Source organism: Lontra canadensis, unplaced genomic scaffold (genome assembly GCF_010015895.1).
Source record: "Lontra canadensis isolate GAN:19392208 unplaced genomic scaffold, GSC_riverotter_1.0 scaffold110, whole genome shotgun sequence".
In the NCBI taxonomy this organism is placed as follows: Eukaryota; Metazoa; Chordata; class Mammalia; order Carnivora; family Mustelidae; genus Lontra; species Lontra canadensis.
In genome coordinates this window covers 1,814,855-1,886,486 of record NW_022631104.1, presented here as the reverse complement: position 1 = coordinate 1,886,486, position 71,632 = coordinate 1,814,855, and the positions used below count along the sequence as shown (strand labels likewise).

Genomic DNA, 71,632 nt, shown 5'->3' with positions numbered 1-71,632 from the left:
ACGTCAGAGTCATTATTGCCTGTGTTCTCTTCCAGGATTTCTATGGTTTCAGGTCTCACATGTAGGTCTTCAATCCATTTGAATTTATGTTTGTGTATGGTGTACGAAAGTGGTCTAGTTTCGTTCTTTTGCATGGAGCTACCCAGTTTTCCCAACACCATTTGTTGAAGACACTGTCTTTTTCCCACTAGATAGTCTTTCCTACTTTGTTGAAGATTAATTGACCATGTAAGTGTGGGTTTATTTGGGGGCTTTCTATTCTGTTCCATTGATCTAGTGTCTGTTTTTGTGCCAGTACCATACTCTTTTGATTACAGTAGCTTTATAGTATATCTTGATATCTGGGATTGTGATACCTCCATTTTTTTTCTTCTCTTTCAAGATTGCCATGGCTATTTGAGGTCTTTTGTGGTTCCACACAAATTTTAGGACTGTTCTAGTTCTGTGAAAAATGTTGTTGGTATTTTGATGGGGATTGCATTAAATCTGTAGATTGCTTTGGCTAGTATGGATATTTCAACAATATTTGTTTTTCCAATCCATGAATATGGAATGTCTTTTCATTTGTTTGTGTCTTTTACCTCCTTGGTTAAATTTATTTCCAGGTATTTTATTCTTTTTGGTGAAATTGTAAATGGGATTGCTTTCTTAATTTCAGTTTCACCTACTTCATTATTAGTGTGTAGAAATGCAGTGGGATTTCTGTATATTGATTTTATATCCTGTAACCTTACTGTATTCATTTAACAGTTGTAGTAGCTTTTGGGGAGAGTCTTTAGGGTTTTCTATATCATATGTCATCTGCAAATAGTGAAAGTTTTACTTTTTCCTTACCAACTTGGATGCCTTTTATTTCTTTTTCTTGTCAGATTGCTGTAGCTAGGACCTCCAGTACTATGTTGAATGAGAGTGGCGAGAGTGTACATCCTTATTTTGTTCCTGACCTTAGGGGAAAAGCTCTCAGTTTTTCACCCTTGAGTATGATGTTAGCTGCAAGTTTTTTGTATAAGGCCTTTATTATGTTGAGGTATGTTCCCTCTAAAACTACTTTATTGAGGGTTTTTATCATGAATGGATGTGGTACTTTGTTAAATGCACTTATTGAAGTGATCATACGGTTTTAACCTTTCTCTTGTTAATGTGATGCATCCCAGTGATTGATTTGTGAATATTGAACCACCTTGCATTGTGGTGAATGACTTTTTAAGGTATTGTTAGATTGGGTTTGCTAATATTTTGTTGAGGATTTTTGCGTCTGTGTTCATCAGGGATACTGGTTTTGGTATCAGGGTAATGCTGACTTCATAGAATAAATTTGGAAGCTTTCCTTCTTTTTCTATTTTTTTGGGGAGGACTTTGAGAACAGGTATTAACTCTTCTTTAAATGTTTGGCAGAATTCACCTGTGAAACTATCTGGTCCTGTACTTTTGTTTGGTGGGAGTTTTTTTGATTACTGGTTCAATTTCATTGCTGGTAATCAGTCTGCTCAAATTTTCTATTTCTTCCTGATTCAATCTTGGGAGGTTACATGTTTTTAGAAATTTACCCATTTCTTCTAGGTTGTCCAATTTGTCGGCATATAATCTTTCAAAATGTTCTTTTATAAACCTTTGTATTTCTGTGGTGCTGGTTGTTATTTCTCCTCTTCCATTTCTGATTTTTTTTGAGTCCTCTCCCCCTACCTCACCACCTCCTGTTTTTTTTTTTTTATGAGTCTGGCTAAAAGTTTATCAATTTTGTTGATCTCTTCAAAGAACCAGCTCCTGGTTTCTTTGTTCTGTTCTTTTGGGTTTTTAGTTTCTATTTCTTTATTTCTGCCCTCATCTTTATCATTTCCTTCCTTCTACTATTTTGGGGTTTTGTTTATTCTTCTTTTCTAGCTCTTATAGGTGTAAGATTAGGTTGTTTATTTAAAATTTTTCTTGCTTTGGGACACCTGGCTGGTTCAGTTGGTTAAGCTCTCTTCCATGGAGATGTTGGGATCCTGCTCCTATCAGGCCATTGCGTTGAACAGCCTGAGAACAGGAGTGCTGCTGACGTCTCAGCTGCTTCCACAGTCACCTCTTGGGATTTAACAGTACATTTTTCTAAGAATAACTCCATAGTGGTTGATTTCCGATTTCATGGCATTGTGATCAGAAGAGATGAATGGTGACGTCAGTCTTTTTGAATTTGTTGAGACTTGTTTTGTGGCGTAATATGTGATTTATTCTGGAGAATGTTCCATGTGCACTTGAAAATAATGTGTTCTGCTGTTTCCAGATGGAATGTTCTAAATGTTCTGACTATATCTGTTAGATCCATCTGGTCTAATGAGTCATTCAAAGCCACTGTTTCCATGTCGATTTTCTGTTCGGACGATCTGTCCAGACCTCGACAGTTTTGAGACGTGCTGGTCAGGTATTTTGTAGAATATCCCTATATTGAGATTTGTCTGGCATTTTTTTCTCATGATTAGATCGAGGTTATGAGTTTGGAGGAGGAAGCCCACAGGCATAAAATGCCATTCCTATCATATCAAGGGTACGCGTGATCCATATGACTTAGCACTATTGATCAGGGTTGTTTTTTTTTTTGTCAGGCTTCTCCCCTGTAAAGTTACTCTTTTCCCCCCTTCCCATATTGTACTCTTTGGAAGGAAGTTATGATGAGTTGTCCACACTTAAAGGATGGGGAGTTATGCTCTCTCTTCTTCACAGCAGAGTATTTACATAAATTATATGGAATTTTTCTGTATGGAAGATTTGTATTTTCTTATTTATTTATTTATTTATTTATTTGATCATTTATTTGTATCATGACTATGCACTCATAGATATTTATTTTATAATTTGAGTTATAACCTAATACTGCTTTATTCATTTTGTTGCTCAAATTGTTTCAGCTTTGGCCATTAGAAATGTTTTCAGTATGTTCCTATGTTCCCTAAAGTATACCCATCATTTTGTGCGTGTGTGTGTGGGTGTGTGTGAGCATTTCCGTACTTTCTCCCATGACAAAATACTCTAAGCTAGTCTTGTATAGTTTCTGCTCTGGTCCTAGAATCGGCCACCTCCCTAAGTAGCCGTAATTCTTTTTATTGGAGCATGGCATTTAAATCCAAGTTCTGAGCATGTTGCTTTTGGAGTGTCATTGCTTCTAGACCCTCTCAGCTGATTGCACAATGGTATATATATACCATATATATGTATATATAGTTATATATATATGTAAAATAGAATTTCCACATTATAAAACAAAGTATTTATATTCTATTATGTGACCTTTATTCCCACCATTGTTTTCATCTTAGTTCTACAGTACTTACCACCAGTCATTATAGACATACAATAATATAACATATTATAATATACATTATATATAATATTGATTGTATATTGATATTATTGATATTGATTATACCAATAATATCAATTATATATAATATGTATTATATGTTATAATATATGTATTTATCTAATATACAGTAATGTGTAAACAAATGCATAAATATGTAATAAATATGTATAATTTATCTATAACTACTTCTATAGAAGTATCTATATTAAGCCAAACATGAGGGACCCCGCCTATGCCTTTCATAAAGTAGGGAAATTTTGAAATAAGCCAAGTAACTAAATGTGAAAAAACAATAACAAACAAATAATCCACACCCCCACCCCTGTAAGTGGTAATAGAAAGTGTGGGTGAATTCTTGCAGAATTTGGCAGTGGGAAAACTTCTGTAACCATGACCAAAATTCCAGCAGCCATAAAACAAGAAGATGAACTTGACTATGTAATTACAAAACAAATAAACAAATCTGCACAGCAAAACCCTACAAATGAAGTAAAAAGACAGGTGGTAAGCTAGGAAATAACTTGCAACTTGTACCACAAAAGACTATTATCTTTACTATATACTGAACTTATAAAATTTAAGAAGAAAAAGACCAGGAACCCTATAGGGAAAAATGAGTGAAATATAGATATAGTTTACAGAAAAAGAAATTTAAATGGCCCTTAGGCAGAAGAAAAGATTTTCCATCTTGCTCATAATAGGGGAAATGCAAAGTAGAATCATACCAAAGTGTCATTTCTCTCCTGTTAGATTTGCGAAGATCCAAAAGTTTGTCAATCCTCTGTTGGCAAGACTTTAGGGAAACAGACAGTCATGCATGTTGGTGTGAATGCAAAATGGGAGTTTGGCGATCTGTGGTTAAATCATACATGAATTTGCCTTTTAAGATAGAAATCCCACTTGTAGGAATCTATCCCCAAAGTATGTGGACAGAAAGAAGAAATGATGTACGTGTAAAACTCCTCATGGTAGCATTCCTCGTAACAGCAGAGAACTCACAGGAGACCCACGTCCCCTCCAAAAGGGGGCTGGCTTTATGGATACAGAAATGCCAGAAGTAAAAAGAGAAAAATACAATATTGGACATTAACAGCAAAGAGGCTGATCTAGTCTGAAGACCCACTAGGAAGATAACATAATTCTAAATTTGCTTTGTACCTAATAACATCGTCTGAGAATAGAGAAAGTGAAAACTGGCATAACCATAATGAAAAATATACACATCCTCAGTTTTAGAAAGGAATGATGTCACACCTATCTCAGTAGCCGATGCAACGAGTAAAGAGAAAATCAGTGAGGTCATAAAAATCATAATTAACGAATTTGACCTAAAACATGTGATATATATCCAAGTACACGTGCAGCATTTCCCATAATTGAAGAAACAGGGGCATAAAGTAAACCACAATAAATTTCAAAGGATTTTGTCATGCAGAGTAACTCTTTTGACCACAATTGTATTATTTAGAATCAAATGATATAAAGATCATTAGAAAACCTCAAATACAGGGAAATGAAGCAGGATGCTCAAAAAAAAAAAAAGAACCATCATAAAACCTGGGTCTATTAAAAAAAATACTGCAAATTAAAAAGTATTTTAACTAAATATAAATGCAAATATATGTCAAAACATGCAGCTAGAACCATGTTTAAAGGAAGATTTATAACCCTCAATGAAAACAGAAAAAAGTCCAGGCTCGGTAGCAACCATTTGAGTATCATCGCATGACGTCAGAAAAATAACACCAAATGAACTCAAAGAAAGTAGAAAAGAGCAAATAGTAATGAGCAGAAATTAATAAAACAGAAACAAAGTCATAACCGGGAATATTTTAAAAACAAGAGTTTGTGATTTTAAAAGACCGGTAACATTTGTAACAGCCAGGCAAACCTTACGTAGCAATGAAAGCAAACAAATTCTTGGGGCGCCTGAGGGGGCTCAGTGAGTGAAGCCTCTGCCTTCGGCTCAGGTCATGATCTCAGGGTCCTGGGATTGAGCCCCACATCGGGCTCTCTGCTCATCAGGGAGCCTGCTTCTCCCTCTCTCTCTCTGCCTGCCTCTCTTCCTACTTGTGATCTCTGTCAAATAAATAAATAAAATCTTAAAAAAAAAAGTAAACAAATTCTTGCTAAATGCAACAGAGATGAACCTCAGAAACAAATATTGAGCAAAAAGGAAAAGCCAGACCAAAAGACGACCTACTGTGCGGTTCCATTAATACCAGACTATCTATGGTGCTAAAACTGAAACTGACAGTTGGCTTTGAGGAGGTAGGAAAGAGACGCGATTGGAGAAGATACCAGGAGAGGACTTTTGGGATGCTGGACCTTTCTATTTCTTGAATGAATATTAGTTCCGTGCGGGTGCTCCCCCCGGGGACAAGTCACTGACCTGTGCACTTGCGAGCTATGTGCTTTTCAGCAGTGAGATTTTCCCTAGAAGAGACAGGAGTCGTCAGAGCTTGACAAAGTCAGTGTCTCCCCCCGCCCCCAAAAAAGAAATAAGAACAAAGAACAGACGTCTCTCTCCTTGACTCTCTCTGGCTGCCTGGAGACTCAGAAGCCATTTGTGACACGAAGATGAAAGCCACAAAGGCCAGCAGCTGTGGACAGCCTACTACCCACACCTTCTATAAGAAAAACAAGCCCCCGGCCTCCTGGGTCCCACATACCTGAAGCTGACGGCCGCCGCAGTGAATGGGTTAAGGATTCAGTTCTGTAAACGTAGAAAGAGAAGTACAGTTTCAACAGTACAGAGAGCAGGAGGAGGCAGACACCAGCAATTAATCATATAGGAAATGGAGAGACAAGAATATGTAGAAAACATTTAAAATAAAACCAATAAAACAAGCAAATCTCAAGCTTTACTTTTGCACAATGTGAGAGAGCAAAATTAAACTGCATTAAAAAGGATACAGTAGGGGCACCTGCGGGGCTCAGTGGGTTAAGCCTCTGCCTTTGGCTCAGGTCATGATCTCAGGGTCCTGGGATCGAGCCCCTCATCGGGCTCTCTGCTCAGCAGGGAGCCTGCTTCCTCCTCTCTCTGCCTGCCTCTCCGCCTACTTGTGATCTCTCTCTGTCAAATAAATAAATAAAATCTTTTTTTAAAAAGGATGCAGTAAACAGTACTTATATAGCATAGGCTGGTTTGGTTTTTTTTTAAACATGGCAAGAACACCACAGCAGGAATAGAAAAGGGGGAGCACCCTTGGAATCCCTGATTTGCCGAACCAGCAGGGCAATCTTCCTCATTACCCGGCACGTTTGGGCTCGTGCTGTCACAGTGTACCCTTTCCCCTAAAAGCGCCAGCTGCCTTCTGTTTGAGGAACCCGTGTTATTGCTTTGATTCCAGCCAGTCCACAAAGTGGGAAAGGGCACCCACCTGGCCAGCAGGTGAGGCCGGGGACCACACATTTTAATTCCCAAATTTGTCACCCGCGGTTGAAACAGAGAGCCCCCTGGGGGCCAGCGACGGAACAACAGGACCTGCGGTGGCTGCTGTCGTGGGGAGATGGGGAGGCCGCCTGGTGGGCTCCAGCCTAGAGCTAAATTAGCCGAAAGAGAAGGCCTGGCCTGGGAACCCTCAGTCCTCTCTCTTCCCATTCCGGGGCCACCGTGTCGCCCAGCTGCAGTGGACAGGGCTCCCGGCGAATGTGGCATAAGTGCCCCCACCCCCGGACTTGTGCGGGGCACCGAAGGAGAAAGAGTGAAGCTCTAAGTCAGCTGGAGGAAATGCCACCAGGGTTTCTGCCCAGCTTTGAGCTTGCTGCCAAGGGGGGAGCGAGATGCTGGATGGGAAGCTGGGGCGGTGTGGTCGGCGTGCGGTCCCCGCCAACAGGCATGCAGACAACAGCCAGCCCTGCAAGCACATCCCTCAGTAGGGAAGATGGTTGTGGCAGACTCTCCCCCATGGATTAGGGTGGAATGTTCCAGGAGCTGGACCGAGTGACCTCAAAATGTGCCGTGGGGGAGGTTAGGGTGCCTGCCGAGAAGCCTCGGGAAAGACAAGATCGGGGATTAGAGGGAGAGAGAGAATGTTGAAGAGGCGAGGAACCGGGAGAGCCTCCGTGTCCCTTGTCTCACGAGCCGATCCCCTCCTTCCCAAGCCCCACTCCTCACTCTCTCCTCCCTCAATGAAGGTGGGCCCTGAGAGCGCTGGGCCCCCCCACACTCAGCCCCCTATTTGCACCCCAGTAGCCTCCTTTCCAATAGTCTCCTTACTTTCTTCCCGGACGTGTCGCATCATACTCCAAGTTCAACAGTGTCCCTCTGTCACGCACACACCCACCACCTCGGACCACCCGTTTAACCTCCCTCGTTCCCTCTTCCTCTCCGGAAACTTGGTCCGTCTCCCAGGTTTCCCAGTCTCTGCCTCACAAAGTCTCTCCAGAAGAACTTCTAAGTGACCAGTGCAGACCTTCGCAGAGGCCGTCTTATTACCCATCTGAGAGGGCAAGGTCTGAGCTCGAACTCCACCTCCTGCTTGGTGACGCAGTGACTGGGGGGTTAAGAGGTTGGTGGCATGGGTATTGGATTTTGATGGATCACACATACCTGTGTCTAGCTTACAAACTGTATCACGTCAGCCTTATTTCAACTGCCTCAGATATTTGTGGCACAGATAAGCCAAATATTTAAGATGCTTTAAGGATCCGGACTTTACCTCTCCTGGCCTTTGCCATCCCACAGCCCTTAACCCAGGCCAGACTTTCATTTCCTTATGTTGAGATGACAGCTGTGATTTCTAGATTGGTCCTTCGATCTCAACGTCTTCAGATCCATCTTTTCTATACAACTGTTTTGCTCGTGTCCTTATTTAAGCTTTCATCTGTCCTCCCAATTGGTCCTTGAGCTGTTGTATTTGGTTGTATGTCGTGCGTTTCTTAAGCTTTTAAACCACATGGGCCTGGTGGAGACAAGGGCAAAGTCTACACTATCCCCTTTTTCTGTCCTCTGACTGGAGATGGGTTCATGGTGCAAGGTTTTCAGGAGTGCTGATCCAGCTCCAGTAGGAGAACCGCTCAGGCATCTGAGCTACTGACCATGCATTCTGTCTTCCTTCCACACCCATGACGCATTTCCTGGCCCGGGTTGGCAGAAGCCCACTCACCAGCATGTCTGAAGACGCTCCTGGTAGCAAAATGGCAGAACTGGGGCACTCTAAGGGACAGGGACACTCGGTAAAATTAGAAGTTTGAGGCTGAGAGACCAGAGCCCAGACAGCAAGGGACGGTCAGGCCAGAAACATGGATATACAGAGAAGGAAGGAACTATGGTCCATGCCAGGAACAGAGCATGATTCAGTACCAAGAAGACATGAGCTGTCAGGCCATGAAAAAACACATGGGAACCTTAAATGCATCTCCCTAAGTAAAATAAGCCAATCTGGAAGGCTAGATCCTGAATTATTTCAACTGTATAATTATCATGGACTGAAAGTTTGTGTCCTCACACAGTTCCCATGCTGAAATCCTACCCCTCAACAGGATGGTATTAGGGGGTGGGGTATTTGAGAAGTAATTAGATCATGAAGGTAGAGCCCTCTCGAAGGGGATTAGTGCCCTGATGAAAGAGACCCCAGAGCTCTAGCAGTCTTGGCAGTATGAGGACACCAGGAGAAGACAGCCAGCTCTGAAGCAGGGTCTCACCAAACAGAGAATCAGCCATGCCTGGATCTCAGACTTGCCGCCTCCAGAACTGTGAGGGATAGGTGGTTGTTTAAGCCACCTAGATGGTGGTCTTTTTGTTACAGCAGCCCCAACTGACTGAGACGTAATGTTCTGAAAAAGCCAAAATTATGGGCACAGTAAGAAGATCAGTTAGGGCGCGACTGGTGGCACAGTCGGTTCAGTGTCTGACTCTTGATTTCGGCTCAGGTCATGATCTCAGGGTGGTGAGATTGAGCCCTGAGTCCAGCTCTATGCCGAGAGTGGAGCCTGCTTGAGATTGTCTCTCTCCCTCTCCCCACCCCTGCTCACTCTCTCTCTCTAAAAAAATAAATAAAATAAAGTCTATTAAAATATATACATGAAGATTTAATATCCCAGTTATTTTAGGGGTGCAGTTGAGTGGTATTAGGAAGACATGACAGTGTGTAATCATCACCACTACTTTCAGAACTTTTTTGTCATCCAAACGCTTTATACCCATTAAGCAGTAACTCCCCACTTTCCCTTCTCCTAGCCCCTGGGAACCTCTGTTGACTTTATGAATTTGCTTATTCGAGGGACAACATAGAAGTAAATCATACAATATTTGTCCTTTTTCATCTAGCCTATTTCACTTAGCATAATGTTTTCTGGGTTCATTCATGTAGTGGCATGTATGGGAACTTCCTTTTTATGGCTGCATACTATTCCATTGAGTATCTGTACCACATTTTTCAAAATCCATTAATCTGTGCATGGACAATTGGGTCTTTTCCACCTTTGGGCCGCCATGAACAATTCTGTCATGAACATTGGTGTACAGTGTCTGTTTGAACCCGTGATTTTGATTCTTTTGAGTACGTACCTAGGAGTGGGATTGCTGGATCATATGGTAATTCTGTGTACAACTTCTTGAGGAATTGCCAGACTGTTTTCCACAGCAGCCGTGATGCTTTACAGTCCCCCCAGAAGGTACAAGCTTTCAATTTCTCCACATTCTCAACACTTACCATTTTCTGTTGTTTTAAATTGTGACCATCCTAGTGGGTGTTAAAAAGTGGTAATCTTACCGTGGTTTTTCTTTTGTTCCCTGCACATTTAATATAATATTTAAAAAACCATTTCCAGATCTAAGCTCATGAAGATTTTCCCTTAGGTTTTCTTCTAAGAATTTTATAGATTTAGATATAAAATTTAGGCCCCCGATCCATTTAGAGTTAATTTTTCTATATGTGTAATGTAAGGTTCCAACTTTATTCTTTTGTATGTAGACATCCAGTTTTCCTAGACAGCGCCTTTTGTTGAAAAGACTTTCATGACCTCCCTCCCGCTCCAGCCACCCTCCAGTGAATGGTCTTGGCACCCTTGCTGAAAATCAGTTGACTCTATGAGGAGATTTATTTCTGTGCTCTCTCTTGTATTCCATTTCTATGTCTATCTTCATACCAGTAATACACTGTTTTGATTACTGTAGGTTTATAATAAGTTTTTACATAGGGAAGTGTTCAGATTTGTTGTATTTCAAGACTTTTCTTATTCAGGATCCCTTGAAATTCCAAATGAATTTTAGAATGGATTTTTCCATTTCTGCAAAAAAAATGTTATTGGGATTTTGATAGGGATTACATTGAACCTGCAGACTGGTTTAGGTAGTATTGTCATCTTTACAATTTTAAGCCTTCCTATATAGAGTATCATGTCATCTGCAAATAGCGGAAGTTTTCCTTCTTCCTTGCAGATTTGGCTGGCTTTTATTTCTTTCTCTTGTCTGATTGCTGTGGCTAGCTCTTCTAGTGTGATGTTAAATAACAGTGGTGACCGTGGACATCCTTATCTTGGTCCTGATCTTAAGGGGAAAGCTTTCAGTTTTTCCCCATTGGGGATGATATTAGTTGTGGGTCTTTTGTATATGGCCTTTACGATGTTGAGGTATGTTCCATCTACCCCTACTTTTTTGAGGGTTTTTATCATGAATGGATGTTATACTTTCAAATGCTCTTTCTGCATCTATTGAAATGATAATATTGTTCTTATCCTTTCTTTTATTAACGTGGTATATCACACTGATTGATTTGTGAATATTGAACCATCCAGGAAACCTGAGAATAAATCCCACTTGATCATGAGGAATGATTTTTAAAGATATATTTTTGGATTATGTTTGCTAGTATTTTATGGAGAATTTTTGCACCCATTTTCATCAGGGATATTGGCCTGTACTTCTCTTTTTCAGTGGAATCTTTATCTGGTTTTGGTATTAGAGTAATGCTGGCCACGTAGAGTTTGGAAGCTTTCCTTCTTTTTCTATTTTTTGGAATAGTTTGAGAAGAATAGGTATCAACTCTTTAAATGTTTGGTAGAATTCGCCTGTGAAACTAACTGGCTCTGGACTTTTTTGTTTGTTGGGAGTTTGTTTTTGTTCTTGTTGTTTTTTTTTAAGATGTTATTTATTCATTTCAGAGAGACAGAGCAAGACCGCACAAAGCATGAGTGGGGGTGGGGGGCAGAGGGAGAAGCAGACTCCCTGATGAGCAGGGAGCCTGATGTGGGGCTCAATCCCAGGACCCTGGGATCATGACCTGAGCTGAAGACAGATGCTTCACTGACTGAGCCACACTGGCGCCCCTGTTTGTTGGGAGTTTTTTGATTACTGATTCAATTTCTTTCCTGGTTATTGATCTGTTTGAGTTTTCTATTTTTTCCTGTTTCAGTTTTGGTAGGTTATATGTTTCTAGGAATTTATCCATTTCTTCCAGTTTGTCCAGTTTGTGAACATATAGTTTTTCATAATATTCTCATATAATAGTTTATATTTCTGTGGTGTTGGTTGTTACTTCTCCTCTCTCATTTGTGATTTTATTTATTTGAGTCTTTACTTTTTGATAAGTCTGGCTAGAGGTTTATCAATTTTATTAATTTTTTAAAAAGAACCTGCCCCTGGTTTCATTGATCTGTTCTATTGTGGGGGTTTTTTTTTTCAGACTGTTTTTTAAATTTATTTTTTATTCCTTTAAAAATTGTTTTATTTAAATTCAACTTAATGTATAGTGTATTATTAGTTTCAGGGGTAGAATTTAGTGATTCCCCAGTTCCATATAGCACTCAATGCTCATTATATCAAGTGCCCACCTTAATGACCATCACCCAATTATCCCATCCCCGCCTCCCCTTCAGCAGCCCTCAGTTTGTTTCCTGTAGTTAAGAGTCTCTTATGGTCTCTTATAGTCCCTCTGCTTTTCTTTTATTTTGTCTTTCCTTCCCTTCCCCTATGTTCATCTGTTTTGTTTCTTAAATTCCACATATGAGTGAAACCGTCTGGTATTTGTCTTTCTCTGACTTATTTTGCTTAGCATTATACCCTCTAGTTCCATCCATGTCATTGCAAATAGCAAGATTTCATTCTTTTTGATGGCTGCATAGTATTCCATTGTGTATATATACACCACACCTTCTTTACCCATTCATCTGTCAATGGACATCTGGGCTCTTTCCATATTTTGGCTATTGTGGACATAGCTGCTGTAAACATTGGGGTGCACGTGCCCCTTCAAATCACTACTTTTGTATCCTTTGGATAAATACCTTGAAGTGCAATGGCTGTGTCATAAGGTAGTTCTATTTTTAACTTTTTTTCACTAAGTTTTGAAAAATTTTTATTTCTTTACTTGAGAGAGAGCACGAGTATGGGGAAGAGCAGAGCAAGGACAAGCAGAATTTATGCTAAGCACAGAGCTTGACACAGGGCTCCATCCCACAACCCTGAGATCATGACCTGAGCCAAAACCAAGAGTTAGACACCTTAACTGACTGTGCCACCCAGGTGCCCCTATTTTTAACTTTTTGAGGAACCTCCATGCTGATTTCCAGAGTGGTTGCGCCAGTTTGCATTCCCACCAACAATGCAAGATGGTTCCCCTTTTTTTGCATCTTTGCAAACATCTGTCATTTCCTGACTTGTTAATTTTAGCCACTCTGACTGGTATAAGGTGGTATCTCATTTTTTTAAAGATTTTATTTATTTATTTGACAAATAGAGATCACAAGTAGACAGAGAGGCAGGCAGAGAGAGAGGAGGAAGAAGGCTCCCTGCTGAGCAGAGAGCCCAATGTGGGGCTCAATCCCAGGACCCTGGGATCATGACCTGAGCCAAAGGCAGAGGCTTTAACCCACTGAGGCACCCAGGCGCCCCTCATTGTGGTTTTGATTTGTATTTCCCTGATGTTAAGTGGTGTTGAACATTTTTTCATGTGTCTGTTGTCCATTTAGTTGTCTTCTTTGGAGAAACGTCTGTTCATGCCTTCTGTCCATCTCTTAATTGGATTATTTGTTTTTTGGGTGTTGAGTCTGGATACTTTATAGATTTTGGATACTAGCCCTTTATCTAATGTCATTTGCAAATATCTTCTCCTATTCTGTTGGTTGTCTTTTGGTTTTGTCGACTGTTTCTTTTGCTGTGCAAAAGCTTTTTATCTTGATGAAGTCCCAGTAGTTCATTTTTGCCTTTGTTTCCCTTGCCTTTGAAGATGTGCCTAGCAAGAAGTTGCTGTAGCCAAAGTCAAAGAGGTTGCTTCTCGTGTTCTCCTCTAGGATTTTGATGGATTCCTGTCTCCCATTGAGGTCTTTCATCCATTTTGAGTCTGTTTTTGTGTATGGTGTAAGAAAATGGTCCAGTTTCATTCTTCTGGATATGGCTCTCCAATTTTCCCTACACCATCTGTTGAAGAGACTCTTTTTTACATTGGACATTCTTTCCTGCTTTGTTGAAGATTAGTTGACCATAGAGTTGAGGGTCAATTTCTGGGCTCTTTATTCTGTCCCATTGATCTATGTGTCTGTTTTTTTGCCAGTACCATACTGTCTTGATGATCACAGTTTTGTAATAGAACTTGAAATCTGGAATTGTGATGCCACCAATTTTAATTTTCTTTTTCAACATTCCTTTGGCTATTTGGGGTCTTCTCTGGTTCCATACAAATTTTAGGATTACTTGTTCCAGCTCTGGGGGAAAAAATGATGATATTTTGATTAAAGATTGCATTGAATGTATAGATTGCTCTGAGTTGAACAATATTTGTTCATCCAATCCATGAACATGGAACATTTTTCCATTTCTTTGTGTCTTCCTCAATTTCTTTCATGAGTACTTTATAGTTTTCTGAGTACAGATCCTTTGCCTCTTTGGTTCAGTTTATTTCTAGGTATTTTATGGCTTTGGGTACAATTATAAATGGAATCGACTCCTTAATTTCTCTTTCTTCTGTCTCATTGTTGGTGTGTAGAAATGCAACTGATTTCTGTGCATTGATTTTATATCCTGACACTTTGCTGAATTCCTTTGAGTTCTGGCAATTTTGGGGTGGAGTCTTTTGGGGTTTCCACATAGAGGATCATGTCATCTGCAAAGAATGAAAGTTTGACTTCTTCCTTGCCAGTTCAGATGACTTTTACTTCTTTTTATTGTCTGATTGCTAAGGCTAGGACTTCTAGTACTATGTTGAACAGCAGTGGTGATAGTGGACATCCCTGCCATGTTCCTGACATTACAGGAAAAGCTCTCAGTTTTTCCCCATTGAGAATGATAATCACTTGGGGTTTTCATAGATGGCTTTTATGATATTGAGGTATGTACCCTCTGTCCCTACACTGTGAAGAGTTTTAATCAAGAAAGTATGCTGTACTTTGCCAAATGCTTCTGCATCTATTGAGAGGATCTATAGTTCTTATCCTTTCTTTTATATGTAGTATATCACATTGATATATGTAGTATATCACATTGACTGATTTGTGGACGTTGAACCACCCTTGCAGCCCAGAAATAAATCCCACTTGGTTGTGGTGAATCATCCTTTTAATGTACTCCTGGATCCTATTGGCTAGTATTTTGGTGAGAATTTTTGCATCCATGTTATTTAGGGATATTGGTCTGTAATTATTTTTTTTTGGTGGGGTCTTTGTCTGGTTTTGGGGACAGGTAATGCTGGCCTCATAGAAAGAGTTTGGAAGTTTTCCTTCCATTTTGATTTTTTAAAATGGCTTCAGAAGAATAGGTAGTAATTCTTCTTTAAATGTTTGGTAGAATTACCCTGGGAAGCCATCTGGCCATGGTCTTTTGTTTGTTGGGAGATTTTTAATGACTGCTTCAATCTCCTTACTGGTTATAGGTCTGTTCAAGTTTTCTGTTTCTTCCTTGTTCAGTTTTGGTATTTTATCTGTCTCTAGGAATGCATCCATTTCTTCCGATTGCCTGATTTGTTGGTGTATAGTTGCTCATAATATGTTCTTATAATTGTTTGTATTTCTTCAGTGTTAGTTGTGATCTCTCCTCTTTCATTCATGATTTTATTTATTTGGGGCCTTTCTCTTTTCTTTTTGATAAATCTGGCCAGGGGTTTATCAATCTTATTCTTTCCAAGAACAAGCTCCTAGTTTTGCCAATCTGTTCTGTTGTTCTTTTGGTTTCCGTTTTGTTGATTTCTGCTCTAATCTTTATTATTTATCTTCTCCTGCTGGGTTTAGGCTTTATTTGCTGTTCTTTCTCCAGGTCCTTTAGGTGTAGGGTTAGGTTGTGTATTTGAGACCTTTCTTGTTTCTTGAGAAATCTTGCAGTCCTCCATACTTCCCTTTCAGAACTGCCTTTGCTGCACCCAAAGATTTTGAACAGTTGTTTTCATTTTCATTAGTTTATATGAATTTTTAAGTAAAAAATAAATTAGTAAACATAAACCTCATTCACAATTCCTAAATCTAAGTGTTTTCTGTAGAGAAGTAAGTATGACAGTGCTCTGTTGTAATTACACCAAATCATGCTTCATAAAATTTTATTTCTGAATTATTATGGGTATACTGTCTGTTTCCCTTTTCCACTGTTTTTTTTTTCCCTCCACTTCGTCATTTTAATGTGTTGTATTCTTGTGAGTGCCCAATTTATTATTTTTTAAGTTTTGTTTCAGATAGTAATGGATGTTTTATTTTTTCTAATTGTGGTAAAATATACATAACATAAAATCTATCTTGTTAACCATTTTTAGTGTACAGTTCAGTGGTATTAAGTGTATTCAAGTTGTTGTGCCCACTCATCTCCAGAACTACTTTCATCTTTTAAAACTGAAACTCTGTACCCATTAAACAAAATATCTCCATTTCCCCCCATCCCAAACCCTGGCAACCACTACTCTACTTTCTACCTCCATGAATTTGACCACTTTTGTACCTCATATAGATGGAAACATAAAGTATTTTCTCTTTTCTGATGGGCTCATTTAATATACCTTGTCTTTAAGGTTCATTCACATTGTACCATTTGTCAGAATTTACTTCCCTTTTAAGGCTGAGTGATATTCTCTTATTTGTGTAGAACACAATTTGCTTATCTTTTCATCTCCCAATGGACACTTGGATAGCTTTCATCTTTAGCTATTGCAAATAATGCTGCTATGAATATGGGTGTACAAATAACTGTTTGAGTCTCTGCTTTCAAGTCTGTGAGGTATATACCCAGAAGAAGGATCACTGGATCAAATGGTAAATCTGTTTTTAATTTTTGGGGGAACCACCATATTGTTTTCTAGAGTGGCTACACTGTAAAATTTTACATTTCCACAAGCAATGCACAAGGATCTTGGTTTCTCCACGTCCTTACCAACACTTTTTATTTTCTCTTCTTATTGATAGTTATGTATAAAAAGGGGAGTATGAGGCTGGCGGGATCCTGTCATAATGGAATAGAATGGAGATATCAGTGTAAACTCAGGTAGATCATAACCCACTCTGACATCCTTCCAAAGAGTACAGTTTGGAAAGGGTAAAGAACAGTAACCTTATATTATAGAAACCTGGCAAACTGCACCTCAGCCAGTTGGTCAAGGTTAACATCATGATGAGGTCATCCATATAGGATATATCCTTGATACCCTCTGATGACAGTGGCACTTACCTCTGAGGTCTTCTCAAGGATCCATAACACCAGTCTAAGCATAACAAAAATATTTGACCAATCCCAATGGAAGAACATTCTACAAAATATTTGACCACTACTCCCTCAAAACTGTCAAGGCCATCAAAAACCAGGAAAGTCTCAGAAATCGTCACAGCCATAGGACTCAAAGTAACATAGATGAACTCTCAGAAAAGTATGAGATTAAAAAATAAGGAAGTCTGAATAAGGTGCGGACCTTACTTAATAATAATATACCAACGTGGGTTCAAGAATTATAACAAATGTACCAAACTAATATAAGATGCTAAAGGTAGGGGAAGTTGGGTGTGGGGTATATAGGAAGTATTTGTACTATATTTGCAGCTATTCTATAAATCTAACTATTCTAAAATAGTTTTTAAATTCCTCCTTTATATTTTATATACGATGCAGCTATTTGGGGTGTAAAAGTCTAGTTCTCATTCCTTTGTAGCTGACCAGCTCTTACTCTGGAAGCATTTTATAATGTTCTCTGTGTGTTTCCCATTCTTAAATTCATAGAGCGTAAATATAGGTGTGTTTCCATGTCTTTTCTCTCTGTCTGAGAGCCCTTTAAATATGAGGCCTTTATCCTCTCCTACTGCCTTCTGCGGGAGTTCCTCATGGATGTGTTCTTCTGTTGCATCCCTCCTACTATTTATTGCGTGTATTGTGTGCATTTGTTGACTAATGTTTTTTGTGCAGTATTGTAGTTAGTCTTTTTATGATTTCTTGTTTTTTTTATGTACTAACATCTTCCCTTATCATCTTAAATGTATTTATTATGCTCATTTAAAATTTTCAGTCCAGGGGCACCTGGGTGGCTCATTTGGTTAAGCATCTGCCTTTAGCTAAGGTCATGATCTCAGAGTGCTGAGATCGAGCCCCACGTTGGGCTTGCTGCTCAGTGGGGAGCCTGCTTATCCCTCCTCTGTGCCCCCTGCTTCTACTCTCTTTCTCTCAAATAAATGAATGAATCTTAAAAAAATAAAATCAAAATTTCAGTCCATCTGTTCTAATCATCCTACTTCAGATGGAATGTGTTGTTCACCTTGTTGTCTTTCTTTTACAGTAGTTGTAATTCCCAACATATTTCATTATTTTGGCTTTTGAGTTCATGATACTGTGTGTATATCAGCTACTCTGTCTGGAAATACATATTAAAGAAAGTGCTGTGGAGACAATTCTGTTTTAGTTCCCATACATGTAAGGAATAAAGAAGAGATAAACCCCAAGGGAGGAAGTCTCAGGTACCAGTATAGCTGACACAGCACAGTGTAGAATCATCCATCATTAAACAGAGAAGCAACATTGGAAGGATGCCACATCACTGATACTTCTTCAAAGCCTGGGTATCTTAAGGATTTGGGAAGGATAAAGGAATATTTTTACAAAGCAGGTCAGTCTGTACCTGTCATTATCAATTCATCTACCATGAAAGGCTTGGGTAGCACTAATATAATTCTGTAAACACTGCAACAGTGATCTGAACTTTTGCTACAGATTTCTGGGTAATGAGGATTGTGCATGGGGCATGGGCACCCAGAAAATGCAGTCCCCTAATCTTCCCTTTATATGCCTCCTTGTCCAGGCCTTTCCCACAGGGATCCAGTTGTCCATACCTGGTTGATGGCTGCATGTTGAGTAGCACATGTGAAGATACTCATGGTAAGGAAATGACAGAGCTAGCTGATCCTGAGACTGGAAGGAGACAGGGAAACCTAAGAGAAGAAAAAACAAAATTTAGAAACTGAAACCCTGAAGGAGATAAGAAAATAAGAGCTGATGTTTTGTGTTAGAATTAGTGAGCACTCATTCATTCATTCATTCATTCAAAATATCTGCTGCATCAAAAAGAATAAAATAACTAGGCATAAATTTAACCAAGGAAGTGAAAGACCTGTACACTGAAAACCATAAGCCACTGATGAAAGAAATCGATGAAGACACAAATAAATGGAAAGGTATTCCATGTTCATGGATTGGCATAATTAGTACTATTAAAATGTCCATGCTACCCAAAGCAATCTACAGGTTCAACACAATCCCCATCAAAATCCAAATGATGTTTTTCATGGAAATAGAAAAATTCATCTTAAAAATTCATGTAGACTCTAAAGGGACACAGAATAGCTAAAACAATCCTGAAAAAAGAATAAACCTGGAAGACTCACACTGTCTGATTTCAAAACTTACTAGAAAGCTACAGAAATCAAAGCAATGCAGTGGGCATTGCTTTGTGGGCATGAAGACAGTCATATAGACTAACAAAGTAGAACAGAGATCCTAGAAGTAAACCCTCACATTTATGGTGAAATGATTTTTGAGAAGGGTGCCAAGACCATTCAATGGGGAAAGTACAATCTTTTTAACAAATTTGTCTGGAAAAACAAGATATCTATACACAAAAGAATGAAGTTGGACACTTACCTAACACTGTATGCAACAATTTCTCAAAATAGACCAAAAATCTAAATGTAAGACCTAAAACAGTAAAACTCTTAGAAGAAAACATAGGGCAAAAGTGTTGTGACCACTTGGATTGGGCAGTCATTTCGTGGATATGACGCCAAAGACACAGGTAACAAAAGAAAAAAACAGACAAATCAGACTTCACAAAAATTTTAAAATTTTGTACATCAAAAAGACACAATCTACAGAATAAAAAGGGAACTGAATGGGGAAAAGTATATGTAAACCACATACCTGGTAAGTGGTTAATATCCACAATATAGAGACAACTCCTAAAACTCAAAAATAGCAAAAAGCAAACAAGCCAATTCAAAAATGGACAAAGGACTTGAATAGACACTTCTCCAAAGTATAAGATATAAGAGTGCCCATCAGGCACACGAAAAGGTGCTCAGTATCACTCATCGTTAGGGAGATGCAACTCAAAACTACAATGAGATACCACCTCACTCCCACTGAGATGGTTACTACCAAAAGAACAGAAAGTAAGTGTTGGTGAGGATGTGGGGAAACCAGAACCCTGCACTTTAGTGGGAATGTAAAATGGTACAGCCACTGTGGGAAACTGTGGAGTTTCTACAAAAAAAATTAAAGTAGAATTACCATCACTCAGCCGTAAAAAGAAGTATAGGCTTGCCATGCACCGCTTGATGGACCTATAGGGTGTGATGCTAAGTGAATTAAGTCAGGCAGAGAAAGACAAATATACCATAAGATTTCATGCATACATGGAATCTAAAAAATAAAACAAAAGGAACAAACAAAAAACAGAAACAGACTCACAGATGATGGTTGCCAGAGAGAAGAGGAGTGGGGGGATGACAAGATAGGGAAAGGGGATTAGGAAGTACAGACTTCTGGATATAAAATAATTGAGGCACAGGGATGTGGTGCACAGCATAGTGAAACTAGATGGTAATTTTTTTTAAAGATTTTATTTATTTATTTGACAGACAGAGATCACAAGTAGGCAGAGAGGCAGGCAGAGAGGAGGAAGCAGTCTCCCTGCTGAGCAGAGAGCCCAATGTGGGGCTCGATCCCAGGACCCTGGGATCATGACCTGAGCTGAAGGCAGAGGATTTAACCCACTGAGCCACCCAGGTGCCCCTATAGATGGTAATATTAAAACAACTCTGTTTTGTGACAGACGGTACCTAGACTTATTGTGGTGACCATTTTGTAATGTATATAAATATTGAATCACCATGTTGTACACCCAAAATAAATATAATATTATATGTCAATTATTCCTCAGTTTAAAAAAATTCAGTACCAAAAAAGGGAAGAAATAAATACACTTCTATCTATTAAAAAATAAAAACAGAATTAGCATATGACCCCCAGCGATCCCACTTCTGGGTGTGTACCTAGAAGAGTTGAAAGCAGAGTCTCAAAGAGATATTTGTACACCACTGTTCACAGCATTTTGCACAATGGCTAAAATATGGACGCAACACAGGTGTCCACTGACCAATGAATGGATAAGCCAAGTGTGGCATATCTGTACAATAGGACATTATTCAGCCTCAAAAAGGAAGGGAATTCTGACAGGTGCTACAACATGGGTGAACCTTGAGGACGAGTGAAATATGCCGAGTGAAATAAGCCAGTCCACACAAAGATACATACATACGTATACTCCACGTCTATGAGATAACAGAGTAGCCTCCATCGTAGACACAGGAAGTGGGGTGGTGGGCACCAGGTGCTGGAGTGGAGAGAAAGTAGTTAGTGTTTAATGGGGACAGAGGTTCAGTTTTACAAGGTGAAGAGTTCTGGGGATGGACAGTGGTGACAGCTATATGACAACATGGACATACTTAATACCACTGACCTGTGCACTTAAAATGGTTAAGATGGTGAATTTGACACTATGTGAAGTTGAACACAATTTTTTAAAGAAAGCAAAACCAAAAAGGAACTGTTATTTTTTTTAAATTTTTATTCATGGACCGACCAAGAAAAAAAATCGTCTGCTTACTTTCTCCTTGAATATTTTGATGGGACAGACCCACTACTGTCTGGCACTGGTTGTTGCCATGGAGACGTCTGAGTCCAGACTCATTTTTCTCTCGTAAGTGACTTGATCTTTTTGTCCCTCAGCCCTGAGGGTTATTTATTCATCTTTAAAATCCAGTACCTTTGGGGGCGCACCGAGACCTGCGCCTGCCTCCAGGTTGCTCAGATGTGTTAGAGCGACACAGACATAATCAGCAAATACAATCCCTTCCATCCACTTACGGACATTTGGGACCCCCTGTAGAGTATCCGTAAGTCTTCTCTTCTTTTCGATGGGGTGGCCTGCTTTGTCTTGTGGATTGTAGAAATGCCTCGTCTATTCTAGCCCGCAGGTACTCTTACCTCTTGGAAGGATGCCTTTGCCTTCAGGCACCCAGTGTTTCGTTAGAACTGTTTCATTTGAAAAATCACTATCCGAGTCTTCCCTTTTGAAGTTAACGTTTTTTTTTTTTTCCTTCCCTCTGACTACTTTTAAGGTTTCTCTCCCATCTTTGGTTTCCAGCATTTTTACATTTCTCTCAGGTTTTTTTTTTCCCATTTCTTTTTTTTTTTTTTTTTTTTTTTTTGACAGACAGATCACAAGTAGGCAGAGAGGCAGGAGGAGGAGGCAGGTTCCCTGCTGAGCAGAGAGCCCGATGCGGGACTCGATCCCAGGACCCTGAGATCATGACCTGAGCCGAAGGCAGAGGCTTTAACCACTGAGCCACCCAGGCGCCCTTTTTCCCATTTCTTTAGAAGACGTGTGGTTTGGTTTGGTTTGGTTTGGTTTTTCTTCACCTAGTTTGGGACTTGCGATGGTATTTTAATCTGTGGCTGTGGATGTGTTTGAGTAATTGTCCTCTCCGTTGCTTGTGATGGACTCACTCTCTCTCACTTGGCACTGACCGGAGAGATTACACCTGAGGAGTGAGGGGGAGCTGGAAATTCTGGCCTCATAGGGACTGAAGCCCACTATCCAATGGGGGCGCCTGGGAGGCTCAGTTGGTTGAGCGTCTCCCTTTGGCTCAGGTGATGATCTAGGGTCCTGGGATCGAGCCCCACCTCAGGCTCCCTGCTCAGTGGGACACCTGCTTCTCCCTCTCCCCCTGCTCATGCTCTCTCTTGCTATGTCTCTCTCTCTCTCTCAAATAACTAAAATCTTAAAAAGAAAGACAGCTACACTAACAGACTTAACCCAGATATAATAGAAGGAGTTGGTCCAAAATATTTAGCCCAGCCTGGCTGAATGCTGTGGTCCTTTATCCTTTCAGTTCTAACCATAACTGCTTGCTTTCGAAATAAGAGGAGATTGGTTTTGTTATGTTGCTTTTGGGTTGTACCAAACAAGAAGAAAGAAACAAAAACAAAAACGCAAATGCTCCAAAAAAGGAAACACACTAAGGCCACTTGGGGGCCTGGCAGAAGACTGGAGACAGTTCTTTGACTGTATATATATATATAATTTATATATAAATTAATTTTTGGACAATCCTGTGATTTTGAATCGAAATCCTTCTATGCGCCAGAAACAACTACAGAGGACCTGCTGTTGGAATAAAATAAGAAGGAGATGGAGAGATGAACTTGCACGGGGTGCCCAGCCTAACAGAACAGGTGCGGCTCCAGAACTCAGGGTGCTCTCGCACATTTTTACCTGTGGCTTCTTGGAGCAAACTGCAGGGAACGCCATTCATATAAAATAGCACACAGACAGCGCCGGACTGCAGGTCCAGCCAGGGCCAGTGCTTTTCCCGAGCTAGGGAGAGCCACCGCTGTAAGAATCACCACAGAGAAAGATCCAGAGGCAGCGTGAGCCTGCTGTATGCAGAAGTGCCTGGGCCAAAAAAGAAAGTCAAACTGAGATACATCAAGATCGTGCATTTGAAACCCCAGAGTGCCTGTTCTGCTGGTCCCTTACTTGTGAGATGGTGCAGATGGTTGGCAGGTGGGTGTGGGTTGACACGGGCCGGTGGGGAGGGGTCTGAGCTTACCCCCAGTCCTGGGCGCCCTGCAGCCCAGTCTCGGTGACCTCTCTGCACCAAGCCTGTAGCTCGGGGTCATCCATCACGGCCGCATCACTCCTGTAGAAAAGACCGACCATCCCCTCCACATACCTGCTCCCCAGGCAAGAAAGCCCCAGTCTCAGGTGGCCGACGCAGGACCAGCTGGACCAGTAGCCCCCCTCATTCTCTCCACCAAGCCCACTGGGTCCCCCGCTCCGTGTCCTCCTCACCGGCTGATGACCCCTCACAGTCTGAGGGCGTCTTGGCCGTAGAGAGAAGCCTTCACATCCAAGAGCCTGCGGTCAGCTAGATCGTCAGGGGAGCAGAGGGAACGGTAGGTCAGGCAAGCCGTAGCTCTCTGGAGAATGTCCACATGCCTCCACTGCCCATGCGCACCACCTGAGGGCAACCCCGCAGCACGTACGCCAGGGTCAGCCATGTCCGCTGGGAGGGCGTTCAGGGTCAGACTCCAGGTCCATGGTCCTGCTCAGGCCAAACAACCCTGAGGAAACTTCCACTGTCGAACCCTCTGCCCTCTTCACCTATCCCTTTCCATACCAGATCAAAAATTCCCCATTTGGAGACAAGGTTACTCCAGGCCAGGACGTTGATCTCCATGGTGTAGCGGAAGTGGGGGACCAGGAGCTGATTTGAGAGAGAGAAACGGGACCATGAGAGGGGATCCCAGGATCCGTGAGCGGAATGGAAATTAAAGGACCAGGGATAGAGATGAAGGAGGGAGGGATGGGTCTCCGTGAAAATGAGCGACCTCCCTTTGCATTGGATTGGGTCAGGTTAAGATTTGGAAAACAGAGATGGAGTGACGTCTTCCCAAGTCCTTCCAAGGTCAAGGGTTTTACAGGTTCACTTATTTGCACAGTCTCGCGGTGTCCGTAAGAATGCCAGGGATCTCCTGTCTCACACCATACTGGCTGCCACACTGACCTCCAGACCCGGCTTCCCTGGGACGTCGTTGGCTTCTCAGCAGCCGCTGACACAGATAATCGCGGCCCCTCTTTAACACTCTCTCCTCTCGGCCGCCTTGACATCATGCGTCTTGTTTTCCTGCCCCCTCAGTGGATGCCCCTTCTCTTGGTCCCCATCCTCCTCCACTCCTCCCTCCCAGTGCGTGAAGGCCGGGCGCCCGACACTTCTGTCCTGGCCCAAATTCTCTGCTCTGGCTACAAGCCCCGGACAACTCCATCTAGTACAATGGCTTTCGGTAGCCCTGTGTTCTCACAACCCTAAGATCTGTGTCTCCAACCCTCCCCCGGTCCAGGCACCCCAGGCTCCTGTATCTGACCCGCCTCCGACATCTTCGGGTGTGGCTGTCTACAAGGGCTGGAACCCGCATGTGCCCCAAAACAACTCTCGATTCTGGTCCCCACCGAGCACCACGGCTTTCTCTCATCCCTTCTCCCACCCAGGCCTTCAGTCCGTCACACTCTCCTCCTCAGTCACCCTCCAGAGCCCTCTCCGGACCTCTCCGACGGGAACGTCCCCATCCCTCACCACCCACCTGGCAACCTCCGGAGACCACATTTCAACAGCGCCCTTGTGAGACACACGCTCGCTCCTTCCCCAGGCCTGGGAGCGTGTCCGCATGTGCGCACACGGGCGTGAGTGTGCCTGTCCACGAAGACGGCCACGAACCTCGCACACCACCAGGTTAGACTCCGCGCAGTGCTTCCCCGGGCTCTGAAGGGCAGCCAGATACAGAAGAGACACGGACACGCACCTTGTAGATGGGATGCAGGCTGGGCAGGGTCCGCATGGTGGCCACAGAAATAACCTCCGCCATCAGGTGTCCCCGCAGGAGGTGGGACTGGAGCTGGTGCAGCTGGAAGTCAGAGCTCTGGACCCAGGTCTTGGCCAGCAGCCAGACCATAAGGGGGTCGGAGGGCAGGAACAGCATGGGTGGGGGGCATCCGGGATAAGGGGCTGCAGCTAGAGCAGGGGACAGAGCGGGGGGCTCAGGACCTGTGCGCCGGGGTCTCTTGAGGGGACCCATGTGTGTGACACGCACCTGGAGGCTCTCACCTGGATGACCATGGGTAGGAGTCGCCAGTCAGGCTGGAGTCTCAGCATGACCAGAGGGGCCATCACGTATTGTTGTTTTAAGATGATAACATTAGGCTTGACCCCCTCCAGCAGGGAGAAATCGGCTTCGAACAGAGACCCAGCCTGGAAGGGGGGGAGCAGGGATCGATAAAGGGGTTGGGGTCACTTCTGGACTGGCCTTATTTCCTTTGGGAGCCTAGTCCCTCCCTTCTCTACCCATCAAGTCTTTCCTTTGAACCCCAATCTCACTCCCCCAACCCAAGCCCTGAACTCAGGGTTTCCACGCCCAGGGTCTCCCAACAGAGTTGGGCTCCCTGAGGTGAACTCTCTGGTTTTCCACCATGACCCCTTCCCCCACAGCCAGAGTCCTCCCTGCTACCTCCCTCCGGGCTTTAGCCAGACAGAGCACAGAACAGTTCCGCCATCCTCCCCTCCAAACCCCCAGAAAAACCCCAGCTCTCTCTGGGGCTTTCATTCCGTCTCTCTTCCTCTTTCCCTCCAGAAACCTGAGCTTTTCCCCAAGGCTGGGACACATCTAACAAAGGAATAAGAGGAGGAGATGGTTAGTTCAGTAGCTTCTGATCCGGGTGGGTTTTGCCCCGCCTCCGCCCCTCCCCCCAAGTCTTGGCCCACTTGGCAATGTCCGGAGGCATTTTTGGTTATCACAATGGGCGTGAGGGGTTCTAATATCCTACACGCACAGGACAGCCCCACAAGCTCTCTGGCCCCAAATCTCAGTGTCAAAGCTGGGGGATGCTGAGTGTAGATGGAGGAAGGTGTCAGAGTATTGATGGAGGAAATGGTGGGGCAGTGGGAGACAGAGGCACCATGGCTGGGCTGCTGGGTGCACCCAGGGAGCTCCGCACCTGGAGCTCCTTCTGTAGCTGCATCTTCAAGTCCTCCATCCCTGGAGGCGGCACCAGCCGTGCTGGGAGGCTGGCCGACCGCCTCAGGAGCATGGGGTTTGCACTGTTGAGGAACTGGTACCCAAAGAGCATGTCATCCTTCCAGGAATTTCAAACCCGCTCTAAAGACACCAGCCGGGGAGCATGCTGTGAGCTGGGAGCCCCTCATCCTACTCACAGATCCTCCCCGTTACCCTCTCCCCGTCTTCTCTCGAAGCCCTGGGTTGGAAATATGCACACAGGTTTGGGGAGGCAGTAACTGACCAGCCAGCAGGGTCTTCCCGTGTGGGAACAGTCTTTGGAAATCCTCCAGTCTTCTAACTGGATTGGTGAGGTCCAGTGCCCCCTTGAGCACCAAGCCCTCCAGCCTGTGGAAAGAATGGCAGTGCCAGGAGATCTAGGAACGACCCAACCTGGCATCTGGGGAGCAAGTGCCCACCCTCTACCCCGCACATACGCTCTTGCCAGCGAGAAGGAGAAGTCGAGATCCTTATCCTTGCGGAATCTCTCATTCCTGGGAAGGTCCCACGGCATTCTCCCCACAACAGGCAGGATTAACCCATCTTTCCAGGAGCCCCACCTGGAGGAAGAAGGCGGATTCGGTGATAAGGGGGGGTGGGTTTCTTGGGCTCTGGTAGGGGGATCCGAGGCTTGCTCGGGCTCACCGGTACACCGTCTTCCTTTCCTGGAGTTCCTGTTCCCGGTGCGTCTTCAACAAGCTCTGGTCGTTGCCCACGGTCTGGGCTGGGCAAGGGCACACGAGCACCAGGTCCCCCCAGACCTCGGTCCGCGCGGGTCCCCCCTTTTCCCCTCTCCTGCACCCCAACCCTGCCCCTCTTACACCCCAGCATCCCGGACGCCCTCTTCCGTGCCGCCCCCGTTGCCCTGCCGCCCTCACCGGTGCCCTCGGCCAGGCAGACGACCCGGTTGCCCTGCACCCAGCTGTAGCAGGGGAAAAGGGCCTCGCCCTGGGTTCTGGGGCCGCGCACGGAGATGCAGGTGCAGAACCGGTCCGAGTCTCTCAGGTCTTCGTGCTTGCGCAGCCTCACCAGCAGCAGGCGCCCCAGGTGGACCCGGACGCGGACTTTGAACTCCGTCTGTCGCGGGACCCGTGCGAGCTCAGACGCCGGCTTGCGGCTCCCCCGACCGGCGCGCGGGCGCAGCTGGGAGCCCGGCCTTCCCCGGAGAGACCCGAGTCCGGCTTCAGGTGCCCCCGCCGGATCCCCGCACCAGACGCCCGCCTGCCCCCGCGCCCCGCGGTCTCCGCACCCACCTCGCGGCGCAGCGGCCGCAGCTGCTTCCCCAGGTCGGCCTCCCCGTGCTCGCCCACCAGCCACAGCGGCACCTGGTTGCAGGAAAACACCAGCAGCGAGTCCCCGGTGCCCACGCGGATCGTGTACTTGCCGATCGATCGTGCTCGGACTTGGAGGGGGCCTGGGGGGGGATTAGCAATTTAAAGCGTGTGAGGCCCAGCCCCCAGGGAAGCCGCACCCAGACCAGTGTCCATGGGGCCTGGGCTCCCAGGGTCTCCGCCTCCCACCCACAGGTTCCTTTGCACTTGGATGCACGTGTCCCTGCCACCGGCTGGACGAGGTTTCTCGGCAAGGTGCACCCCACCCTGGTCCTCTTGGAGACACTCCCTGGTGCCAGCACCCGCCCACTCGCTGCCCACCCAAATAGTGAATAAACAGAGAGCAACAGACAGTGGAAAGGAGGGAGGCTGGAAGTGCGGGGGTGTTTTCGGAGGAAAGTGAGTAACCATCTTGACAAAGATCCGGGGCTTTCCACTGAGGACAAACAGGAGATAGTGCCAAACAGGTGCACAAGATGGGCTTGCTGTCCAGACTCCCAGCCCAGAGGGGCAGTGGGGAATTCCCCTTCAACTGCGTCCTGGAACTTCCGTGGGGCTCTCCTGAAGCAGGCTCTTCGGGGCCAGCGCCCTGCCTGAGCACCTGTAAGGGGCCCCACCAGCACCCTCCCACCAGGGTCCATTCCGCCCCAGGCCCCTCCTGATCCTTGGCTCTCCTCGCCCTCCTTGGAGGCAGTTGCTGTGCTCTGCTCGGACCCCTCCAATTTCCTTCTTCCATTGCTCCTTTCTCTCCATCCCTCCCCAGAACTCCTGCTCGGGTGGGCTTGCCTCTCTCCTGACCCTCCTGCTCTATTGTGAACAAAAGGTCTCGGGTCCATAACCTTCTGCTTAAATATTGTTTCTAGTTCTGCACGTTGAATTAGTCCAAATCGCTTGATCCAGAGGGAATCGAAAACCTTAAGCGTTTTGCTTGAAAACGGAACTGTAAATGACTCGCCACCCACAAATGTTTGTATATAGTGCAGGAGTTCTCGAGTGTGGGTCCACAGTAAGAGCTTCCCAGGGTCTTTGCCATGTAAACCACACCCAGATGCGTTCACAGTGTTTAAAAGGGAGCTCAGATCTACGGTTTACGTCGACTATGCTGAGTGAAATAAGGCAACGAGACAAACACAATTACCATACGGTTTCACTCCTATGTGGAACATAAGGAATAGTGCAGAGGACGGTAGGGGAGGGGAGGGAAGACTGAATGGGAAGGAATCAGAGGGGGAGACAAACCATATGAAATTCTTGACTCTGGGAAACAAACAAAACAGGAAAGGGAAGTGGGTGGGGGGAGGGGTAGCTGGGTGACTCAAGAGGGTCATGACTGTTATACTCAACTAATGGATCATTGAACATTATATCAAAAACTAATGATGTACTGTCCCTTGGCTGATTGAATTTAAATAAATTTAAAAAGAAAACAAAAAAGAGCGGGGCTCAAACCTCAAGGTTCTTGTGGGGGAAAGTCTAAATTCAGCGTCTCCCCAGATCTTTAGTCTTCCTCAAACCATTACAGCCGTCCTGTCTGCTGATCATTAACTTGACGGCGATTCTTAAACGATCCTTGATTATAGAGTCATAAAATAGCCAACTTGGTTTTAATAAAAAACAATACCTTTTTGTTTACTCATTTCTTCAGTTTGTAAATTTCACAATTACAATAACATTTACACAGGACACAGCAGTCGGGGCGGGTGTACACACTCTTCTCGGCAAACAGAAGTCTCAGCCGTGGGCATCGAAGTGCCACGTGTGGCAGGAATGAGGCTCCCAGCCACGTGCTTCTAGCACACGGTGGGCCTGTGGGTCTTTGTAGGGGACGCTCCGTGTCGGTCACCTGCTAAGGTGGCTCACCACGGGTGATCTGGAAGATTCTTTGTAAAATCCACCTGCTCTCTGATGCCGCCTTGTCCGCTTCAGCCACCTCTCCCGACACTTGAGAATCGGGGACCACGAGTGATCTCAGCACTCACCACACAACATGTCCACGGAGCTATGTCCGTGCCGTCCCTCGGGGACTGTCTTCTGCAGTCACACTGTTGCCAATAAACCCTTGATTCTTCCTTCCCCCAAGCTGTGAGCCCTCTCCCTCCTCTGCATCGGCTCTAACCCCTGGCCGACTTCCCCTCCACTCTGTAACCTTCCAATGTCCTCGAGAGCCTGAACGTCTCCTTAGAGAACTTTCTGACAGCCTGGCCCCATGTGCCCTCCACCGACCCGACCTCCAGATCCCTGCGTTTCGCATGTCACTTGCCTGCCCATCCGATCACAATTTACATGTCATTTATTGTCACGTAAAACCCACCTGCAGTATGTCACTCTTACTGTGGTTTATCTTTCTTTGAACTTTGTGCTCTCACACATCCTCTGAGCGAGAGCGTGGAGAAATTCAGAGCTTACCTCTGCCATCCACGGCTGGTTGCTTGTGTGGATATGATGGTCTATACAAGTAACGTTTGGTTCTTGCGGCAGGTTTAACTTCACGCTCACCCTTCCTATTGGGAGAACTCCTAGAGCAAGTTCCTTCAGGGCGATATCCCAACGCCATTGTCAGGCTGGACGGATATCCCAACTGCAGTCTCTTGGCTTCTGTCTCTTCATGTAGAGGTACAGGAATCACTGAGCGCCTCCTCTATACCCTGTAAGGACTGCGGAGATGTAGACTCTGTTGACAATGGACCCATCTTCCCACAGGGCAAAATTTATTAAGATTCTTTCAGGCCTTCTTGGAACTCCTTACTAGACTCAAAACTCTCCAGTAACATTCCTTCATTCAAAAGCCTCCACACCAAGAGCAAACCCTATTTTACTCTATGCTGCCAAATCCAGAAGATAAATCATTCCCTGTTCTGAAATGGCAGTGCTCCCTACCCCTGGGGCATCAGAACTCTTCTGGTAACTTTTTTTTTAATTTTTAAATTTTTATTTATTGGACAGACAGAGATCACAAGTAGGCAAGAAGCAGGCAGAGAGAGAGGAGGAAGCAGGCTCTCCGCTGAGCAGAGAGCCTGATGCGGGGCTCGATCCCAGGACTCTAGGATCATGACCTGAGCTTAAGGCAGAGGCTTTAACCCACTGAGCCACCCAGGCGCCCCTCTTCTGGTAACCTTTATTCCACTGTCCTATACGCCAGTGACGGCGCTGGGAGAGTCACGTTCTGCTGGTTTCCCTGCAGCAGCTAAGGACCCAGTAGAAGACAGGTGACACATTTAAAATAGGATAATTAGAGGAGACAACGGATGGAGAGGCAGGGTGTGAGAGAACCACAGAGGAATGCGACAAGATCCTGAACCCATCAGCCCTGAAGCTGCCATCACTAGTGGGCCCGGTGAAGGAAAAGGTGACTAAAACCTAGAAAGAGAAAGTTCTTGGGGGAAGGTTTCCTTGAATGGAGCAATGCCCTTTCGTCAAGTCACACAGCCTACAATGAACTTTTAGGGAGGGACCCAGGGCAATAAACATGCTGACTTCATTCTCCTCCTTCCCTATGACCTCCTGCTAAGGCTCTCCATTGGACAGATCCAGCTAGAAGCCAGGAGGTATGAAAGCCCATTAATTAACCCATAAAAAGCTTCTGCACAGGGAAGGGAACAATCAATAAAACTAAAAGGCAGCCTGTGGAATGGGAGGAGATATTTGCAAGCCACGTACCTGATAAAGGCTAGTACCCCAAATCGGTAAAGAACTTACAAAACTCAACACCCAAAAACCAGATGATCCAGTGAAGAAATGGGCAGAAGACATGAACAGACACTTTTCCAAAGAAGACATCCAGATGGCCAACAGACCCATGGAAAGATGCTCCACATCACTCATCAGGGAAATACAAATCAAAACCACAATGAGGTACCTCTCACACCTGTCAGAACGGCTAAAACTAGCAACACAAGAAACAGCAAGTTTTGGCAAGGATGTGGGAAAAAAGAACCTTTGCGCACTATTGGTATGAATGCAAACTGGTGCAGCCATTGTGGAAAACAGGGTTAAGTGTCCTCAAAGTTAAAAATAGGACTGCTGTAGGATCCAGCAAAAGCACTACTAGGTATTTATCCAAAGGATACAAAAATATAGATTCGAAGGGATACATGCCTCCAACATCTACAGCAGCATTGTCAACAATAGCCAAACTATGGAGAGAGCCCAAATGGCCATCAGCTGATGAATGGGTAAAGAAGATGTGGTGTATATACACAATGGAATATTACTCAGCCATCAGAAAGAATGAAATCTGGGATGCTTGGGTGGCTCCATTGGTTAAGCATCTGCCTTTGGCTCAGGTCATGATCTCAGGGTTTTGAGATTGAGCCCCATATCAGGCTCTCTGCGCAGTGGGGAGTCTGCTTCTCCCTCTCCCTCTGTGCTCTCTATCCCTCATTTGCTGTCTCTCAAATAAATAAATAAATAAAATCTTTAAAAAAATGAAATCCTGGGTGCCTGGGTGGCTCAGTGGGTTAAGCCTCTGCCTTCAGCTCAGGTGGGATCAAGCCCTGCATCGGGCTCTCTGCTTGGTGGGGAGCCTGTTTCCCTTCCTCTCTCTGCCTACTTGTGATCTCTGTCTGTCAAATAAATAAATAAAATCTTTTTAAAAATTAATATTAAACTTGTCATGGTGACTTTGGGAAATTCCACTCCATCCCTACTACAGCAAAATCTTTAGGCAGTGGGAAAACCCTCCAGGTCAAAACAAGGTTAAGTCATATTCAAACAAGGTCATCTGCTGTGAGTGAGACCTAAAAATTTGAGACCATCTCAAGGGAAGAATCTCAGAGTGTGAAACGATGAAGGGGGTCCCGAGTAGTGGTTAAAGGCACAAGTTTTGAGCCAGACACACTTGAGTCCACTTCTGGCCCTGCCTCTAACTTGCTGTAAGATCTGTAACACGTTACTGAGATTTTCAGAGTTCTTGTACACTCATCTACTAAATAAAACCTACAGCACCTACATCTTAGAGCTGTTTGGACCTTAAAAGACTTACCGTGAGCACCGCTATTAACACAATATGTAAGGTTTAATAAGCACTCAACAAATAATAGAGATCATCACTATGCACAAGGAAATGTCCGGATTTAAAGCCAAGCAGAGTGTGTGACTGAGCTGAAGGGACCCAATGGGGCACAGACGGACCAAGCGAAGTCATCAATTACAGTGGTTTGCAGCTGCAAATCATACTGTGGTTCTGTGAGGGTCTGAGAGCGAAACTAGTGAGGGCAGGGATTTTCTGCACTATTTAGGTTAGTTTTAGGGTCCTACTCTCCAGGCTTTCAGATCTTTATCAATAGTGCAGTTTCTCGCAGGACCCGGAGATGTCTCCCCATAGTTTGAGACCAAAATTAATAAAGACGTACAGTTAAACCAAAATATAGGATCTATCACGGAGCTGGACAGATCAGAGAAAAGGCTTTACATTGTATACCCGTGGACTTCCATCTAAAACTGGCTTGTCGGGGCACCTGGGTGGCTCAGTGGGTTAAGCCTCTATAAAACATCAATGCAAGACGCCTTATATATTATTATTATAAATCTGTAACATGAATAGGGAAACTGTGCACAACATGGGGGACAGGGATACATGGGAACTCTCTGTACTATCTACTCAATTTTTCTGTAAATCTAATACTGTTCTAAAAAATAAGTCTGGGGGCGCCTGGGTGGCTCAGTGGGTTAAGCCTCTGCCTTCGGCTCAGGTCATGATCTCAGGGTCCTGGGGTCGAGCCCCACATCGGGCTCTCTGCTCAGCGGGGAGCCTGCTTCCTCCTCTCTGCCTGCCTCTCTGCCTGCTTGTGATCTCTGTCTGTCAAATAAATAAATAAAATCCTAAAAAAAAATAAAAATAAATAAAAAGTCTGTCCATCTGTCGGTGGACGTCTGGGTTCTGTCCATATTTTGGTTATTGTGGACATTGCTGCTATAAATATTGGGGTGCGTGTGCCCCTTTGAATCACTGTTTTGTATCCTTTGGACAAATATCTTGTGGTGCAATTGTTGGGTTGCAGGGTAATTCTATTCTCAACTTTTTGAGGGACCTCCATAGTGTTTTCCACAGTGGCTGCACTATTCCCACCAACGGTGTAAAAGGGCTCCCCTTTCTCCAAGACAAATACCATAATATCTCACTCATATGTGAAATTTAAGAGACAAATCAGATGAACATAGAGGGAGGGAAGGAAAAATAAAATAAAAACAGAGAAGGCGACAAACCATAAGAGACTCTTAACTACAGGAAACAAATAGGATGGCTGGAGGGGAGGTGGGTGGGGCTGGGGTAACTGGGTGACGAGCAAAGAGGGGGCACGCGATGGAAGGAGTACTGGGTATTACACGCATCTGATGAATCATGGACCTCTACCTCTGAAACTAAAAATACACTATATGTCAACTAAATTCGAATTTGAATAAAAAATAATCATAAAGTCTATTATTTGTTTATAAACCTAATGGGAAAGATATCTATTCGTCCAAGACCTGTGGGCCATAAATAAACCAGTAAAGCCTAGAGTCCCTCTGGTTTCACACCCTCATAATCCTCCTCACTCCAGTACCCCCTCAGCACCCCCAGGACCAGTTACTTTGCTGGTTCTGACTCATGCTTCCATCTGGAGGTCTCCAGTGGTTCCCAATACCCATCTGCCTTCCCCTGGGAGCCCCAGCAATGCCTCTGATGGTTCTGCACTAGCGTTTACAGCCCATCTCCCCCATCCCACCGCCCCCCCAGCATCAAATGCAGAGGGCTAGAGGTCAGAAAAATAATAGAGATTTGCCCATCCTGGGAACACCCCCCAGTCAATCTCAAGGAAGGACCTTCCTGCTGCAAGGGTTGGTTTGGTTGGTTGCTTGGGGTTTGGGGCTCCAAGCTTTGACCACGTCACCACCCTGGTTCTTTCCAGCTTGGATACTGCTGGTATGGGAGAAAATTTCTATCCATCTGGCCTTTGTGACTCTGGCAGGTCTTGTGGTCAAGTGTTCTCCCTGCAGCGACACTCTTGAACGGTTTCTCCTTGCTTGAGTCTGGATTTACTCTCATTTGACAACAGTGTTGGCAAACAGGTCTTTTCCCTTAGTTGTACTGGGAACTAGGCAATTTCACTCTGAGGGTCTATGTTGCTCAAATATGGGAAATTCTCTTATTTTTTATGTCTTGAAGTACACGTTACATATATAAAATTGTGTTGTTGGGACGCCTGGGGGCTCAGTCGGTGAAGCCTCTGCCTTTGGCTCAGGTCATGATCTCAGGGTCCTGGGATTGAGCCCCGCATCGGGCTCCCTGCTCATTGAAGAGCCTGCTTCTCGCTCTCCCACTCCCCCTTCTGATGCTCTCTCTCACTCTCTCGCTCTCAAATAAATAAATAAAATCTTTATTTAAAAAAGTGTCTTGTTGCCAGCATACAGTCTGATGGCATTCTCAAACCAAACACACTCCTGTAATCGGCACCCGGATAAAAGGCCAAAACAGCCACCCAGAAGTCTTTCTCATGACCCCTTCCAGTCAGTACCCTCCTCCGAAGTGTAACCCCTGTTCTGACCTCTGGCCCCATGGATTCATTTTGCCCGTCTCTGTACTTTGTATAAATAAAGTTGCTTCATGTGTACTCTTCTGTTCAACACCATGTTTGTGACATTCACCTGCATGGCTGCTGAGGGGTCGAGCTTTTGTTCTCCAGACTGCATGGAGTTCTTTTGGGCAAATATACCACAACTAATGTGCTCGTCCCATTCCTGACCGTAGCTTCCAGCTGGGGGCTATTAGGAACTGTCGTGCTATGAACATTGTAGTGCGTGTCTTTCAGCAAATGTATAGAAACATGTCTGCTGGATGGATAATTGGGAGTGAGTCGTTGGATCATGGGACATGCGTATGCTCAATCTCTTGGAAATATTGTCCAAAACTTTCCCAGCGTGGCGGTGCCCATTTCGGCTCCCACAGTCGGTGCACGGGAGCTCTATCTGTTCCCATCCTCCCTCCACCGTCCTTTCCCCTGCAGAGCTGGGTTCTCACGGGATGAGGACAGCGTGGCCCCCGCTTCCACCCGGCCCCTGCTCCTGGCATACACCCCAGAGAATAATGTAACACTCACCCGTGTACTCACTACCCAGAATAATCAACTGTGAACGTTATTGCTTCAGATATGTCTTTATAAAAACAGCTAGAATGTCACAGGGGGAAAATGACCCCTTGCCTTCCTGCCTTCTCGTTCCTTAGAAACAGGTACATTTCACATTGCTGAAATAGTTCTTCTGATGTTTATATTCGTGTCTAAATAATATCCTCGTCATTCTGTTCACCAAGCAATCTGTTTTAGAACCTATTTACTGAAAGTGGTACCGTTAAAAAAAAAAAAAAGAAAAGAAGCTATTTACTGATTATTTGACCTCCTGCATCAGTAATGAACAATTAGCTTTCTTAGACTCCCCTCCTTTCCACTGTCCTCCGGGGTCTCCTGTATGATTACACCTCAATTTTTGTTAAATCAAATCGTCAGAGTTGACATTTTTTTTGATCACGTAAGTACTGTTCACTGCAAAGTCCAATAAACACAAGATTGTGCTTCCTTTCTTGGCCAGCATTGCTTCCCTGGAAATTAATAATTATCTTCATTTTTATTTGCTTAATTTTATAAGTATCTCTCCTTCACTATCCCCTGTGCGCTCCGTCCCATCTGTAAATGTCTATTTTATTTCTTAATTATAAAATATATGAGATCATACACCAGGGACAATTAATGCCTTCCCAGAGCCCTCTGTCCTCCTGCACCAGCACAAACTGGCTGCTCTGAATTCAGATCTGACAAACGGTTTTCATTCTGGAATTTGCCTTATTGTTCTCCTATTTTGGATCCTCTGCTCACTAAATCCCAAGCTTTCCTCTTCTTGGTTTTTGCCTTTGGTCCTGTAGCTTCCTTATGGACATAACTCCTCGTGCACCTTAAACATCTCCAGCCTTTCCTGACATTTCACAGTTTGGTGTAAACAGAAGTACTGCTTTATTGTCTCTGGCTTTTGATTGTGCTATTTTATTTTATTTTATGGCTACCCATTCTTTTGTCAGGGAAGGCTTCTGGAATGTTCTCTTTCTCTCTAGTGACATGAAATGTTCACAGTGTTGTGCCTGGAAACGGCTGTTGGTGACAGCATGGTGGTGTAATTTATGTGGCCTCATCCAAGTGATTCCCAGGAGCCTCGCTGGGAACACATCCCCCCCTTCCCAGACAGTATCGGGTTCACACATAAAGCCTGGAGAAGGTGCCGCGGTGTTGCCCCTGTGGTGGAAACAGCCTCAGGACAAGGCTGACACCGCGGGAGGCAGGCAGGACGGAAAGACCCGGAGAAATCGCAGCTTTGAAAACACTGAACCAGACTAATCCTAAAGTAGCCGCGCCGCTGACTTCTGTTGCATAAACTGGTGAATCCCCTGTGTGACGCTGGCCCATCGGACACGGGGTCTGGTTTTAACAGGGCTGGTGTCATCCCTTGGAGCTGTGTCGTTCCTGCTGTAGATACGTCCCTGGAGCCCTGGGTCGGAGCCCCCCTGTGCTTCAGCAGCCCCGGGAGGGGCGACTGCAAAAACCTGGCCACCTGCCCACATGCTGTGTTCTGACACCCCCACCGCAGAGGTCAAGGAAGCAAAACATTGAAGTGCGCAGGGACAAAAAGCACAGAAAAGGGAGGACTGTCCACATAGCAGGTTTCACCCTGGTTGGGAAAGACTGAAGGCAGGTGGAGAAACGGATTCCAGCTTCACCTTCTCGATGCTATAAAGTGCAGTAAGTGGGGAGAGCAGTGAGCCACAGGCACAAGAGCCCCCAGAGAACCCCCCGGAGGCCCAGCCTCGGAGGTGCCGTTTACCCTGTGACACGTGTGCACGAGTGACACAGGGCGTGGCCAGAGACCTCTCCGTCTGCAGGCGCATATGTACAGGCGTAGGTCCGCAGACCGCATACCCCACCTTGCACAGCTCAGCCCCACGTCTGCCACAGTTTTAGTCTCTGTGTGTCCGGCATGGGTCTGTCCTTGAGTTCCCTCTGTCCACACACATCTCCAGCCAGGTACCCCTCAGTCACCAAACTCGCTTTTGGAAACTCGGTCTCACTCCTCCCTTCACCCCCCACCACCCTCACAGCCACCATCCCCGCCCTCCTCCTCACTGATGTTGGACAACAGTGCCCTGTCCCAGACATTCATCCCAGGAATTTCCAGTTGACTCTGACGCCAGCCCTCCTTCTTCCCTGCACCCCCATCACCAAGCTACTTGGTTCAGCCTGCGCTGTGTTTCTCATGCCCACCTGCGCCACGCCATTCCCACTCACCTGCCCTCGGTATCGTGCCCTCTTTGCATTGCTGGCATGCTGGCATAATCAGTCTTTCCCACTCCAGTATCTTCTATAGCCGAACCTCCGCCAAGTTCATCTTTCACACGAGCCGGTCTGATGACACGCCCATTACTCAGAAATCAACCTTGGCTCCTTGCCAAAGCAATCACCCAAATTCAATGCACAGATTAATCTTCCCATGCCTCGGTTTTTACGGTAGCACGCGGAGAATCTGGGAAGGTGGTGACAGTAGAGATGGCATAGACAGTGCATCTCCCTAAACGCTCACATAGAAACAGAGCAGAGAAAATTTCTGCTCGCCTCAAAACAGACCAGATGACAAATAACCACAGTGAGCTATCACCTCATACTTGTTAGACATGCTGTTTCAAAGAGACAAAAAATGACAAGTATGGGCAAGGGTGTGGAGAAAAGGGACCTTTGTGCTCTGTTGGTGGTAACGCCAATCAGGGCAGCCACTGTGGAAATGGGATAGGGCTGCTTCAGAAAATATTAAAAATAGCGATAGCATATAATCCAGTAATTCTGGGTAGTTATCAGAAGAAAACGAAAACGCTAACTCAAAAAGGTACCTGCCTCTGCATTATGCACAATAGCCAAGATACAGAAACAGCCCAAGTGTCCACGGATGGAGGAGGACATAAAGAAAACGTGCTGTAGGTATCCAAAGGAATATTATTCGTCTGTAAAACAATAAGAGATCTTGCCATGTACAAGAGCAAGAATGGACCTTGAGGGCATTATGCTAAGTGAAATAAGTCAGGCAGAAGGCGACCAATGCTGTATGAGCTCACTTACATGTGGACTCTTAAAAAGAAGGAGGAGGAGGGGAAGTGGAGGGCCGGGGAGGGGAAAATTAGAAAATAAATAAGTCATGGTGATCTAACGTACAGCATGGTGACAACCTAGAAGAAACGGATAGATTCCCACAAACACACAATCCTCTAGAACTGAATCAGAAAGAAATAGAAGACCTGAACAGACCAATGACGACTAACGAAAGGAATCGGTTAAGAAAAGAATAACCAAAAAATGAATTCTTCCTGGTGGTAGAAGTGCTGTCTCGCCCCACCAAAGCATTTACGCCTAAAGGAATTCCTCTCTGGTTTTGTAAGAAAGGGAATTTGAAGAATGAGATTGGATGCACAGAAATTCATTCTAGCAGCTGAGCAGGAACACGTTCTTGCAGGAACATGTCTGTTCAAGGGCAGTGTCCGTTGATCCCGCACGGTGTGCGGTAGGAAGGGGGTGAGGAGTTCAGGAAGAGCCAGAAAGAGTTGAGTGAAGCCAGAGGAGCCTTTCTGGAGAAGGTGCCTTTTTTTAAAAAAAGATTTTATTTATTTATTTGACAGACAGAGATCACAAGTAGGCAGAGAGGCAGGCAGAGAGAGAGAAGGAAGCAGGCTCCCGGGCGAGCAGAGAACCCGATGCGGGACTCGATCCCAGGACTCTGGGATCATGACCTGAGCTGAAGGCAGAGGCTTAACCCACTGAGCCACCCAGGCGCCCTGAGAAGGTGCTTTTGATGGGGCTTTGAGTGCACTGGAGGGCAAGGGTGTCTGAAGATCCGCAGAGTCAGCATTTCAGGCAGGAGGTCAAGAGGAGGGCAAGAGTAGATCATCACAAGCTGTGACAGCCACACTGGCGGGATGGAGTGGATAGCCAGCGTGAACCACTCCTGAGAGAAGCCGGGATGATGATGACAACACCCGTTGAGGACTGTCATTCTGGTGCTGGTGTGGACAGCACGTGCGGGAGCCAGAAATGGGAATGAAGGGTGCCAGTCTGAACCCTACAAATCCAGGCTTGTATCCCTATCTGTGCGTGAGCAACGTGGTCCTGGGATCGAGCCCCGCATCGGGCTCTCTGCTCAGCAGGGAGCCTGCTTCTTCCTCTCTCTCTGTCTGCCTCTCTGCCTACTTGTGATCTCTGTCAAATAAATAAATAAAATCTAAAAAAAAATTATATAAAAAAACAAAAAAACAAAAAACAACCCACCAATTATCCACCCCTGGGCCTTATATCCAGGAATGCTGGATTTAGTGGTGTCTGTGAAATTAAGTAAATATATCAAATTCACAGCTTATTTAGGAATCTAAGTATTCCCTGAAGAGTTGGTCATCCCAGTTACGGCTGCATCAACAAAGCAAAGTTCCTCCAAATTGAAATCAACAAAAATTATCCAAGAACCACAATGACTCAGGTCAACAAAGGTGGTCTAACTTGGCATGGCTGTCACCTGTTATGTGAATGCATTCTGCACTTAGCAACTCTTCTGAAAACGGAAATGAATTACATGAAACAAATTTCTACTAGTTTAGTTATTACGTATGTCTTAATTTTGTTACTTATGCAAACATTGCCAGCCCTGGTATCAGCATATCCTGTCGTCATAATAATAGTTAAATTCAAGCATCTCTCTTACGTTGTTGACTTTCTCATTTCATTTTTTCCTCATTTTTTATTCTGATAATATGACGAACTATTTGTCAAGACAGAAGAAAGTATTTCACGGAACGGTTTGTTGGTTGGATTTTTTTTAAAAGATTTTATTTATTTATTTATTTATTTGAGAGAGAGAGAGACAGAGTGAGAGAACATGAGAGGGGAGGTCAGAGGGAGAAGCAGACTCCCCACGGAGCTGGGAGCCTGACGTGGGACTTGACCCAAGGACTCCTGGATCATGACCTGAGCAGAAGGCAGTCGCTTAACCAACTGAGCCACTCAAGCACCCCTGGTTGGATTTTTGACCTTGACCTTGTGGATGGTGGATGGCAGACCTATAGGTTTCGTAGAGTAAACGTGCCTTGAGCCCACCGTCAGCCTTCCTGAACTGTCCCCTACTCTCAAACAGAGAACATTGTACCTTCCTCACCCGTGTCTTGAATGTTTCCGTGAAATCATGTACTTGAGAGTGCTTATCTCAGAGAGATGCTAAATTAAACTTGTTGAAGGAAAAGGATCCTGTCATGAGGGTCTAGACGGGAGGGCTGAAGTCTGCAAATGAAAAACACAAGATGGGCTGGGCTTAGCACCAAGGGTTCTTTGTCCCGAGAGAGACGGCCAGCACTCAGAGCCACTGGTGTGCCTGCCGCCAAGGAAGTGGACCCGATGAATAAAGTTGAATTGTACAAAGTTATTTTTTTTAAGATTTTATTTATTTATTTGACAGAGATCACAAGCAGGCAGAGAGAGAGGAGAAAGCAGCTCCCCACAGAGCAGAGAGCCTGATGTGGGGCTCGATCCCAGGACACTGGGATCATGACCTGAGTGGAAGGCAGAGGCTTTAACCCACTGAGCTGCCCAGGCGCCCCTTCGTAAAATTTTTAAAATTAAATTCCTTATTAGCTATTTTGAATCTTTTATTTAAAAGATATAGAACAGGGGTGCCTGGGGGGCTCAGTGGGTTGAGCATCTGCCTTCAGCTCGGGTCATGAATCTGGAGTCCCGGGATCCAGCCCCGCATCGGGCTACTTGCTGGGCCGGGAGCCCCCTTCCCCCTCTGACCCCTCCTTCTCCTGCTCGCTCCTCTCTCTCATTCTCTCTCTCTCTCAAATAAATATCTTTTAAAAATAAATAAAAGGTATAGAACACTGATGCGTTTCGAAGATGAGCAGAAAAGTACCCGGTTTGCAGCTGTTGGACGTTACTAGTTTCTACTTGGAGGAAAGCTGGTTCGGGACCATGCACGGTTCCCTACCCATCTGCTGTGATTGTATCTGTTCGTACATTGACTTTGCTTCCAAAATAAAAGGGGGCGGAGTGGACCCGATGGTGACCCAGGCCCATGCAGGACCGAGCTGCCGCGACAGGACGGTCCCCAGCCCCTCGGGGAGCCTGAGGGCCCGCAGGCAGGTCCCCCCAGGCTCCGCGGGCGCGGGCGGGGGCTCTCGGTGCAGTACCGCCGGCAGCCGGCAGGTGGAGGCCCCGCGCAGCCCCCGGCCCGGCCCTGCACCCTACGAGCGCGGCACCCGAAGAGGTCTCTCCGCGCCTACCCCTCCCTTCTGCCCCTCCCCGCCACGCGGGGTGCAGACGGCGGGTCTCGCAGGCGGGGTCGCGCAGCCGAGGAACGTGCTGCTGTTCCAGCGGGAGAGGCCGAGGCCCCTCACCCGGTGTCGGGCGCCCCGAGCCCGCGTCCCAGGCCGGAGGGCGCTGCGGGGGGCACTGCGGGGCCGCCCCCGGGGGCTGACGCTGCGGTCCACCCGCCGAGGCCGCGCCCGGTGCCCCAGGCTGCCCCGCACCCTCACCGCGTCCTGCTCGGGCCCTGGGACAGCAGCAGGCTCGGCGGGGAGGGGAGGGGTGCAGTGGGGCGGGCGGGCCTGCAGCTGGGCTGGGGGTAAACCCTGCGGGGCAGCAGCCATAGTCCAGCTGCGAGCAGGCCTTTACCCCACCCCCTTCTCTCACCTGCTGACCCCTCGCTTCCCGGGGAGCCTGGACCTGGGGGTGTTTCCCTGTGTACGCGCTGCTCCCCCCTCCCCGCAGATGCCCGGAGGCCTGCAGACGGGGGAAGGGGGCCCCTGGAGATCGCCCAGGTCGTGGAGGAAGACGTCCTTGCCTTCCTGCTCCCACTGAGCACCTGCTGTAGGCCTGGCCCTTTGCTAAGCCTGTTTGGGGGATGGAGGAATGGGGGGACCAAAGGAAAAGGTAAGACGGGACCGCTGCAGAGCGACCTCAGGCACTCACCGAGGCCGGCCCAAGGCGTCCAGCGATGAGGAGGCCTGGGGCACCGTTCCTGCCTGGGAAGCCCAGGGAAGGCGACACAAGGAGAGCCACAGGCTGGTCCTGTGCCCGAGGCAGAGGGGACAGTAGGTACAAAGACGAACATGACGAACCGTTTACTGGAAGGTGGCCGGTGGGGAGGGTGGATACAGGACAAGTGATTCAGGGGCAGTCAGGTGTCCTGCTTAGGGGGCTCCCAGCACAGACATGAGGCGCCATGACCCGACTCACAGGGCAGCTTCTTAACTGAGCAGAGACTCAAGTCCAAGCAATGGCAGAAATTGAGCATCAGCCCCGCGTGCGTCTGTGCCCCAAGGCTGGGGGGAGCGGGATATATTGGATAGAGGGGACTTGGTCCCTTTTCTTGCCTTTATTGTTCCCCGCAGGTCACAGATGCCTCTGTTCAGCTCAATGGTTAAGGATGGAAGTGCCTGGACAGGGACCAGCATTGTGCACTCTGCGAAAGTGTCTCTGGATAATGATGCTGATGTCCTCTCTCTCTCCTGTCCTGACCCTGGGGCAGCACCACATTTCTTGGCTCGTAGCCTGTGCTTCTGACCTTCCTTCTGAGCTTGGTGCCCAGATAGCTGCGTCTCTGCCTCAGTTACCAGGAGGTCTTGCCAGAGGAGCCCAAGCTGGGTGCCCAGGGAGTGCCAGCAGTGGGCCTGGACCACCATGTGCAATGGATTTTTGCCTGGGTCTTCAACATGGGCTCCACCAGCTTAGGTCAAGAAGTCAGATCCTGGGTGGAAGAAGGAATATCGGAATGCTCTCTCCACAAGCCTTAACAAGTGCTCACTCTCAGGGAAACACCAGTGCTCCAGAAGGGTCCGGTTTTACTGCGGAGTACCCTACCGCACACGCAGGGAGGGCTGTGAACTTCCAATAACCTGCTGTCTCCTCATGGGAATTGCCAACAGAAAGCAGATGGAAGCTAGCTAGCCCGTGTAGCCAGGGCCCCCAAGCATGCTAACCCCGCCGCAGGTGTTGTCTCTGAGCGATCCACGGTGCCAAGGACAGGTGAAGCCTCCCCACTCTGGGTAAGCTCTGAGGGTCTGCTGAGCACTGCCCAGGGAGCTGCACTCCCAGCCTGAGAGAGCGAGCCCCAAGGATGCACCAGGACTGGGAGAGGCACGGGGTGGGAGAGGTGGGAGGGCCGTCTCTGGCCGAGTTCTCAACTCAGCGCAAAAGTGTATGTGCTGTGTTTACGCTTTCAACACCAACAGAGTCACTTCTGCTTCTCCCGAAGGAGGAGAATGAATCTTAAGTTGTTCATCTTGAACCTTCAAGACCAACTGGACTGTTCTAAGATTTGCATACAAACAAAGCTCCTTTAAAAACTGCTGAATGAGCTTACTGTTGGGTGTTTTTATATTAACTGATACGCATCTGTAAGCATCACGAATCTGAAACAACTTACAGAGGCTCCTTAATGTCCGTGAAGAAGAGAGTAAAAGATGACTTCTTTTTGGTATTATTTTGATATCGGGGGGGAGGGAGTCTTCTCTTTCTAAAAGAAAAAAAAAAACAATTGCTTCTTCTACAGAAGAACTGAGAAATATATTTGCTTTGAAATTAATTTTTTTCCCTTTAATATGGAATCTTGCCAGGAAGAGAGAGAGGCCAGTGTTTCAACATTCTTCAAAGAGACACTCATATTTGTACATCGTACTTTTCCTGAAGTCAGAAGGCTGGGGTGAGGGGTGCCTGTGTTTTTAAGAAAGACACGAGCGTCATCTGACTGTGTCTGGAGTCATGGCAGCTTGACTACCCTACCTTCTCCTACAAGTGGTCCTTGAGGGCTTGTCTGGAGGTCCTAGGAGGGGAGCGCAGCCACCTGTAAACATTTGACAGAGAAAGAGTCCTCCTCTGTCACGGCAGGTGTCCTCGCCACGTGGAGCAGTGAGGGACAAGGGAGACACTGTCTAGCCAGCCACATCAGCCCAGTCAACCCTAGTGATCAACATGGGGACAGAACTTGCAGTCAGATTGCCCTCACGTCCAAAGATTGCCCTCACGTCCAAAGGTTTCTTCTTCAAACAAAGAATCGCCTTCCTAATACAGACACACATAAACTATAAGCCACTAAGAAATGGAAAGTTCTAAGTCATAGCCAGCAGGTGGCTATCCAACACCCAGGGTTGACAGAATGCTTGAAGATACGTGGCATCTACACACGCAGAGGGCGCCCCAACCCCAGCTGTGACAGTTTCCAAATTCTTTCTCCTCCTCAAGGACCACAAGAGGCACTCCATTTGAGATGAAGTAGGTGTTGGGGTGCCTGGGTGGCTCAGTGGGTCGGGCCTCTGCCTTCGACTCAGGTTATGATCTCAGGGTCCTGGGATGGAGCCCTGCGTTGGGCTCTCCGCACAGCGGGGAGACTGCTTCCCTTCCTCTCTGTCTGCCTGCCCTTCTGCCTACTTGTGATCTCTATCAAATAAATAAATAAATTTTTTTTTAAAAAAGATGAAGTAGGTGGTCTAATGCTTTTCAGATAGCTCAAAACTCTCACGATATAAAGGACTTCTCTCTGGATAGGTGTTGTGCGAGGCAAGAGCCGAGCCTCCCAGAAGCTAAAATGGCAATAAACACTAACGAAGGGAATTTAACCAAAATTGCATCTGCGACACTGTGAATTCTTCCAGCTACTCTAAAAAGAAGAGTGATAAGAGGTACTTGACCAAGTTCAAACTGCATGATTATCACATATTCTAAAATATAGTTTGGAGCGATCTAGCTGGCAGGGGGAAAGGCAGGCCTTCTCTAGAGGAGGACAGCTGGGGCCTCTACAATGCTTATACACCTTTTCTAGCATTCAGTCAAAAAGTACTAGTCAAGCCAAAAGACAGGACCATAGACAAAAAAGCCAAAGGAAAAAAAGTCAAAGGAAAAGAATCACAAATGATACAGATTCAAGTTACCAACACAAAGTCTGTAAAATAGTGGATTAATGCACAAATGGAGGAAGAGATTAAGAAAATAAGTAAATGATTTAAAAATTTCACCACAGGACTGTAATCAATAAAAATAAATTTAACTGAAAATGTAGCACCAAGCACAGCAGTTGCTCAGAGAAGATTTCAGTCAGTGGATTCACAGCAGAAAAAAAGCAGCAGAAAACTGGGTTAATAAACCAGAGACAGGTCTAGAGACAATAGCCACACAGAAGTAGAGAAAAAATTAAAAACAAAAAAACAAAGGGCATAAGTATACTGAACACTTTGGTCTGGCATGTGGAATTTGAGCAGAAAAGAGAATTATACAGAAGGACAAGATGTTTCCAAAGCTGATTAAAGACATCAATTTACAGATCCAAGAGCTTCTGTGAGCCCCAGCAGGGTCAGTGCAAAGGGAACTCGCCCAAGCACACAACAGTGAAAACCCCAGAAAACAGAGACAAATAAAAGCATCTTGAGGGGGAAAGAGACACACAGCCAAAGTGGCGAGAGCAGGGCTGTCTTCTCTGTGTCTCAGCAGAAGCAATGGAAGCCAGGAGGCAACAGAGGGGCATCTCTAAATTGCTAGGAGGAAATAACTCCCAACTCCAAGTCTATACCAAGGAACAATATCCTTCCAAAAAAAAATACAAAGTAATCTTCAGACAAATAAAAACAGTTCCTTGCTGTCATATCTGCTCAAAAGCAGGAGTTTTTCAGGCATAAAGGAAAGGGTCCAAATAGAAACATAGAAATACAGGAAGAGAGCAGGTACACCACACACATGTAAGGGAATATAACTCTGCCATGAGAAATGGTCCTAGAAGACATTACATTAAATGAAATAGTCTTAAATTTAAAAATAGAAATAAAAATAGAGCAATCAGAGCTTCCAGACATGCCTCTCTCCCGGTTTCCTGGAGTTTCCTCGCAGCATGGCCCCCAAACTCCAGTCTTCACTCCCACCTCAAACGAAGAAACTGAGACTGCCTCCTGCTCTCAAGCCAGGGCAGATATCAACATCTCAGCACTTGCATAAGGGAGAAAAAGAACAGCAAGAAGCAATTGAACATATTGATGAAGTACAAAATGAAATAGACAGACTTAATGAACAAGCCAGTGAGGAGATTTTGAAAGTAGAACAGAAATATAACAAACTCCGCCAACCATTTTTTCAGAAGAGGTCGGAATTGATCGCCAAAATCCCCAATTTTGGGGTAACAACATTTGTCAACCATCCACAAGTGTCTGCACTGCTTGGGGAGGAGGATGAAGAGGCACTGCATTATTTGACAAGAGTTGAAGTGACAGAATTTGAAGATATTAAATCAGGTTACAGAATAGATTTTTATTTTGATGAAAACCCTTACTTCGAAAATAAAGTTCTCTCCAAAGAATTTCATCTGAATGAGAGTGGTGATCCATCTTCAAGGTCCACTGAAATCAAATGGAAATCTGGAAAGGATTTGACGAAACGTTCAAGTCAAACACAGAATAAAGCCAGCAGGAAGAGACAGCATGAGGAACCAGAGAGCTTCTTCACCTGGTTTACTGACCATTCTGATGCAGGCGCAGATGAGTTAGGAGAGGTCATCAAAGATGATATTTGGCCAAATCCATTACAGTACTACTTGGTTCCCGATATGGATGATGAAGAAGGGGAAGGAGAAGAGGATGATGATGATGATGATGAAGAAGAAGAAGGATTAGAAGATATTGATGAAGAAGGAGATGAGGATGAAGGTGAAGAAGATGAAGATGATGATGAGGGGGAGGAAGGAGAGGAGGATGAAGGAGAAGATGACTAATGGAACACTGATGGATTCCAACCTTCCTTTTTTAATTTTCTTCAGTCCCTGGGAGCAAGTTGCCATCTTTTTTTTTTCCTTTTTCTTTTTCTTTTCTCCTTTTCTTTTTCTTTTCTCCTCTCGTGCTCATTCGCCCTGTTTTTTGAAGTCTCCTTTTTTTCTCCCTTTATACCATGGTTCTCAGCTTATTTGGGGGGAAAACACCTTGAGCAGAATACAGTGGGAAAAGAATCTCTACCCCTTTTTGTTCCAAATTCATTTTTGTCCCTTCCTGTCTCAACAAAAACAAAAACTTTATGGAATCAACACCACCGTGCTCTGTGGGAAAAAAGAAAAACCTTCTGCTCCCTTAGCTCTGCTGGAAGCTGGAGGGTGCTAGGCCCCTGTGTAGTAGTGCATAGAATTCTAGCTTTTTTCCTCCTTTCTCTGTATATTGGGCTCAGAGATTACACTGTGTCTCTATGTGAATATGGACAGTTAGCATTTACCAACATGTACCTGTCTACTTTCTCTTTTTAAAAAAAAAGAAAAAAAATTTAAAAAATTGGGTCATAGAAGGTCAGCAAAGGGTGGGTTTGAGAGGTTTGGGTGGGTTAGGTGGGCATTTTGACAACATGGCTCCTCCTTGGGCATGTTTAATTGTGATGTTTAATGGACATCCTTGCAGTTTAAGATGACACTTTTAAAATAAAACTCTCTCCTAATGATGACTTGAGCCCTGCCACTCGATGGGAGAATCAGCAGAACTTGTAGGATCTTATTTGGAATTGACATTCTCTATTGTAATTTTGTTCCTGTTTATTTTTAAATTTTCTTTTTGTTTCACTGGAAAGGAAAGATGATACTCAGTTTTAAACATTAAAATTGTGCAAGTTGCTTTGTTACAATAAAACTAAATGTGTACACAAAAAAAATAAAAATAAAAAATAAAAATAAAAACAATAAATGGGGCACCTGGGTGGCTCAGTGGGTTAAGCGTCTGCCTTTGGCTCAGGTCATGATCCCGGGGTCCTGAGGTCGAGTCCCACATTGGGCTCCCCACTTGGCCGGGAGCCTAATTCTACTCTCCCTCTGCCCAGCCGTCTGTGCTCTCTCACTCACTCCCTCTTGCTCTATCTCAAATAAATAAAATCTTAAACAACAACAACAACTCAGAAACAAAGAATAGAGTGGTGGTTACCAGAGTTTTGAGGTGGGGGAGTTGGGAGAGGTTGGTCCAGAAGGACAAACTTCCAGACAGAAGGTGAGTAAGTCTGGGTCTCAGTGCACAGCATGGTGATTACAGAGAATACTGTCCTGTTCACTGGAAAGTTGCTATGAGAGCAGATCTTGAATGCTGATCACGGGACATGTTGCAGGTGGGAGTGCACACCCCTTCGCGGTAACTGGTCATGGTGACCTGAACGGAACTGGACGTTTTCACTTCCAAATCGAGCATCAGTTGTTCTCCTGGGGCAGACCGAATGGAGATGCTGGAAGAATCAGATGTTTTCATCTCAAAAGGACATCTTTGTGGGCAGGAGTCCCAGTGAAGTCTTTGGCAGAGAAGCGATGCGGCCAGACTAATGTCTAAATGGCACCATTCTGGTCGTTGCTTCGAGATTATACCATAGACTTGCTTGAGTTGGCAGGAGTTGGTATCTTTGCTTGGGGAAAAAAAAAAAAAAACAACGCAGCTTGGGTAGAAATTAAGAGTGGAGAGCATGTTACAAACCACCAGAGCTCGGGAAAATATGGGGTGTTTGGTGGTGATGAAGCCAGTGACAGTGACATTCTCATTAATATGCTAGTGGCTGAGATCCTAGAAGCTCTTAAGATCTGGCGACAAAATGACAAAGTTCTTACTGCAGTCAGTGGAAGCAGGCACTTCAAAGGCCAGGACCGTGCAGAACAAGGTTGCCTTTTCTACAGAGCAACATGGGAAGTCCTAGGAATTCCAGAATAGTAGGGCCCAGGGACTGTTTGTGATGCCTGTGGAAAACTGAAGAAGAGTGTCAAGTTCCGATCCTTAATTTATGGCTTCAAGGCGACAACAACTCAGAGACTTTCTATGGCTGTGACAAAGAATCTCTTACCTCTTAGGACCCACCTGCATGAAAAGGAAAGCTCCGTGTGATTTCATGAATTGAAGCAAGACATTGGTTTAGAGCAACTGGGGCTTGGCTCATTCAAATGGGATATCATGAGCATTTGCAAGCTGCGTGTAGGCCCAAACCCTTCTAACATGCTCCGGACTTTGCCTCCCTAGAGCAGACCAAATCGTGGTTGTGTTTTCTGCTCAAATACTAAAACACAGAGACAAGGACATTCAGTCAAACAAACATTTACCAAATGGTAGAAATACAGAGATTCACTGTGTTGGCGGAGAAGTCACTGATGGGAGTGCTAGCAAAGAATTTCAGTAGTCAACTTACTCAGTAGACCCTACAAAGTGGGTCTCCCCAAGCATGGGGAATCAGGAGTGTCTCTGTCCTGATGTTTTAGAGTAGCCTGGAGCATTTAGGAGCCACTAGCCAGGTTTCAGATGCTTTCTGCTCTTGGTCAGTCCTCTGTTATCGAAGGCTCTTACATAATAGAATGTTCATTTGTACCAAAAATTGTTTTATGTCATTGTAGATATCTTATTTAGACTGTTGGGCTGTTGCCTGGAAAAGAAAGTTCTTAGGAATTTTATCTTCTGACTATCCCCATTAGGTGAAATTCCATCATTAGATGGGTTTCCAAGAAAATATGTCATGCTCCTGGCACCCAGCCTGTTGGAGATGCTCAAGAAGCCACTCCTTGGCTTAGAGGTGCTGTTACTGCCTTGTCAGAGGAAGGCTCTGTGCAAGGAAGAAAAATAATAGCAATTGCCCTCAGATGCGCTCCCCAGCCCATCAGCAGCTGGGAATCAGAATGGGATCCCAGGGGTCCAGGGCGGAAGATGTAAAATCAGGTTTTGGAAGAGAAATTTTACATGCAGACAGGATTTCAGAATTTGCATATTTACATCAGGAATAGTCTAGAGATTGCTCATGGAAATGGATTTTGGAGGACATCAATCCATGGAAGAGGAAGGTTATTTTCCATCAGCCTCTATCTACTGATGTGCGTGGGCTTACAGAGATTCTGCATTTGCCCAACTCGGTGTGATTCCCACACTTGGCTCTGTCTGATGACACGCTGTCAGGTCAGGCTGGGTGATGCAAGGAAGTTCAGACAGTACAAAACTCTTGACAGATTGCAGAAGGACTTCAAAGGTCTGGTACATAATAGTGCTGGGCTAGACCCATCCCTAGTGTCCTACCCGCCCACACGCACACTATGTCTGCTGGGAGGACCCAGAGGCTTCTCCCTCACCAGAGCTGAAGAGGCAACATCCTTTCAGTGAGATTTCCTGGGTGTTCAATTAAAGCAACTAATAAACACACATATGAAAGGAGGATTGTCTGGGCCTATGAGTTTTAATTCAAGACAAGTTTCCAGGGAAAGAAAGAGGACTCACTCATTATCTCAATTTTGCATTAGTGGGAGGAGCCATGCCAACTAGGAATTCTATAAAGTACATTTAAGTGACCATCATAACACAACAAAACCATTCATGATTATGAGTACCTGTCAGAGAAGTCGTTATGGCCAATGTCAGTGACCTTACTGCCTGTGTTCACTTCTAGGATTTTTATGGCTTCAGGTCTCACTTTTAGGTCCCTAATCCAATTTAACTTTATTTTTGTGTGTGGTCGAGAAAATGCTCCAGTTTCGTTCTGCATGGAGCTGTCCAGTTTTCCCAGCACCATTTTTTGAAGAGACTGTCTTTTCCCTGTTGTATACTCTTGCCTCCTTTGTCTAAGATTAATTGACCATATACAAATGGGTTTAGTCCTAGGCTTTCTATTCTGTTCCATTGATCTATGTGACTGTTTCTGTGACAGCACCATAGTGTTTTGATGACTATAGCTTTGTAGTATGACTTGATATCTGAGATTGTCTTGCCTCTAGTTTTGTTTTTCCTTTTCAAGGTTGCTTTTGGCTATTGGTTCCATGCAAATTTTAGGATGGTGCGTTCCAGTTCCGTGAAAAACGCTTTTGGTATTTTGACAGGGATTGGATTAAATCTGCATATTGCTTTGGGTAGTGTGGACATTTTAACAAAATTTGTTCTTCCAATCCATGAGCATGGGATGTGTTTCCTTTTGTTTGTATCGTCTTCAATGTCTTTCATCCATGTTTTATAGTTTTCGGAGTACGGGTCTTTCACCTCCTTGGTTAAGTTTGTTCCTAGATATCTTACTCTTTTGTGTGCAATTTTAAGTGGGATTATTTTCTTAACTTCTGTTTCTGCTACTTCATTAGTAGTGTATTGAAATACCATGACTTTCTGTGTATTCCTTTTGTACCCTGGGACCTTACCAAATTCATTAATCAGTTCTAGTAGCTTTTTGATGGAATCTGTTGGGTTTTATATATATATATATAGTGTCATGTTATCTGCAAGTAGTGAATGTTTTCCTTCTTCCTTACCAATTTGGATGCCCCTTACTTCTTTTTTCTTGTCTGACTTCCAGGACTTCCAGTACTATGTTGAATGGAAGTGGTGAGAGTGGACATCTTTGTCTTGTTCCTGAGTTTAGGGGAAAAGCTCTGTTTTTCACCACTGAATAGGATATTAGCTGTGGGTTTTTCATATATGGCCTTCATTATATTAAGGTATGTTCCTTCTAAACCTATTTTGTTGGGGCACCTGGGTGGCTCAGTGGGTTAAGCCTCTGCCTTTGGCTCGGGTCATGATCTCAGGGTCCTGGGATCAAGTTCTGCATCAGGCTCTCTGCTCAGCAGGGAGCCTGCTTCCCCCTCTCCCTCTGCCTGCCTCTCTGCCTACTTGTGATCTCTCTCTGTCAAATAAATAAATAAAATCTTTAAAAAAAAACTATGTTGTTGAGCATTTTTTGGTGTGGGTTTTTCGTTTGTTTGTTTGGATGCCAATTTTAAATAGTTTTAAGACATTGCATTTTCCACTTCCACTACTTATAAACTGTAATGTTATTTCGTTTCTTTGTACACGTGTTTCATAGCCATGTATCAAGAATGCCCAGTTATTCACCACAGCAGCTTGGCTTTGAAAAATGTCATGGAATTTACTACAACTTTGAGTCCTTTGATGTTTTATGGAACAAAGCAAATCTAGGCTCAGGTTGGCTTAATGAATCTCTTCCATGGTGGGGCCAGAGGAGGCACCACCAGATGGAGGCGCTCCACTGTGAGGGGAGCCCTCCCACATTCCTCCTGGTGCACTCTGCTACCGTGGGGTAATGATGGAGTTGTAGACGTTCTCCAGCTCCTTCTGCTGAGACAATCTCCCCACTCTGCAGTCTGCTTGATTTGGATTTTTTTTCCTCCCAATTTTTATTTAGATTCTAGTTAGTTAACATCTAGTGTAATATTGGTTTTGGCTGTAGCATCCAGTAATTCATCACTTACATACAATACCCAGTTGCTCAGCATTTTTATCATGAATGAATGATGTGCTCTGTTGAATGCTTTATCTGCGTCTGTTGGTATGTTCATATGGTTTTTATTTTTTTCTCTTGTTGATATGATGTATCACATCAATTTGTGAATATCAAACCATCCCAGGAATAAATCCCACTTGACTGTAGTGAATGATTTTCTTTTTGGTATTGTTGGATTCAGTTTGCTAATATTATGCCAGTACTTTTTTTTTTTTTTTTTGACAGAGAAAGAGAGCACAAGCAGGGGGAGCAGGAGAGAGAGAAGCAGGCTTCCCACTGAGCAAGGAGCCTGATGCAGGGATCCCAGGACCCTGGGATCATGACCTGAGCTGAAAGCAGACTTTTAACTAACTGAGCCACCCAGACGCCCTTATGTCAGTACTTTTTAAAGAACATATAACTTAGGGGCATGTGGGTGGCTCAGTCTGTTGAGCGGCTAGCTCTTGATTTTGGCTCAGGAGGCTTGGGTCGGACTTCATGCACTGCAGGGAGCTTGCTTGAGATTCTCTCCCACTCCCTTTGCTCCTCCCTGCTGCTCACATGCATTCTCTTTCTAAAATAAATAAGTCTTTTTAAAAAATAAAGAACATACAGCTTCATCAAACTATTTTTGCATCATCAGAAAGACTTGAGTGTTCACTGGCATCCCAGAATTATCATCAACACTCCATCATTCATCTCTCAATTAATACAGGTTTTCACATGGGAGGGAAATCTCTTATATGAATAATGGGAGAAATTATTGAATTGAGATTAGCAACTTTGGAAATTTATATGGTCTCTTTTCTTTCAAGGATAGAAGGGAAAAAAATATATGCATTCAGAAAACGCAACTCAGCCCCTAAGAAGGGGCAGTTTTGCCCCTTGGCCCTAAGAAGATGGCAGTCTCCATGGTTAAGAGCAGGGAACTTTCGTTTTCTTGAAGAGAAAAAAATCCACTTGCCTCAGCTCACAGGCAAATTTCAGCTGTATTTCATGAATATATGCCCAGTGCCATCTAGCAAAAATGCATAACATAACAAACAGAAAAGACCAAAAAAAAAAGAAAAGAAAAGAAAAAAAGAAAAAAAAAAGACCAGCAGACAACAAAAGTAATTTTCTTGCTTTCCAAAGAGCAGCAGAAACCACTCAAGAAACCATGACCCAAAGAAACTGGTGTTTGTGTTGGTGTGGCACAAGAGGAAATATATTTGTTGGCCAAAGTGGGGCTTGAAAATTGCATTGCTTTGGACCATATTCTCGCCAAACAGGGTGGAGTATGCGTCCTTGCTGACACCATTTGCTGTGTCATATGAACAGTTCTGCAAAACTGAAAACTCATTTAGATAACAATGGGATAGCAAACCACTTGGCTGCGGCACATTTCCCCAGAAATGCCTGCAGGAACAGATTGGTTTACGGGACTGTTTTCAGGATTCTTCAAGGGATTAGATCAATGTCACAGGGAGTACGGAGATTTGGGTTGTCTGTCCTCTGCGTCTCATTAATTGGATATGTCATTTTTTAAAAATGTGTTTTCCCATCCTGCCCTGAAAGAACCAGAGAGGGAGCTCATGTTTTGGTCATGCAGACCTTACACGTCAAGCCAAGTGCTAGGAAATAGTTTCCACAAAGTGCAAAGTTGTTTCATTCCCCAAACCCCCAACACCGCGCCCCTTTCCAGCAGGAAGTAGCATAACTGTGGTCACCCAGTCCCTCAAGACTGAGGAATGACGAAAGGCTAGGAGGCCTAGACCCCACACTTAGGAGAGCAAGTGCCTCACAGCTCTGACCCAGGAAACGCGAACCCGGCTGACCTCTGCACCTGTTTCCCGGAAGTGGACTGACCGCCCTAAGAGGAGCTGGGATTGGAGCAAACCCGGAGGGACTCCAGCACGTGTGCAGGCAGAAGCCAAGTGAAGAAAGTCGCCTCTGGGATGGCACATGGAGGTTTCCCCTGCTGGTCGTGCTAGAGCCACTGTCTTCTGCAGGTAGTAGGGCACATGGACGAGCATGGACAAGCGTGGACAAGCATGTCCCTGGGTGACGCCTGCCCAGACACCCCAATGTCTTCCCCCCATCTCGCCTTTGCCAAGCTCCAGCCACCTACATCCACCCCCAGAGACCCGCTAACCCACGGAATTCCCCAGATCCTCGGCGGTGCCTCCTTGGGCAAACTCCTCCCACCTCCCTCCTCACAAGCCTGCAGCAAAGCCCACTTTCTCTGCGCACATCCAGGCTCGGTGGGCTCTGCACAGTGGGCAGCACACCCGGGATCCCCAGCCTCCTGCACCCCTGCCAGACACCCCCAACAGCCCCAGACTACAGCCTGGGGCCTGCCGCTCCCGCATCTCCTTGCCACCCCACGAGGGGCCCCGCTATGCTCACACCTCCAGCTGCACGCCCTGAGACCTGACGGTGATGTCCCACTGCCTCCTGACCACAACTCAGCTCTGACCCCAACCCGGCTGCAAACACCAAGGCCCTTGATTTATGGAGAAAATCTTCCAGGTTACCTGGAGCACCTGCCCTGGCCGGTTCCTTGAGAGAGAAATGAAAGTCTATTTCCTGGGGCTATAGATCTCTGTCAGGTGGGGGAACAGACCCTAATCAATAGTCCTAGCTCCATAGATGTCTTCACATGTTCTCTAGCAGCATTGCTCCCCATTGGGTAGACAGATGGCAGAGGCACTCAGGCCTCACCAGGACCCAGTAGGGACGTCCCGTTCGGGTTGCTTTAACAGGTGCAACAGACATGGAGTGGCTTAAACCACAAGCCTCTGTTTCTCACGTTTCTGAAGGATGGTAGGTCCCAAGATTCCAGCAAATCTGGTGCCTGGTGGGAGCCCTCTTCCTGGTAGTCAGATGTCACCTTGCTCTTGGGGTGGAGGGCAGTGGAGAGGATGCAAGCTCTCCCTTGCTTCTTCGTAGAAGGACCCTAATCCCATTCAGGACACCTCCAGCCCTGAGCCCTATCTACCTCCCAAACACCCCACCGTAAATACTATCACACTGGGGATGAAGGTTTCTGCATACGAATTTGGGGGTACCCCAAACATTCAGTCCATAAGAGATGTTAATCTTACTTTCCTTTCACTGGCAGCAACATGGGCACAGGCTTTAATCCACGACTTTCTGCTCAGTTTAGCTAAACCACATCAAGGCACCATTTGTTAATTTATTTTTTTAGGATTTGGGGCTTCTTGCTCAGAGGGAGGCCTGCTTCTCCTCTTCCACTCCCCCTGCTTGTGTTCCCTCTGTCACTGTGTCTCTGTCAAATAAATAAAATCTTAAAAGAAAAGAATAAGGAGAAGATGATGATAAGCATTCTCACTGAAAACAAAAATTCTTAAAGGTTCAGGGTGATTTTCTCAGGAGACTGTGTCACCAGAAGCATTTCCCACGGGACCCTCACAAAACAGAGCAACAACGTGCCTAGAAAAGAAAAGGGTGATGCTTCTCTAGAGAAAGACAACGTGAACCAGATGACACTTTTTAATAAACAATGGCCCACATTCATTTAAAAAAAAAATTGTTTGGGTGCCATACCATCAGAATCCAAGGAAACAAGTAGCTAATCCTATTAGGCTCATAAGTGATTCAGATTTAAAAAAAAAAAAAAAAGTCAGCACTAGGACCATTAAAATAACAGCAACTAATCTAGTCAAGAAAACACAGAAAGTTGAATGAAAAGCTGGCCAATGTCAGCAAGGAATTTGAACCCATAAAAAAAAAAATTATGGGCATTCTAGAATTGAAAGAGACAAGACCAAGAACGAGAATTCAGGGGATGAGGACAAGCGCAGACTTGTCATAGCAGAGGACAGGGTTTGCTGACCACAGACCCTCGACTGTGTTCCTCCGGGGTAAGGAAGGCGTTTATCGGCCTCACATGCTTCTGCACAGAAGGGCGCACTGTACCCCTCCCCCCGCACCCCCCCCCACTGTAGCCCCATCAGATCTTTGGGTTCGGTCAGCATATTCAGAATTTGTATTCTTGTGATATGTGAAGGTTATGGCAGCTGAAACACATGGTTTGCTGGAATCGCATTTTTCCTTTTTTAAGATTGTATTTGTTTATTTAGAAAAAGAGAGACTGCGCACGAGCACGTGAGCGGGGGAGGGGCAGAAGGAGAGGGAGACTCTCAAGCAGATCCCACCCCACACTGAGTCCAGAGCCTGATGCCAGGCTCGATTTCAGGACCCTGAGATCATGATCTGAGTCGAAGTCAACTGAGCCAGGTGCTCCGCTTTTTTTTTTTTAATAGAAAAATGTTTTGGGGCGCCTGGGTGGCTCAGTGGGTTAAGCCTCTGCCTTTGGCTCAGGTCATGATCTCAGGGTCCTGGGACCCAGCCCCATGTCGGGCTCTCTGCTCAGCAGGGAGCCTGCTTCCTCCTCTCTCTCTGCCTGCCTCTCTGCCTACTTGTGATCTCTGTCAAATAAATAAATAAAATCTTAAAAAAAAAAAAGAAAGAAATAGGTTTTCCAGGAGTTGATAATTGCCCCAATTTTTTGTTGACAGTTTCCTCTATGCCGATCATTAATTAATCTCCAAACGCTCAGGGAGATTATATCTTCCCAGCACTTTCAGACACATGAGTTAAGTTGGCAGCTTCTTTTCTGACTGGCATCATTTCAGTAGGAGCTCTCTATGTGCCTCTGGGGCCGGGACTCACACGCCACTGGACCAGCCACACACTTGCCATCTGTGAATTCTTCACTGTCATTGAGGGAATTCCTCTCTCCCCCCGAAAGATCTCCTGCTCCCCAACTCATTCTTCCACCCAACAAACACACTGTCTGTGCTGAGCACCATTACAGGCTCCGAGAACTAGTGATATACTCAGCCAATCTGACCCACAGAACAGATCATTTTCTAACAACTCCCTTCCCCTAGGAGATAAAATTTCCAGTAAAATCGTGTAGTGATAAACAGCAGTCATTGTTTCTATGGCTATTCTAGTTTTAAGGCAATTAGCAAAAGAGAACGAGTTTTCATTTTAAAGATATTTTCGGGGCGCCTGGGTGGCTCAGTCATTAAGCGTCTGCCTTTGGCTCGGTCCTGATCCCGGGGTCCTGGGATCAAGCTCCATGTCAGGCTTTCTGCTCAGCGGGAAGTCTGTTTCTCCCTCTCCCACTCCCCTTGCTTGTGCTCTCTCTCTCTCTCATGGTGCCTCTCTCTGTCAAAAAAAAAATAATGAAAATCTTCAAAAAAAATTGTTCGTTTTCAAATTCTGTCAAATATGTAATGTATGAACTACCATTTTTCTTGCTGAAAATGTAGGGATGTATATTACACTTTGCGGTTCGGATGCATACGTTGTAAACACAAGAGCCCCAAATTTGGACAGGCATTCCCACCACACTGTCCTTGGCACACCACTATTGAGGACACATTAGTGAGCAAAACATAATGAAGGAAAATCTTCATCCTCGTGAGCTTGGCGACTATGGTACAAGGAGACAGACAATAGGAAATGAAGAGGGGCACCTGGGTGGCTCAGTGGGTTAAAGCCTCTGCCTTCGGCTCAGGTCATGATCCCAGAGTCCTGGGATCGAGCCCCGCATCGGGCTCTCTGCTCAGCGGAGAACCTGCTTCCCTTCCTCTCTCTCTGCCTGCCTCTCTGCCTACTTGTGGTCTCTATCAAATAAATAAATAAAATCTTTAAAAAAATAAAATAAATTTAAATAATAAAAATATAGGAAATAAAGGACATACACAATATTCCAGCAAGCACGTGGTGGAGGGTGGATACAATGTTACCTAGATGTTCAGGGAAGGCTGAGGTTGAAGGAAAACCCTTAAGGAAGCATGAGCCATAGATACATCTAGAGAGAGAATATTCCACATTGAGGGAACGGCCAGAGGCCCTACAGCGGGAGTGTGCCCGGAGGGTTGGAGGAGGAGAGACTAGTGCGGAGGGGACAGCAAGGCAGAGTGTGCATTCAGAGAGGAAACAGGGCGCCCTGAGCTCCTGAATAGGACGGAAGGTCCTGGGCACTGGCGGAGACGTAGGAGGGGAGTCGCGGTCAGATTGGGGCCAGCAGCAGCGCCGACAGCCCCGCCGGGGGTGCAGGAAGATGGAAGGTGAAGTCAGGGCTTCTTGGGAGGCCTGAAAGGATCCAGGCAGAGGCCCAGGCTTGCACAGAGGTGGCAGCTGGTGGGGGGGGGGGGACACACACGTGCGGACAGACAGAGGCTGTGTGCAGAAGGAAGAGCAGACAGGACTTGCTGACACCAGGGCCAGGGCGGCCAGCCCGAGCCGGGGACGCAGCAGAAGCGAGCCGGGACACGAGCAGTAGTTTGCTGGCGCATGCGAGGTTCAGTATGCCTCCTATGTCACAAGCATGAGAGTTTCGGGAAGTCACGTCTCCTCGTTTGGGGCCCGGGTTGGGGCCGTGCTGAAGGTGCGTCTCTGGGAGTCAGTGTAGCAGGTGGCATCTCCACACATGCGTCCACGAGGTCCCGAGGGGTGAAAGGGAGGAGGGCCAACCCTTGAGCTGTGTGTGGCGCTTCGGGCAAATGCTGGGATGCGTCACCCACTCGCCCCAGCAGGGCTGAGGGCGGGCAGCTCGATCCCTCCCTAGAAACAGCCTCTTGCCGGGTGCAGCCCTCCCCACACAGAGCAGACCTAAACCCCATCAAATCTGTGCTCGGTGTGGGAGAGCCACCCCGGAACCTCTTTGCGTGATCTCAGGGCGAGCTCGGAGGACAGTCCAGCTCCAGAGCTCCCTGCGCCATCAGCATCGCTGTGTACCTTCCTCGAGTGGCCATCCTGGTCCCCTCGGGGACCGTCTCCACCACTGTCTGCTCCCCTAGGACCGAGCTCAGCCAGGGCTCCAGCTGCAGAGCTAGAGCTAGCAGGGACGGTGGAGGAGGAGTGGCCGGCTGGGTAGGAGGGGACGAGGGTGGTTTCCCTCGGGGGGTCCTTCCAGGGAGTGGGGTAGGGAGGAGCAGACTAGAAGTTCTGGGAGGATGGGAGAGGCTTGCCAAGGGGCAGATCAGCCCGTGCTGCCAAACTGCTGTGTCCTTGGGAGAACCCGGCTGTCCTTACTTGTGGGTCCTTTGTCAGGATTGTCAGACTCATCAGATAACAATTTCCAGGGAAGGAAGCTGTTGGCCACCAGTGTTTGGTGTGGGAACAGAATGGGGACCTTAAGGATCGTCCTTTAGATTTTCCCGTCACACCCCGCCCCGTTCTGAGGACTGCGTCTCCCCATCCTCAGCTGTGCACGCGTGTTCTCGAGCCCAGAGCCCGATTTCTCTAGAGAGTGAGGCCTCTCCTGCTGCTGAGGGAGGGGCAGCGAGCAGGCCCTGTGGGGGGGGGCAGAGGGCCACCTGCCTCTCTCAGCCAGCACTGTGTGAGCTCTGCTCATGCCCTCGGAGCCCCTCGGAGCTCATCTGATGTTTTTTTTTTAATTAAAACAATTCAAAGCGCACACGGCAAACTAAATTGGGAAGGCTTTCTTTGCCTAATTCTTGCTTATTGAGCAGTTGAGTCTGTCGACGATTTAATAATGCTCACGATTTACTGCACTCGGACACCCACCTGTGGCTCTCAGACACCTCCTCTCCTTAGTCTCCTCTTTCTGTTCTGTTTCTTGTCGGTCCCACCTTCACTGGTTTCCCCTTCTGGCCCACACTTGAAAATATGGGTGTTTTCACAGCATTATCAACTACCAGTGGCTGAGTTATGGAAGCAGCCCAAGAGTCCGTTTACAGAAGATGCGGTGTGTGTGCGCGCAATGGAATATTACTCAGTCATCAAAAAGAATGGAATCTTGCCTTTTGCAACATTGGATGGAACTAGAGGGTATTATGCTAAGCGAAATGAGTCCATCGGAGAAAGGCAAATGCCGTATTATTTCACTTGTATGTGGAATTTAGGAAACAAAACAAACGAGCAAAGGAAAAAGAAGGGAGAGAAATCAAGAAATAGACTCTTAACTCTAGAGAACACACTGATGGTCACCAGAGGGAAGGGGATGGGGAGTGGGAGAAGCAGGGGATTTGGGATGGGGCCTGCCGTGATGAGCACCAGGTGTGTAGGACTGTTGACTCGCTGTATCACGCACCTGGAACTAATATTACACTGTGTGTTAGCTCACTGGAAGTAAAAGAAAGAAAGAAAACATGGGATGGGTGTTCCTTGAGCTTTTGCAATCTCTCGTTTCTTATATGTCACCTCTGGAATCTTCTCCCGGGGCTTTGAAGGCAAAAAGACCTCACTAGACCAAAAACCCTGTTTTCAACACAGATTAAAACACATCTCATGACCAGCGCAAAGAACCTGTCTTCTTTCAGCACTCCTGAGCTGGGAATCCAAAAAAAAAATAAATAAAAGTATAGAGATTCTGTGGGGCAAAGAATCAGAGAGTTCACTGAAAGCACATTATCAGGTCCCCACGTAGAGGACTGATAAGGAAAAGAGCCCTGGGATGGGTTTTCCGGGGAAATGAGAGCACTTCGAGAAACCCCAAAGCTCCTCGGAAGCATTTCCCACTGGCATGAGAGAACATATTTAACTCAAAAACACGTATATGCCGTGTACATGTCTTATCTTGGGTTGTTGCTTGTGGGGCGTAGTTCATAGGACTGTATTTTCTGACTATCCCCAGTGGGTGAAATTCCAAAGTTAAGGGGGCATCCTAGAAACGGAGTCATGCTCCTGCCATCCCATGAGAAATGGGCCTCCCTTGCCCTCCTGTCTGGGGGAGGCCGCCCCGCCCTGGCTTAGACCTGCCCTTATCACCTCACCAGAGAAGACCCCCCATGCAAGGAAAAACAAACAATGACCCCTGAGACCCAGCCCTGCCCTGAGCAGGCGAGGAGGGTGGGCTCCCAGCATGCGGCGGCCTGCCCTCCCAGATACGTATGTGTAACTGTGCAATCAGCCTCCAGAAGAGAAAGTTGGCGTTGTGAAATGATTCAAGATATTTTGCTCATCGATGCCAACATGATTCCAAGGACTCTTCTGGAAGTGGAGTTTTTAAAAAATATTTTATTTATTTATTTGACAGAGATCACAAGTAGGCAGAGAGGCAGGCAAAGAGAGAGAGAGGAGGAAGCAGGCTCCCTGCTGAGCAGAGAGCCTGATGCGGGGCTCGATCCCAGGACCCTGGGATCATGACCTGAGCTGAAGGCAGAGGCTTTAACCCACTGAGCCACCTAGGCACCCTGGAAGTGCATTTTGAGAACAATCCACCAAGGAGAAGGGAAGGTCACCAGACACTAGGCTGAAGTCAGGCTCCGCAGAATCGTGACTTTGGCACATGGGTCTACACGTCTGCGTGTGCTCCCAGCCATTCACCGGGTGGGGCTGCCCCATACAGTTCTGCTTGGTATTAAGGATGTGTAAATGCCGTAAACCCTGGATGTTTTGCACGGGAGGAAATTCCAAGACTCGGGCACAGAAAAACACTGGGTCCGTCCTACCGAGTGTGTCCCACCCACTCTCACGCTGTCCCTTGAGAGGGTCCGGAAGTTTCTCCCCTCACGGAGAGTGAGAGACACGTCAGCAGAGTTGACACCTGTTCTCTTAAATGAGTTTCCTGGCTTCACTAAAAAAAACAGTATTGCTCAAAGGGACATGGGGGGGGGGGCGCTGCCCAATACACACAAGCGGTATTTCCTCCGCTCTGTGATTTTTGATTTTAATAGTAGCCTTCAGAGAAAGTAAAGTCATTCAACTCCCACTTTGAGTGTGAGATCTCATAAACGGTTTTCAGGGATTTCAGGAAGTGCGTTTCCCACTCTAGGACAAGATCACAATTGAAATAAGCATTTGTCAGAAAGATGACAGCATCTTTGGGGCGCCCGGGTGGCTCAGCACCTGACTTCAGCTCAGGTCATGATCCCCGGGTCCTGGAATTGAGCCCCGCATGGGGCTCCCTGCTCAGCGGGGAGCCTGATTCCCCCTTCTCCCCCTGCTTGTGCTCTCTTGCACACTCTCTCATGAGTAAATAAAATCTTAAAAAAAAAAAAGAAAATTAAAACTAGAAATACCATACTTTCCAATAATTCCTCTACTGGGCATTTCCCAAAGGAAACAAACACACTAATTCAAAGACATGTATCAGACCTCTGGACACAGAGAGCAAACTGATGGTTGCCCAAGGAAAGTGGGGTGGGTGTGCCTAAGAAGGGTGAAGGCGAGTGGGAGGCCCAGGCTCCCGGTTATGGAGCGAGGAAGTTACCAGAATAAAAGGCACAGAAGACACAGAGTCCATTATACCGTGACACCGTTGTGTGGGGACAGGTGGGAGCTGGCTTTGAGGGGAGCCGAGCATAACAGGTGAAAGCCTGAACCACTACATTACACACCAGGAAGTAATGTAACACTATGCATCAACTATACTCAGATTTATACAAAACTTTTAATAAGTAAATGCATAAGTAAAGGTCTCGATATAAAGTGTTCTTTAAGGCTTTTCATGACCACGGATAGTCGGTGCGATATGAACTCGCATATTTTTCCATTAGCTCACAACACAGCAGGGAAGAGTAAAATTTTCCTTTTAACTCATCCAAAAACTTGAGAGATGGAGTGTATTTTAATAATGCTGCCAGTTAAAATTTTATTAATTACAGTTGTTCTGCACAGTTAACATGTGGGTTTTATTTTTCCTCCTCAGTGTGAAACATCTATCTTTTAACTAAGTGTTTGATCTTATCAATGTATTTTTCCCTTAAAAATATGCTTTCGCAACATGAAAACCATAAGACTCTCTTTGAGGTTAATTTAACCAACATGTGCAATGTGTTTGTGCAAGATTATAATTAATGACTGAGCTCTCTTTTCAAAAACTGGGACGTTTTAAGATGTCATTTTTTTTCCCTGACATATCCCTTACATCAAGCCTAAAGAATAACTTTATTAACCTTCATGTTTATTAACCTTCATATTTAAAATATTGTCAATTTGGGCTTTATTTCTACCTGCACATAGCCTGGCCACTCTTTGGGATTTCTTATTTCAGGTTTTTGTAAGCACTTATTAATTTCTTATAATAAAACAAAATGGAAACTCTTTAATTTTAAGAATCTTATTATCTTCATTTTCTAATACCTCTAATTAAAGGTGCTCTCTGAAGGAAATTGTTTTTTTTGGTTATTTATGGAGTCTATATGGTACCAATCCTTGGGGAATTGACACCTTTGTTTTATCATCAGGAAATCTGGAATCTCCCCTAGACTCTTTGAATTTTCTTGGAATTTTCACTCCCTAATCCTCAGTTCATGTGGATTTTGATTCAAGGATCTCAAGGATGTGTCTTGAGTCATAATACCTCATATTGAAACAGGGTGGGAAATAATGGATTTCACGGCACCTGCAGACGGTATGGAATCTTGTTTTCAGGAAAGAAAAGGGGGAAATGCATACATTCAGAGGTGAAAGCACGACCCGACCTGAAGCTTTATCTCTGTTTATACTCCTAGAAGGCAAGAACACGGAGAAAGGGCAGGTTTTCAGGTCACTGCTTTCCCTCTTGGGGACCATGTACTCTAAACTTGGTCCAGCAGTCTTTCAGGAAAACTCACTCATTGGAGTCATAATGCTCCCAAACAAAGGAAAACCAGCTTCCGGAGCTAGAAACATTCTTTCCAAGAAAACCCAATTCCTCCCCTGTGCTCTGCTACTGGGATCAGACTTCACCTGTATTCCGTGGACACACACCCCATGCCTCTGCCAAAAAGACCCTTAGAAACAAGGACCCACATAAGAAAACAAAAAGACGACAGTCCTAACTCTTTCACTTACCAGTGCATGGCGGAGACTGCTCCCTGTCCCGCAGGGTCCACTCCGTCCTTACTCCCGGCCACCCAGAGCTCAGCCTGCTGCGGGCTGGCCCACCAGCCCAAGCTCCCAGCTGCCTCTGCAGCACGGCGTGCTCACGTGACTCAGGCCTCTTGTGCTCGAGGCATGTGTGAGGTCCGCCATTACTGGGGCAGCTCAAGACTAGACCCTCTGTCCTCAATATTCTCTCTCTTTTTTTTTTCCTCCCCGCTTTATTGCCGCATAACTGATGAACAAAAATTGTCTATATTTAAGGCATCCAATGCAACGTTTCGATGTATGTACACATTGTAAAATGATTCCACAGTCGAGCTAACATATCCAGCCCCTCATAGTCACCTGTTTTTATTTTTTCCTGTTAGAAAGGGGTTTTTTCAATCAAGGTTTTAATTCCAGAGTAGTTAACGCACACCGTAATATTAGCTTCAGGTGTATAAGTTCCTCACAAGTGCCCTCCTTTATCCCCATCACCTGCTTAACCCACCTCTCCCCCCCTCCCCTCTAGGGACCAGCAGCTTCTTCTCCGTAGCTAAGACTCTGGTTCTTGGCTTGCCTCTCTCTTTTTCTCCCCCTTTGTTCATATGGTATTTGTTTGTCTCTGACTGACTTATCTCACTTAGCACTATACTCTCTAGCTCCATCCATGCCATTGCAAATGGCGAGATTTCCTTTTTTATGGCTGAGTAATATTCCATTCTATCTACACCACATCATTGTTATCCATTCATCTGCTTCCGTAACTTGCCTATTGTAGATAACACTGCAGTAAACACAGGGGTGCATGCATCCCTTTGAATTACTGTTTTTGTATTTCTTGGGTAGATACCTAGTAGTATAATTACGAGAGAGTGGGGTGGCTCTATCTCTAACTTTTTGAAGAGCCTCCGTGCTTTTTCCACAGTGGCTGCCCCAGTGTGCGCTCCCACCAACAGTACACGATGGTTCCTTTCTCCCCACTTCCTCACCGACCCCTGTTAGTTCTTCTGGCTCTGACTCTAGCCTTTCTGACAGGGGCGAGGTGGGACCTCATTGTGGTTTTGATGTGCATTTCTCTGATGCCGAGTGACGTGGAGCACTGTTTCATGGGTCTGCTGGCCATTGGGATGTCTTCTTTGGAGAAAGTCTGTTCATGTCCTCTGCCTGGTTTTTACCTGGATTATTTGTTTGGGGCTGTTGAGCTATATCAGTTCTTATACATTTTGGATTCTAGCCCTTTATCAACAAAAACAGCCATTTGCAAATATCTTCTTCTATTCCACAGGTTGCCTTTTCGTTTTGTGATTGTTTCCTTGGCTGCGCAGAAGCTTTTTATTTTGATGAGGTCCCAGTAGTTTATTTTTGCTTTTGTTTCGCTCACCTCGGGAGAGTTACCGAGAAAAATGTCGATATGGCGAATGTCAGGCAGTGACCTTCTTTTCAAATGAGAACAGTTAAGATCTACTCTTGGTAAATTTCAAGTGTATGATGCAGCATTGTTCACGGTAGTCACCCTGCTGTCATACTCTCTTCCTCTTTCCTATTCTTACAACCCAACCTCCGTCACACAGAGGAGTGTAATATCCTATGAAATGGAAGAAAAACCCGGTGACAAAAACCAGCCTCTTGACTTGAGGAGTAGGGTCCCTAACTGACTCAAAATGCCAGCCTGATGGGCACAGTAAGGAGAAATGTGATCCTGGCTTTGCCATTGCATATTTGGGTCTCTTCATTATAACAGTAGAGTCAACCCATGGGACGCCTGGGGGTGCTCGGGGGGGGGGATGTGTCTGCCTTCGGCTCAGGTCCTGATCTCAGGGTCCTGGGATCGAGTCCCGCGTCATTGGGCTCCCTGCTCCGTGGGGAGCCTGCTTCTCCCTCTGCCTCTCCCCCAGCCTGTGCTCTCTCACTCTCTCTCTGGCTCTCGCTCTCTCAAATAAATGCATAAAATCTTGGGGAAAAGAAGAAAAAAAAGGCACGTTGGGGAGGATGTGGAGAAATCAGAACCCTTACACGTTGCTGGTAGGAATGCCATCAACGTGGCCATCATGGCAAACATTTTGGCAGCTCTGCAAAAAATCAAACATGGAATTACCGTGTGAACCAGAAAGTTGAAACCTAAACATCACTGTGTCACTGCGTCATTATGACCTTACGTTTTATTCTGTGACTTCACTGGAACCTAAGGGGCACGATTTCGTGTCTTAGAGAACCTCAAGGCCATGTGTTGTGGTTTTCTCCCCACGAGCCTGTTGGTAAAAGCCCTGTGTCAGGGGCATTTGGATGGTGCTGTGGATAGAGCATGCAATTCTTTTTTTTTTTTTTTAATTTTTAAAATTATGTCATGTTAGTCACCATTCAGCACATCATCAGTTTTTGATGTCGTGTTCTGTGATTCACTGTTTGTGCGGAACACCCAGAGCTCCATGCAGCCCATGCCCCCCTTGATACCCGTCACTGGGCTCACCCATCCCCCCGACCCCTTCCCCTCTGAAAGCCCCAGTTTGTTTACTGGACTCCACAGTCTCTCATGGTTCATCTCCCCCGCTGATTTCCACCCTTCATTTTCCCCCTCCTTCTCCTAATGTCCTCCATGCTGTTCCTTTTGTGCCACAAATAACTGAAACCGTATGATAATTGTCTTTCTCTGCTTGACTTACTTCACTCAGCATAACCTCCTCCAGTCTCGTCCATGTCAATGCAAATGTTGGGTATTCCTTTGCCCCAAAGATACAGATGGAGTGAAAAGAAGGGCCACCTGTACCCCAGTGTTCATAGCAGCCATGGCCACAGTCGCCAAACTGTGGGAAGAGCTGATATGTTCCTCGACAGACCAATGGGTAAAGAAGATGTGGTCCATATATACAACGGAGTATCCCTCGGCCATCAGAGTAGCAACTCTTGATCTTGTGATCACAAATTCAAGCCCCACGTAGGGCCTGGAGCTTATTTAAAAAAAAAAAAAATTCATTTCCCAAAAGCAATGGTATTTGAAGTTTTCTCTGTCAGGGAGTGAGGGGGAAAGCTCTGAACATGAAAATATCTGACGAGGAACCAATAATGAGAGCGAAGGGGGTGGCTCCCAAGGAAAAGGGGTGTGGTCTCCAAAGAGAAGGTCTGTGATCGCCATAGAGAAGGGATGTCCCTCAAGGAGAAGGAGGTGCCTCTGTGTTGGACTTCCAAGACCCTGTCCTATCATTACTTATAATCCTCAATAGCTAACTCTTTCCTGAAGGTCAAGCCTAATTTCCTGGCACCACCTTCATGAGACCACCCTTCCCGGTGCCTCTCTTCCAGTCCCACGGCTCCCAGTGCCCCACTCCCCAGCCTCCCCAGCTGCCTCGTTTCTGGTGTGGAGACTGGGCCACGCTCTCTTGTCAGATCCCAGTACTGAACTCTACCCCACCTCTCAACTGTGTATTTCTTGTACTGGCTTTAAGAATCAGATGAAGCATCACCCCTACGTCTTCTGCCAAATGAAACAATCAGAGGCAAGAAGCAACTTTGTTCATCTTGGAAAGGAAATGTGTCCGGCTGGTGTGTTGTGTGAATTTCTGCTTTAAAATACTCACAAAGGGGTGCCTGGGGGACTCAGTTGGTTAAGCCTCTGCCTTTGGCTCGGGTCATAGTCCCAGGGTCCTGGGATGGAGCCCCACGTCAGGCTTTCCGCTCAGCGGTGACTCTGTTTCTCCCTCTCACTCTCCTTTGCCCCTCTGCCTGCTTGTGCTCTCTTTCTCTCGCAAATAAAATCTTGAAAAATAATAAAATAAAATACCCACAAAATAGAGTAAATTCAATACCCACAGATGGTCATATTAAGAAATAAAACTTCTAAGTTTATTTTTCCAAAATTTTCATCAGATATAGAAATTGGATTTTATTGATTCCTTTGTTGTCACTCACTAAAATAAGGAGGGTTTTATTTAAAAAAATTATTTTATTGCTGGGGTGCCTGGGTGGCTCAGTGGGTTAAGCATCTGCCTTTGGGTCAGGTCATGATCTCAGGGTCCTGGGATCGAATCCCAATCAGCTCCCTGCTCAGTGGGGAGCCTGCTTCTCTCTCTCCCTCTGCTGCTCCCCCTGCTTATGATTTCTCTCGCTCTCTCTCCTACTGTCAAAAAAATAAATAAAATCTTTTAAAAAATTACTTAAAAAGAAAAGGGTTTTTTTTTGTTTGTTTGTTTCTTTGTTTGTTTTTTGCTTTATCACAACGGGTTTGTTGCCAGAAGACAAGTGTCATGAAAACCATCACTAACCCTAAACCAACACGGGAAAGGAAAAGACTGCCATCCACATTATCACCACTGGACGTGTAGAATTGGGCAAGTCTACCACTACTGACCATCTGATCTGTGAATGTGGTTGGGTCAATAAAAGAACTATCAAAAAATTTGAGGAGAGGCTGCTGGGATGGGAAGGGGCTCCTTCAACTATGCCTGCGTCTTGGCTGCCCTGAAAGCTGAATGTGAACGTGGTGTCACCATTGAGATCTCCCTATGGAAACCTGAGAGTAGCTAGCACTATGCATCCGTCACTGATGCCCCAGGACACCAAGACTCTCTCCAAACCATGATTGCAGGCTCGTCTCGGGCTGACCGTGCTGTCCTGATCCTTGCTGTTGGTGTCGGTGAATTTCAGGCAGGCGTCTCTGAGGACGGGCAGACCCGTGAGCTTGCCCTTCTGGCTTCCACACCAGGTGTGAAACAACTAATGGTTGGTGTTCACAGAATGGATTCTACTGAGAGATGCGAGGAAATCGTGAAGGAAGTCAGCACCTACGTTGAGAAAACTGGCTACAGCCCTGACACAGCATGTGTGCCAATTTCTGGTTGGAATGGTAACAATGTGCTGGCGCCAAGTGCCAACAGCCCGCCTTGTTGGTTTGAGGGATGGAAAGTCGCCTGTGAAGATGGGAAATGCTGGTGGAACCGCACTGTGTGAGGCTCCAGATTGCGTTTCTGCCACTGTTTCTGCCTCAAAGGCCTTGACTCTTCCCCTCCAGGACGTCTACAGAATCAGTGCTACTGGTTCTGTCCCTGTGGGCTGACTGGATCTGGTACCCTCATATCCACCAGGGTGGTCACCCTTGCTCCAGCCATGTTACAACTGAGGCAAAGTCTGTTGAAACACACTATGAAGCTTTGAGTGAGGCTCTTCCTGGGGACAATGTGGGCTTCAATGCCAAGAGCATATCTGTCAAAGATGTTCGTCGTGGCAATGTTGCTGGTGACAGCAAAAGTGACCTACCCGTGGAAGCAGCTGGCTTCACGGCTCAGGTGCGGGAGATGCACCAGCAGCCGCGCTGATGGTCACGCGGCCCACGTTGTTGATGAGTTTGGGGAGCTGAAGGAGGAGACTGATGATCGTTCTGGAAGAAAAGCTGGAAGATGGTCCCGATTCTCGAAATCTGCTGATGTTGCCCTGATTGATATGGCTCCTGGCAAGCCCATGTGTGTTGAGAGCTTCTCTGACTATCCCCCTCTGGGTTGTTTTGCTGTTGGTGACGTGAGAGATGTGAGAGATGCTTGCTGTGGGTGTCATCAAAGCAGTGGGCAAGAAGGCAGCTGGGGCTGGCAAGGTCACCACGTCTGCGGGGAAAGCTCATAGGCTAAATGGATATTAACCCCGGTACCTGCCACTGCGGTCTTCACCGTGGTGGTCTCAGAACTATTTGTGTCATTGGCCATTGAAGTTTAATAGGAAAAGACTGATTGATGATAACAACATGTCATAAAACAAAAGGACAGAGGCACCTGGGGGGCTCAGTGGATTAAAGCCTCTGCCTTTGGCTCAGGTCATGACCTCAGGGTCCTGGGATCGAGAAGGCTGTCTGCTCAGCAGGGAGCCTGCTTCCTCCTCTCTCTCTCTCTGCCTGCCTCTCTGCCTGCTTGTGATCTCTGTCAAATAAATAAATAAAATCTTTAAAAAAAAAAAAAGGAGAATGTTTTGTGGACCATTTTGTTTTCGTGCGTCTGTGGCAGTTTTAAGCTATTAGTTGTTTTTTGTTTTGTTTTGCTTTGTTACTTAGAGAGATCCCTATTAAACTAGGGGGGGTGGGGTGGGAGGTGCAGAGGGAGGGGGAGGGGGGAATCTCTAGAAGGCTCCATGCTGAGCGTGCCTCAGTCACATGGACCCAGAGATCACAATATGAGCAGAAATCAAGAGTCAGATGCTCCACCATCTCAGCCACCCAGGCATGCCTTATTAGTTTTTAAAACCAGTATTTTTTTTATTAACATATAACATATTATTAGCCCCAGGGGTACAGGTCTGTGAATTGCCAGGTTTACACACTTCACCATAGCACATGCCCTCCCCAATGTCCATAACCCCACCACCCTCTCCCGAACCCCCTCCCCCCAGCAACCCTCAGTTTGTTTTGTGAGATTAAGAGTCTCTTACGGTTTGTCTCCCTCCCGATCCCATCTTGTTTCATTTATTCCTTTCCTATCCCCCAAGCCCCCCACGTTGCCTCTCAACTTCCTCATATCAGGGAGATCATATGATAATTGTCTTTCTCTGACTGACTTATTTCGATCAGCATAATGCCCTCTAGTTCCATCCACGTCGTCACAATTGGCAAGATTTCATTTCTTTTGATGATTGCATAGTATTCATATATGTATATATATATGTGTATATATATACACATATATATATATATATATCATGTCTTCTTTATCCATTCATCTGTTGATGGACATCTGGGTTCTTTCCACAGTTTGGCTATTGTGGACATTGCTGCTGTAAACATTGGGGTGCACGTGCCCCTTCGGATCACTACATTTGTAACTTTAGGGTAAAGTTAATGGGTTGTAGGGCAGCTCTATTACAACCCAGCTCTAAAATGGCTGGGTTATAG

The 71,632-nt window shown here is 45.7% G+C and overlaps 2 protein-coding genes and 1 pseudogene across 2 annotated transcripts; 2 read left to right on the top strand and 1 right to left on the bottom strand.

The window, feature by feature from the left end:
• Positions 1-17,027: 17,027 nt before the first annotated feature.
• On the bottom strand, positions 17,028-43,460 carry LOC116856501 (arachidonate 12-lipoxygenase, epidermal-type-like). Its single transcript, XM_032839925.1, is given in 19 exon segments — positions 17,028-17,033; positions 18,566-18,632; positions 19,120-19,146; positions 23,405-23,527; positions 23,647-23,793; positions 23,943-24,061; positions 25,155-25,357; positions 25,441-25,600; positions 26,344-26,504; positions 26,647-26,750; positions 26,840-26,962; positions 27,048-27,126; positions 27,281-27,479; positions 27,656-27,816; positions 41,861-42,020; positions 42,174-42,407; positions 42,469-42,558; positions 42,748-42,846; positions 43,392-43,460. Coding segments are annotated over 19 exon segments (2,331 nt in total).
• Positions 43,461-46,639: 3,179 nt separating this feature from the next.
• On the top strand, positions 46,640-47,634 carry LOC116856532 (protein SET-like). Its single transcript, XM_032839972.1, has one exon. The coding sequence runs from the start codon at positions 46,655-46,657 to the stop codon at positions 47,525-47,527; it is 873 nt and encodes a 290-aa protein (XP_032695863.1). The 5' UTR covers positions 46,640-46,654; the 3' UTR covers positions 47,528-47,634.
• Positions 47,635-59,344: 11,710 nt separating this feature from the next.
• On the top strand, positions 59,345-70,393 carry LOC116856500 (annotated as a pseudogene).
• Positions 70,394-71,632: the final 1,239 nt, after the last annotated feature.

Bases quoted from the DNA above. Each gene is read 5' to 3' on its own strand.
- LOC116856532 (XM_032839972.1), top strand. From the start codon at position 46,655: ATGGCCCCCAAACTCCAGTCTTCACTCCCACCTCAAACGAAGAAACTG.